This window comes from Phlebotomus papatasi, chromosome 2, assembly GCF_024763615.1.
Source record: "Phlebotomus papatasi isolate M1 chromosome 2, Ppap_2.1, whole genome shotgun sequence".
NCBI classification, from domain to species: Eukaryota; Metazoa; Arthropoda; class Insecta; order Diptera; family Psychodidae; genus Phlebotomus; species Phlebotomus papatasi.
Window position 1 is genome coordinate 71436555 of NC_077223.1, and position 62602 is coordinate 71499156.

A 62602-nucleotide genomic window follows, 5' to 3' on the forward strand; every position below is an offset into this window, starting at 1 on the left:
TATCGCAGCGCCACCTGTGGTGACTTTTTGAACTTTCATCTGAAAGTGCTCATCGATACGAAACCAAAAACCCAAAATTTATCTTAAAATGTTAATTAGAACCGGAGATAGATGCCGGTCAATTTTAGAACTTTGACCCCTTATACACGGTAAAAAATTTCGGCACGTCTTTGTCCAAAAATTAGCTCGTCCACGGACACCATAATTTTTGGCATAATCTTGTTCATTTTATGAGACTCAAAAAGATACCCAATATTTGTAACGAATTTGTTCCAAATTGTAGCTATCCATTATATTGTAGCTATTATCCAATTGTAGCTATTGTCCAAATTGTAGCTATTATTGTACCATAATTTTTGGAACAAATTTGTACCTTCTATGAGGAACAAAAAGATACCCAATATTAGTAACGAATTTGTTCCAAAATGTAGCTCGTCCACGGACACCGAAAATTTTTGGAACAAATTTGTATAAATATGTTACAGATGTGAGAATAATATTGTTATAAAAAAATGTACCAATTTGTTCCTGACAGTGGGAACAAAACAGCCAAGTGTAACAAATTCTATTCCAACTTTCATGACTAAATTTGTATAAAACGAAATCTACTCAAATTTGTAGACGTTCCATCGTATCAAAACGGTTTCAAAGAAAACTCTAACAAAACTGTAACTGTATTCCGTAACAAAAATGTAAAGAAAACTTTTTGGAACAAACAAATATCTTCTCTAGGTACAAATCGATTCCAAAAAAATTTATTTCAAGGAAACCTCGTTCCAATATTTTGGTCAGTGTCCAAAAGTTTTTACACTGAGAAAAAAAAGAGGGTGCGATTAACTTTTTTTCCTACTAATTTTAACACTTTTTAGGTGTAAAAATATATCAACATATTTTAATGTTAATTTTACACCTTTTTAAAGGTAAAATTAACATGAAAAAGGGTAACTTTAACCCCCAATACACCTAAAAAGGGTAATATTTACACAGATTTCGGATCAATACTGCAGTGTAAAACTAACATTTCCGGAATGTTATTTTAACTTTTTCGGATTTCTCTTACTTAGTGTACGGTGTACACGGTTAAACAACTGTTACTAACTCACAGTCACTTACATAAGAATAAATAAATAAATATCATAAATCTGTAATCTGCACACTTTTAAGCACTCCTTCCTAGGATTGATACTGCCAGGCTTCGGAAGTTAGCTCTATTGATAATTTCTGGTAATAATTCAGTAAGTTTAGTATTTATACTCTTTTAGAATACTTTAATGATTAATAAAAAGACTTATTCTCAAATTTAAGTAGAGTCGTTCAACTTCAAGCTTTACCTTGTGGTTTTTTGATACGAAACGCTCGTACGGGTTATAAAAAAGATCAAATGAGTTTAGAATGAATTAAAGAAGCGAAAAAAATGATGTTCCCTCGACGTTTCTGACCTCAAATTTCATTGCAAACAGATGATAAACTTTTATTGTAATCAAGAGATAACGTTTTTATGCAACGCATGACCGATAATCTAGCAATGGGAGCTTGTTATAGTATTTGAGTGATAGTAGAGCCAAAAATTCCAGACGCTTAAAAATATATTTTTTGGCTGCCTCACACTCAATGATACTGCTGAAAATCTGAGTCTTGGCATTTTTTGAGATGAACTTTCATATTTAGTATCTCTTTGGACTTCCCACTCATCGCTTTACTTATGATCGCTAAGAATAATTAAAAAAAAAAATAGAATAATTCGATGAATCTGGTTTTAAGTGCAGTCTTTATTTTGAGCGGGAGTGTATTAGCCGTGGAACAATTACAAGGTCCAGTTGTAACGACGACAAATGGACCAATTCGAGGGGAAAAAATCCCAGAATACTATGTATTCAAGGGGATTCAGTATGCAGAGTCTCCAATTGGAGACAAACGCTTTGAACCTGTGGGATTGTTTCGTGAAAAGTGGACAGATGTGAAGAATGCCACGGAATTTGTGACTCCCTGTCTCCAATGGAGAGGTGGTTTCGATAAACCCAGGGGAGTAGAGGATTGTCTCTTCCTGAACGTTTACACTTCTCAGATCAGTGAGGAAGCTAATCTTCCAGTATTTGTGCATTTCCATGGAGGGGGCTTTACCTACGGCTCTGGGACTTTTTTCAGTCCGGAAATAATGCTACATCTCTATCAGTTGGTCTTTGTCACTGTCAACTATCGCCTTGGACCTCTGGGATTCCTGAGTACAGATGATGAAGTTGTTCCGGGAAATATGGGTCTAAAGGATCAAGCAGTAGCTCTGCAATGGGTTAAAGAAAATATCCGTCGTTTTGGTGGCAATCCAGACTCGGTCACTTTAAGTGGATTTTCTGCTGGTGCAGCTAGTGTTCACTTGCACTATTTATCCCCTCATTCCCGAGGCCTTTTTCACCGTGGGATTTCCCATAGTGGATGTGCCATGAATTCTTGGGTTTTTCCTGAGAATCCCAGAGATAAAGCTCAGTTTCTGGCCAATCATGTTGGCTGTGAAAGTAAAGATACCCCGAAGATGGTGGAATGTCTAAAAAAGAAGCCTGCCGAAGATATTGTAAATGTTATTCCTGCTTACTATAAATGGGTAGTTTTTCCCCTTATCCCATACGGTCCGGTGATAGAGAAAAGATCAGATAAACCCTTCTTGGCCGCGCATCCAGAAACTATCTACAGAACCCGAAAAGAAGCCCAATTACCCTGGATCGCAGCCTACACAGACAAAGATGGCATTTTTCCGGCAATAGAAACCCTTATGGATCCCAAGTACTTCCCAGAAGTTCTGAATCGCTGGGAGGAATTGGGACCAATTCTACTGGACTTTCATGAAACTCTTGCTCCAGAGGATTTCTCCGATACAATGCAGCGAATACTGCAATTCTATGTCGGCGACAGGGAGATGTCGTTTGACGATTTGGCCCAGATAATGACTGACCGGCTTTTTTCATCAGATATTTCTCGCTGTATCCGGTTTCACAGTGAAAAATCTCCTACCTATCTCTACGAATTTGGAGTTCCTCCGGAATTTGGGGTAGTACAGCTGTATTTGGGACGAAATGCAAAGCTCAATGGATCTTGTCATGGTGATGATGTGTTTACTCTGCTTAGAAACAAATTCGATCCCAGAGATGATCAGACTCCGGAGGAAAAAGAGATGGCTCGCCTTCTCACGGACATGTACATCTCCTTTGCTGAAGATTCTCATCCCAAGTTAGGGAACGTAGAATTCGGAGATGTACATTCCCAAGGCTACCTCTCATTTCTAAATATTAGCAACCTTAGTAATATTTCCATGGAGAAAGCATCAAATATAGGCCAGGAAAATTTCTGGAGATCGCTACCAATAGACGAATTCGATATTAAGGATCCGGAAACACCTCCATTAAATCAGAAAGGAGAACTATAGCTACAAAAAGAACTGATTTACTTTGTGTTCAATCTTGTTTGCAAGGTTCTTTGATTAACTGAGCGCAAGCTCTAAAAAATAAAAAAAAACTTTAGGTCACGCCCCTTTTGGGAACGATCTACTAATTAAAATAAGCATTTTTGAATTTTATACAGGTATGTGCGGTGTGTGTTTTATACAGGGATGCCGAATTGCCTCCTAGAATAAAGCGCCCCAATTACTCCATGGTCTACAGAATTTTTTTTTGTGTTTGATGGCGCAGACTGCGGTAATTATTCCCAGATCTTTACTAAGACCCACACCCTTGTAAATTGACCACGCCCCTTTTAGTATTTCTGGTAATGTATATGGGGCACTCGCTGTGTCGAGTGGTAGCGTACTCTCTCAATATTATGCAAGTATCCTGGGTTCGAATCCCATTTACGTCACCAGGAAATTTTCTGGCGTTAAAGGTGTTCGATTTGCATCCCGTGAGCTTCACTGCAATAGAATAGTTTTTGGCACTCATAACAACTATCCTTCTCTCTCTATTTCTATATACGTCTCTTTCTTTCATTTCACCTCTTTTTATATGAAATGTGTAAGTGAGAGTGCAAAAGAGAATGCTCTTCAGTAGGTTAGACAAAGATACCAATATGATTAAAGAGATTTTAATGCACTTTATTTTCAATAAATTATTGTGAATAAACGAATTAAGATAGAAAATTCGAACTAAAAAGATATGAAAGAATATTAAATTTACTCACTTTTAGGCATAGCAGTTGGAATATAAAATGTTCTTTCTAAGTGGGAGAATTATTAGAAGATGGAAAAAACACAGAAAAATGCAAAATTTTGGGTGCACTTTTTCAAAAAAATCTTTAAAAAAAATACACTTCATTTTCATCGTAGGTTCTTGATATGTTCACAAGAGTTATAGGGTAAAGTGGTACAAGTTGGACAGTGGTACAAGTTGGACAATGGTACAATTTGGACAGGGCTTTTCGTCTTGATAAATTTAGTACTTCATTTTTATTTGTTTATTTTTAATGCTTTAGTTTTATAATTTGGTTTCTTGTGCTTAGAAACAAATTTTGTATTGTATTTATCAAGAAAAAAGCCATGTCCAACTTGGACCGGCGAATTGTCCAACTTGTAACACTAATTCCAAATTGTACACTTTACCCTAGAGGATGAAATTATGCATCATTTTAGGTTTATGTGACTACCACCGGATAAATAGAACCGGAGATATAAATTTTTGAATTTTAGAAAATAGAAAAAAAAACTAAAAATGCATTAAAAAATCCAGACGTGACCCGGACAAACCAATTTCAAATTTGAGATCCTTAAATGACCTTCTAACAAGTTTTTGCACTCTCGTCAGAAACACCCACAAAAACCTAAATTTTGTCTCACAGTGTATATGGTGATTTACTGACCGGTCAGCATTTCTCGAACAAAAAGTTCTAACCAAATTTTAAGCTTAGCAGAAATCAACTACAAATACATATGCTTTTAGCTGAATTGAAATCGGTTAGAATTTTGTGTTCGCTAAGGATCTCCGAGACTTTTTTGAAATTTCGGACAAACGATTTTGAAAGTTCGAATTTTGACAGAAAAAAAAGTAACGTAAAGTAGTTTGTAAATGTTAGAGAATTTCCACACCGGTCACTTACGAAATACTTGTGAATCGCATAACATACAGAAAAGTTCGTAAAAGTTTGTACTTTTTTCAAAAACATTGTTTGTAAGATGATTATTTGACGAACATTTGTTGTTCTTTTAAAAATATTTGTTCCTACACATTTGTTTGTCTAGCCAGGGGCCCATCAAGCCTAATAAAAAGTGAAGCTATTTTTCAGTTTTCCTTGTAAAAATTTTGCAGATATTGCACCGCGACTTAGACAAATTTCCTCGTAGTTCTTGTATTACTTCGGCGAACATTATGAAATATATATTTTTAGATAGCTTTTAATGCACGATTTTGAAATATATCAGACTGATAAGTTAATTCTCTTTAGGAAAAAACTTGCCAATAGTCTTCAGTGCCTCTATGCAAAAACGCATGGAAAAATGAAATCTCGAGAGGCCCCTGGTCTAGCAAAAATTTACGAACAAATGACATCATTTAACCAACGTTTTTTCTGTATGTTTACGAACATTTACGAACAAATGTTTGTAAAAGAACAAAAAATGCTCGACAAGCAATCACGTTACGAACAATGTTTGTGAAAAAAGTACAAACTTTTGCGAACTCGCTAATGGGATTATTTACGAGAATTTGGTAATGGTGCCTGTAGCAGACTAAAAGCAATTTTCGTAAAAAATTGCTTTAAAAAAATCACGTTTCTGCTTACAATGATAGAGCAATTATTCTTTAGAAAAGCAATAAAAAATGATCCAAGTGTGTAGATGCCTTTAGTCTCCAATGAGAATTTACAAACATTTACTTTCAATTTTACGAAATTTACGACTTTTTTTTCTAAGTAATCTAATATCGATAAATTGGTTGAAAATGAAAACGAAATCTATTTTATGAATAGATAAAATTATAAAATGAAAAAAAAAAAATTATAAAGTAATTTAGCCTTTCAGAATAAAATAGGTGAAGGTGTCTCGGATAAGGGAGAAAATGGTGTGTTGTACGAGATAGCATTGTTTAATGTTAAATTTATTGGTACTTGCAAACACAAACCTGTAAGCACTTTTACCTGAGGTCAAAATCTCGAACATACCAGTCATAACTGTTTACTCGTTGCTGTGTATTTCGTTTAACGATTGCTTGGTTAATCAGAAATTTAGCCATGGCCAAAACCAATTACCTCATACAACACCCCTTTTTGTATTAATCGAAGACACTTTCCCTTTTAAGCAGCGTGAGGCAAAACTATCTTTGTAAAATATATTAAGCAGACCAGTAACCAGTCAAAACTTAGCTGGTTACTCTCGTAACCTTGATCTCCGAAAGAAGGATGACTGGCTCAAATTTATGAACGGGGCTTTACTCAGAGAGTCAAATACTATACTTCCAAAAATATTAAGTATATCTTAATGTAAATAAGTCCAATTTTTTTCATGGAAGTCTAGAGCTCACTCAAGACATTAAATACGAAGATACTTTTCAAAAACCACACCTTTATAAAGCAAACTTATTCCAGTAAAAGACCAATTTTTACATTCAGCACATGATTTTTTATCAAAAGAATCAAATTGACTTTTTACAAATTAATTGTTTTTATATATCTTTTTTTTCTGCTGTAGCAACACTTTTAAAATGAAGCCGAGAAATCCCTCTACAAATCACTCCCCAAAAGGGATTTTTAGTATTGATGGGAAAGTGATAAGAAGGTATGTCAAGATAGAGGAGAGTAGATTTAAAAAAAAAACTGAAACTGGATATTGGAAAAATGTTGCTCACATTTGTGCTCAGGATACTTCTCTCGAGACTCGAAGTCACTTGTCACTAGTGCAGTTCACAATGTTGCAGTTGATGTAGCTGTTGAGAATGGCTTGTGTGTCCTTGGACAGGATCTGAAATGCCTTTCGAATATGACTGACACTGTAGTCAGTATTTGTCTTGAGATTTAGCTTCCTCTGCAATGCCATAAGATCAAGGAGGTAAGTGCTGGCAATGATAAATTCTATGCTGTATATCCCAAATTTCTCCTCTCTCAGCTTCAGCAATTCCGTGGCAATTTGCATGAGTTTCTCATTGAAAGAGACATAGGAACCTGCAATCCCACAAAAAAAAAAAATAAATAAAAGCCCCATTGAAAGAAATCCTCCCGACGCCAATAAAACAGTAAAATTCTACTCACTGAGGAAAGGTATAAAGTGACAGAGAATCATGATGCCTACATCTTGTCTCAGTTCATTGTGGATGCCCATAGTCTTATCCGTTAACGCATAAATGTCACAGACTTTCCCAAAGGAATTGCTAACTTTGCCCTCTGACTCAATTTCCCCCAGATGTGACATAAATAGCTTGAACCAACTGAAGTTCACCCTCAGCCCACACGATTCACAGTCAATCTTGGGCTTCAGCTCGAGATTTCGCCACCAAAAATTCTTCGACTCGTCAATGTAGATTTTGTTTTTGCACTTTTCGCAAATGTAGTACTGGTGATATGACTGCAAAACGGACAACGGATAAGTTCAGATTAATCCACGGAAGTCACATTAGTTGGAAACTTTAGAGATCAATGAGAGCTAATTAATTAATTAATGAGAGCGTCCCAGGCTTTGCGAAATGCTCGAACTCGTGACTTAGATGCTACCTCAAAAGTACTTTCGCAGCATTTACCATTTACCGGTTCTCAACCGATTTGAACCGATTCGTAAATCTCTCAAAAGATCCTCCAAAATTGTTTTAAAAGTATTAGAATTGATTTTCGGATAAAAATTAGTTATTAGCTATGAAACGGTTCAGAACCGATTGGAACCGGTTCAGTTTTAAAGGAAATTCCAAGACCTTTCCAGCGAGCCCAAAAATGATACCATTTGCTTGATAAATGCGCTCTCTTGTGTCCTTTTAACCTTTGACCTTGAAAAATCATTATTAGGAATGATTCAACGGTATTTTCGTATATAAACGAAATATGTGCGGTAATCGGAAAGGCAGTCAAAAAATTTATAGTAACTTTTAGCTAGCGACGATTACCACACATATTACCATCCACAGTCGTTAAATCTTATCGTTTATAAACGAAATGTTCGTCTGAATAATCTCTATGATATATCCGAAAATGAAAGAAATCGCACGACGCGTTTTCGAGAAATCCCAAAAAACATGGTTTTGGAGGGGAAGGGGAAGGGTGGAGGAAAATGAGGGGAATATTAACGATCCTTGGGTCGATTTATGGGGGTGTCCCCCGAAGGTCCCATGTCGCTATCTCTAACCGTTTGACCTCTAGAACTGGCAACAGCTGGACGGACAGACGGACAAATAGCGTGATGACATTTCTCAGAAATCGTCTGGAACGCGAAGATTTATTGGCAAAAGTGGTCTCAGGGGGATGGAAGGTGGAAATTTTGAGGGGGTAAAAACAATCGAGGGATTATATAAACTGCTTTCTCCGTGGAGTTCGAGCGGTGCTACGACTTAATCAGTTACTGAAAGATTCACAGAGCTGATGCTTACAATGACCATTAGATGCTCATTGGAATTTAATGTCGTTCTACTCCAGATTTTACCATGACAATTTGTCATATGACATTGTTATACTACTAGTAATTGTAAATTTGATCAACAGTTAGATTCCGTATACTGTCCGACAATGCAACTGTACTAATTTGCCTTTCGTCTATCAACTCAAACTGTCTTCTAATTTAAAAGCTTTAGTTAGATAAAGTACAACCTTGATATCAATCGCTCAGAATAAGAAACGAATAACTCGTAGTAGTAGGCAAATTTTACAGGAGGGTGATTTGAAGCTGAGATTTTGCATGCAGAGTATAGGATTTTTGAGATTAAAAATCTCTATAATTTTGAAAATAATTAACTTTCAATTATAATATTCACAGGGAACGTAGGGCGTATCCAAAAAACGAATAAAACGAATTTTGTGAATTTTGTAATAAATTATTAAAAAAAACTGAGTGGAAGAAAAAGAAAATGCAAAGAAGCTTCCAAGGTTCAGCCATGAAAAATTCACGAATAACATTTTGATTTATAAAAAGGCACCACAAAACATCTTAAATTCTTAACTGAAACGATTTAGCCTTTAAACTGAGAGAGTTGACGAATTTTTTCTCAAAAATTGATTTCCAAAATATAACTTCAAAATTAATCCTAACCGTTTAGCGTTTTCGGGGTTTTGACGTTTTTGGTAATTTACATTTTTGTATTTTGGGTTTCGGGATTTTGACTTTCGGGTTTTTGGCCTTTTCGAAGCTTTGGTTTCCTGAATTGTGGCATTTTCAGGATTTTGGCCTTTAGGATTTTAGCCTTTCCTGGATTTTGGTTTTTGGGATTATGCCCTATTCGGGATTTTGGCGTTTTCGGAATTTTGGTGTTTTTAGTATTTAACATTTTAAGATTTTGCCTTTCGGAAATTTGACTTTCGGGATTTTGGCCTTTTCGGGGCTTTAGCTTCCGGGATTGCGGCCTTTTCGGGATTTTGGTCTTAAAGATTTTAGCCTTTCCTGGATTTTGGTTTCTTTGATTATGCCCTATTTGGGATTTTGGAGTTTTCGGGGTTTTGGTCTTTTTGGTATTTCACATTTTGGGATGTTGGCTTTCGAGATTTTGGCCTTTTCGGGGCTTTGGCTTCCAGAATTGTGGCCTTTTCCGGATCTTGGCCTTTGAGATTTTAGCCTTTCCTGGATTTCAGTTTCTGGGACTATGCCTTATTCGGGATTTTGGAGTTTTCGGGGTTTTGGCGTTTTTGGTATTTCACATTTTGGGATTTTGGCTTTTCAGATTTTGACATTTTCGGATTTTGGCCTTTTCGGAGCTTTAGCTTATAGGATTGTGGCCTTTTCGGAATCTTAGCTTTTGGGATTTTAGCCTTTCCTGGATTTTGGTTTCTGGGATTATGTCCTATTCGGGATTTTGGAGTTTTCGGGGTTTTGGCCTTTTCGGTATTTTACATTTTGGAATTTTGGCTTTCGGGATTTTGGCCTTTTCGGGGCTTTGGCTTCCGGAATTGTGGCCTTTTCAGGATCTTAGCTTTTGGGATTTTAGCCTTTCCTGGATTTCGGTTTCTGGGATTATGCCTTATTCGGGATTTTGGAGTTTTCGGGGTTTTGGCGTTTTTGGTATTTCACATTTTGGGAATTTGGCTTTTGAGATTTTGACATTTTCGGATTTTGGCCTCTTCGGAATTTTGGTTTTTGGGATTATGCCCTTTTCTAGATTTTGAATTTTAGGATTGTGGCCTTTTCGTGATTTTGGTGTTTTTGGGGTTTTGGCGTTTTTGTCATTTCACATTTTGGGATATTGGCTTTTGAGATTTAGACATTTTCGGATTTTGGCCTTTTCGGAGCTTTAGCTTATGGGATTGTGGCCTTTTCGGGATCTTAGCTTTTGGGATTTTAGCCTTTCCTGGATTTTGGTTTTTGATATTATGCCCTGTTCGGAATTTTGGCGTTTTTGGGGTTTTGGCCTTTTTGGTATTTCATATTTTGGGATTTTGGCTTTCACTATTTTGACTTTCGGGATTTTAGCGATCAGAATTTCGGCTTCAGGGCTTTTACGGATTTAGGATTTTTGCTGCCACTGATAGGATATTAAGATACGAGCTATTAAGTGAATTATGATAATCAATTAATTGTACTCCGACAGGGACATTAATTGTATAATAAATTTAAAAAAAGCAGTTGTGATTAAACTCACCCGATCCTCAGGCTCTTGAATGCACTTTTCGCACGAGCACTCGAAGCAGTACTGCTCCCGGAGACCCTTCCTCCTGTCCACAGTACTCATAAGCTTGAAGCTAGGTCCATAGCAATTGAAGATTTCCGCTTCCTTGGCAATTGGCCTGGTGGCACTGAGTGTCAGCTGATCCCGGTCAAAGTTGTTTCTTACATTGGGATTGCACGAGTGATTGAGCATACTAATGCGTGGAAAGATCCCCGTAAAGATCCTCGTGCTCCTCACATAGCAGTGCAACTTTCCCACCTTAACCATCATATTGTGAGAGTCCAGGCAGTCGATTTCTGATGCCAGCGTTGTCCGAAGGTCTGTAATTGAGTGTCCATTGCTCACCAATTGCCCCATATGGAGCATTATAAGTGATCCCACAAAAATCTCCCAATTGTAGCGATTCTCTAAGATCTTCTCACAAACCGGAGGCAGTTGATCGAAGAACTTGGTATTCTCCCGCAGATAGACCGTGAGCATTGTGGCTGTTAGGGAGTATCGGATGAAATCTGTGGATTCACTCATCTTCTCAAAGTTGCTCACGAGGCGTAAGACACGCCCATACCGGAAGCTCTCATCATTGCACAGATCGAGTGTTTTTCGCCACAACTCGGGCAAAGTGGTGATGGTGGTGTCATTCTCCAGGCGCTCCACCAATTCCGGGAAGCCCGAGAGGAAGGTTCGCACAGACAAATGGGCAATGCCAATGTAGTACCATAGATTCCTCTTGTACCCAAAACACTCAACACTGTGGATGGCTTCGTGATCTTTGCGACACTTTGTGGAACAATAGGTGGCCTTGTAGCATTCATAGCACGGAAAGGAGACGATATTGACTTTGGCACAGTTCTGGCAGTCGGTGTCGATCGTGTCGTCCGGATAGTTCTCATAGACAGGCACAAAGGCAAAGGCTCTTTCGCTCATGATCACATCGTCGCGCTTTATTTTCTCACCCGCCGTCATGTACCGTCCCTGCTCATCCGTGTACTTCCTAATAGTTTTTTTTTATTGTGAAAAAGGGAATTAAAAAAAAATCAGAAAATATTGAAAAAAAAAATCTAACTGAAAAATATAAGGAGCGCAGTTAAATGAAAAATCTGTTTTCCTGTTTTCAATCTGATCTTCTGAAAAATATATTTTGACAAAAAAGATCTGTTGAGCAGATAAATGAATAATTTTAAAATGTTGTCAAAAAGCTCTTGGTTCCCAATTTGACAAAACTTATTCTCGCATTTTAATAAAAAAGACAATTTAAAAATTTCTAGAAAACGAATTGTGTTCTTTTCTTCTTGCTATTCTTTTACTGCTCGAACTCAAAGATAGAACCGTTATATAATCCGTTTTTAGCTGAGATTCTTTACCCAGATCTTAGTTAGATCGGACCCAAATTTTGGATCTAAACGTTTTAAGAGCTTTCGATTAAGAAAATAAGCCCACGACCCCCCTGACTCGAGCTAGAAGGATTCAAAAATTGAATTTTCAAATGGCCATATCTTTGGTTCTAATCATCAGAATTTGAAAAATTTTGAGTTATTGGAAAGCTCTCATGGAGTACTATAACCCCCATGATACGCCAACTGCATACGATTATCTAAGGTCGATTAATCGAAAAATCGATTTTCGAAATTCCGATGTGGAATATTTCGAAAACTGGACGATACTTTTTCTTCAAATTTTAGTATGTGGTAGCTGAGGTCGAGACCTTTCCAAGGGTGGGTCGCACTCCTCCCTCGATGTTCTCTGACCTAAGCTATAATCGAAAATGTCTTAACCGGACCATATTTTTGGTAATTATGAAGAAATTTCGATGAAATTTTAGTATATTGCATCTGAGATCCAGATCTTTCTAACGATTTTTCGGGTCCCATCCGTCCCTACCCATCCACTGCACTCCGATTCTTACTATATCCAAATGGACCGGACTCTGCCTCTAATGTTTATTAACCGATTTCAATAAACTTTTTTTTCTTTGGTTGGCCTTCCGCACTCATATTTAAGATAGAAAATGACCAGTGATAAGCCCAGATAAACTTATAGTAGCTGAGATTCTTTACAGGTGACCTCGAAATGAGTGTAACTCCGATTGCGTGGAAATTTGATTGTGAGTTGAACTTCGGGATTAAAGAATCGCGTCGAGCCCATTTTATCCATTTTATTCATACCATAAGTTTATCTGGGATTATCTCTGGTTTCCTCAACTTTTTACCGTCCTGAAGGTGACTTCTGTAATAGTCTGACAATGTCATATGACAAGTTTTCATGGTAAAATTCGGAGACAGGGAAATATTAAAAGCCGGTGAGCATCGAATGATCATTGCAAAGTGTTCTATGAAGTTCTCATTGATTGATATGAACCTATTTTTGAATAGTTTCCAAGAATTTGCCTAAGAAAAATCTTTAAATTTGTCATATGACTTTGCCATACTACTACTGAATTCCCTAGCTGAAGGGGAATTCTGAAATAGTATGACAATGTCATATGACAAATTTAATTTTTTTTATGTAGTAAATTCAGAAGAACCAACTGTAAATCCGACTTAAATCAGTTAGAAAAAGCTTCATGAAGCTCCTTTCAATGATCATTAGATGCTCACTTTGCTTAAAGTGGTCCTGGTCACGAATTTTATCACGAGAATTTGTCATATGACATTGTCATACTGTTACAGAATTCCCCTTCTGGAGTTGTAACTGTAATAGATATCACCTTTCGATCTTCGGTAACCCTCAATAAAAAGGAAAACAATATCTCCAGACTCTCCAGACAATCAACATAACCTCTAAAACCATGTTCTTTTGGTTTATTTCGCAAACGGCTCCTTCGATTTATTTCATTTGTTGATATTTTTTGGAGGTGGTTCACAGACGACTATTTCGTCCAAATATACCTATGACTTAAAAAAAAATCGCCATCTCGAATTTTTGAAAGAAAAGCTTTTACTACTTTAGAGGTTTATCTTCCAACCGATTTTGATAAATTTGAATTTTTTGGAAAGGTCTTGAAATTTCCATTCCGATTGTATCGGTCCCAATCGGTAATGACTCGGATAAGTACCCGTAAATGACCAATCTTTTTTGAATATCCTTTTATCGTGCCCGTAAACTTGTAAGCCCAACTAGAGGCGAAACGGTAAGAGATACGAACTTTCGGTCTTCGGAGGAACCCCCATAAGTCGACCCAATGAACATTATTATGATTTTTTCCCCGTAACCCCTCCATCCCTTCCGGAAACCATATTTTTTGGTTTATTTAAAAAAAACAGCTCCTATGCTTTCTTTTTTTGGATATGTTTTTGTCCAAACATCGCCTGAAAAATCGCCATTTTGAATTTTTGAAGGAAAAAGTTTTTACTACTTTAGAGGGTTTGTTTTTCAACCAATTTGATTAAAGTTTGATTTTTTGGAAAGGTCTTGAAATTAGTAATGAATCGGTAAAATATCCGCAAATGACTAGGGTAAGTGTGCCAAATTTCGGCATAGTTGCATGCAAGCGAAAAAGTCTCAAGTTTCAAATGAAATATTTTTGATACAAATTGATTTTTTTATTCTTTCTTCTTCAGGAGCGTTGCTTGGAACCTTCTAGGCAGTTTATCGTCTTTATTTACTCTAAAATTATTCTTAATACATTTTAAAATGACTGAAAATGTTAACATAGCTTTGGTGCCCTATTTCGGCCACCTTCATTCTCATAGTTCCTTGCCCTTCGGGAATTCTTCCAATATGTCTTTTTCACATGTTCTCGTTTGTCAAAGCTACATTTTTTGTTATTCTTTTGCATTGTATAATCTCTAGCCAGAGAGTATGTAAAAAGTAAAAATTTATGGAAATGCAAGGAACAAAAAAGGTGGCCGGAATTGCAAACTGGCCGGAATTTGGAACACTTATCCTATCTTTCTCGAATTTACATTTTTGTCTGCCCGTATGCTTATAACTTATGCTAGAACCTTTTAAAATACATATTTTTTTTACCAAATTTCGATTTTGAAATGTTTTTATGATTTATGAATCAATTTAATCGCTAGTAGGCCAGTGATCGTGAGAAAAACTAATTCACAGAGACCTCTATCTCGTAAGTTCGAGCATTCCACAAAGCTGGGACGCTTTGTCATCTCTTTTTTAATTTTACTTTTTTCTCTAAAGAAGTATTATAATGTGATAAAGTATTTTCTACCATTTCTCAAGTCTTCTGAAGAATGTGTATTAAGAAATTTATGTTTGTATCTTCTCGACTCAAGATAAAGCAAAATGGTAATTAGTCTAGTAGAATTGTGTAACTAATGCATAAAAGAAAACAATAAACTGGTATCGAGTAAAGAAATAATTTTAGCAAAAAAAAGCTTTTTTTTCAATTTCAATAAAAACTTTCAACTTCGAGATAATTTCTTTAAAACGAAAAAAAAAGATTAATCTTATAAGAAATCATAGAAAACAACTTAAGCTTAAATAGCAATTTAACTAAGCGAATTTCTAAAAGGTTTACTGTTACACAAATGTTATTTAACTTGGTTATTGTTTTTTAACCCTTTAACGACGAGACAGTTTTCGCGGACCGAAAATCAGCAATAAAAATTAAACCGATAAACAAAATATCTAGCCTTAGAAAATCCAGGAGAGTCTGATTCAGTGTAATTTTTACCTCTATGAGCAATAGGGACAAAAATAGCCCAAAAATTTAAATAATTTTTCTGACGATACCAATGAGAGATAATTTTCACTCTAATGAAAAATATTATGTTTGAGTATTGTAGTTTTAATTCCCAAAAGGGTTTTGCTTAAAACAAATTGGAAGTATAAAAAATAATTAAAATAATTTTTCAATATGAGAATTTAAAGTTCGTCATTTTTGAGCTTAAAAATTTATTATAGGGTAAGTGTGCCAAATTTCGGCATAGTTGCATGCAAGCGTCAAAGTCTCAAGTTTGAAATGTAATATTTTAAATACAAATTGATTTTTTTATTCTTTCTTCTGAAAGAGTGTTGCTTGGAACCTTGTAAAGAGTTTACCGTCTTTATTTACTCTAAAATCATTCGTAATACATTTTAAAATGAATAAAAATATAGACATAGCTTTGGTATCCTATTTCGGCCACCTTCATTCTCATAGTTCCTTGCCTTTCGTTAATTCTTCCAATGTCTTTTTCACGTCATCTCGTTCGTCGAAGCTACATTTTTTGTTATTCTTTTGCATTGTACAATCTCTAGAGTACGTAAAATCTAAAAGTTCATGGAAATTCGAGGAACTAAAGGTGGCCGAAATTGCAAGCTGGCCGGAATTTGGCACACTTACCCTATAGCAAATAGCTGAAGAATTGTAAAAAATATCCTAGATACTAGATTCTTTCAAACTTCTACTTTGCAATTATGTACAAACATAAGGAAAAAATAACTTTAGGTAGTCAGGAAAAAATATTTTCTTTATGGGACACCGGTGTCCCAATCGTCCTTAAAGGGTTTAGCGAAAAACGAAGAAATATTTTATTTTCAATAATTGATTGCAAAGAATCGCTAAGTTAAATAAGGTAAAGTGCCCTCAAGTCGACCGGAAGAATTATTTATTCAATTTATTTTTATTTATACTAATATTTCGCGTATGATCTAACATTTAGGTCAATTATTCCATAAATAAATACGAATCAGTGACAATTTTATAGAAATTAACCATAAAATATTGAACGAGGAACCGGTCGACTCAAGGGCATTTTACCTTAGCTCCCTTAATTCCACTCCTGGGGTGCTATTGAACTTCTAATAAAAAAATATCAATAATTTACTTACTCAACAATATTCTTCGATGGCAGTTTTTGCTGTTGCTTGAATTCCTCGACAAATTTCTTCAGATCCTGCAACTTAGTTTTGTACTCCATCACTGAAATGGTCAAATAAATCAATTAAAAAAAATGTTTCTTGAAAAAATGTTTTTTAGTTGAGGTAATCTTACATTTTTTGATGTGTGGATTGTGATTTTTGTGATTTTTCAGTTCATTCTCAATGGATTTGATATCTTTCTGCAGTAGATTCCTATCTCTCAATTCAGCTGAACATGCCGCCAGCCTGAACAGCACCTTGAGAATATTCTCCTTGGGATAGGAAAATTTCACTGCCATCTCGCAGTCATCGTAGGCCTCCTGGACATGGGGTAAGGAAAGAAGAAAACATTGGTGTTAACCAGTGTGTTGCAGTGTCGCGTGACTGATCTTTGGGCTACCTGAAAATATTTAACAGCCATGAGAGCTACTGCACGATTGGCGTGTGCCAGGGCTAATTCGACACTGTTGCTGGGTGCATGGTAGATGGCTTTAGTATAGAATTCAATTGCCTCCTTGTACTTGGGTGGTTTGCTCTTGTACAGCTCATTCCCGCGCTCCCGGAACATCTTGCTCTGATCCTCATTGCGTTTGTTACTGACTGCCAGTGATTGGATCCATCGGGAAAATAGTTGTCTGCCAAGAGGAAGTGATTTGGTGAGGTATGGGTGGTATGCCGTGGGGTTTTGGGGCACAAAAACACAAGAAAATTGGGAAAAATTTTGCCGGATGACATGTGGACATGGACGACTCACCGAACCACAGGAACTTGATACAATTGCTGGACAGTTATGAGTTCACTCTGATACACCAATATCTCACGCTTAAAGATATCCTTCTTGTCAATAAAGAGACCTATAAAAAGGTCCCATTTGTTGTTTTCCGGCATGGTTTTTTCCACTCTGGCGAAAACTCTGCGTCTTCTTCTTCTTCTTCTTTTGTTTTACGTTTTGGCTGTCGGACTCAAATAGGTCCATATAGCCATTTCGTTCGCTCACTTTGAATTTAAATTTTTTTCATTATCACTTATTTTACTTTTTTAACGTTCACTGTTTTTTTCAATTATTTATGCTCACTTTTTGTTTATTTAATGAATTAAAATATGTTTTCTTTACATGTCTTTTGATTTACTTTTCCATGAAGTTTTTATGCTCACTTTTTCTTTTTTTATCCCATTATATCATTTACTCGTCTCTGACTAAAGCTTTGCATTGATTCCAAGCTCCACGTTAATCTATTTTCACCGTCATATTCCCTATTTTGTGATCTTCTTGAGTTCTTCTATTTACTGCATTTACTGAGATGTTTTGTCTGTGATCAGAATTTTCCCATTTTTTCTGCGAACAATTTTTCAACAGGCTTCTGGTCTTGGTCACCAAGATTTTCCTTCCGGTCTAAATAACTTTGTGCTCCCAGTTTATTGCTTCCTCTAGTTCCTTTCCAATATCATCTGGTTGACCCCACATTGAAAAATTTGCAACACTTCTCGCCAGTGTGGGTTTTTCTGCTTGCTTTTGCATGAATTCATTGGGGACGCCGTCGGATTTAACCTCAAATTTTATTTCTCTTACTGATTTCACTCTGAATCTAATTTCCTTATAAAATTTTCTACTCAAATTTAATCATTGTGCTTTTAACTTTAATTTGGGCACTCATTTTACATGATATAGCACTCATTTTTATCAATATCATAATTTTCTTTATGCTCTGAATTCAATATGGACTTATCGTCGCGCTCTTTTTCGGACTCTTGCTCACAAAAACATTCGTGTGTTTTCACAGTCTGACGGCTCACAAGCAGACAAACTCTGCGTCGAAACCGCGTTTTGGGGGAAAAACTTTGTTTGACAGCTCATTTGGTGTGGTGTGTATGGCCCAATCGGGTTTTTTCGACGAGTTTTGTCCCAAATCTTCGACCACTCCATGGGACAAGGCAGATTTGTCACCCGGACATTCCGGTAGAAAGTCAAAGTCTCCCATTTGTGAAAAAAGTGCATTTCGTCTTGTGTGTAGAAAAGTTTTTTCCGTGAACTTTTAATCCCATTTTAGGGCTTCTTTGTGGGCCAAAAACTATCGCACGGGGTGCTGTGTGTGCTTGTGAAGTGTGTGGTGTACGATAAAATCGCCCCAATGTGGGGCCCCGGACAATATTCACGAGTGAACAAGAGACACAAGAAAGCCATTGAAAGCGAGAGGAAAATCATTGCGTGGTCAAAGGAGAGAGCTTCAACGGCGTTTGAAGCTCTCGTGAGTGTTTGAATGGAATTATGAACCAGGATTCTTTGTCATTCACTCTAACGCAGATCAGTTATTTGGTTTCTACCCTGAATAAGAAGAATTGCGACAAGAATAGCCGACAAATTGATAAGGTGAGCAATGGCGTGCTTCCTTTGTCAAATGGCAGCCATATTTTCAACGTTGATTCCTCTTCTTTGCTGTCTTCTTCCTCATTCTCTTTTCTGGCTCCACTGGCCATCTGTCTTTTTACCGCTATGGAAGCCCATTTGGCTGCCCCATTGTCACTGCCTCCTAGCTGCCTTGAAGTGTCAGGGGGCAGATTCTGTGACAGTTATCTAACCTTCCCGGAAACCCTCTTTTGCAGCTTGTGGAAGAATTCGGCTTGGAAGCGGACCGACATTATCTGCGTTGTTTATTCGCATCAATTGACTTTGGAGATACTCAGATTGCCAAACACTCTATCCAGGCGAAACTTCTGTGTACAAATCTGCTCTTTCTACTCGGACGACCATCATTTGTCTCAACTATCTGCTACACCTTCGAGAACTACCTGTCATCACCATCACAGAAGGTATTTCCTCTGCCCCTCAAAAATCCCCCATACTCCACAGAAGCGCCTACACTTCCCCCAAAGCCCCCAAATAAAGAAATAGTCTTAAAAAAAAGAAGCGCTTCTTTTAGATGTTTATACTAAAATGTCTATTTTATTGCAGACACTGAAATTATCACCAAATTTTCTCAATTCAGTGGCACGAACGCTGAGTTTGTCACAGATAAAAGAAGTAGCAATTGCATATTCGCTCCTCCATTCAGCAAATCCCGAACTAGCCAAATACGCTGAACAACACTTGAAAACTTGTCTCCCAAAGTTCATTCAGTCGTACATTGAAATTGGTGAGGAGATGTTTGATTTTTACTTTTCTTGATACCAAGAGATTCAGTGGTTTTCAAACTAACTCTTGCACATATTGGCCACACTTCTCTTCATCCCCATTATTTGCATTTTTTATTTTCTTTCTGATTTATTTTTATATTTGGACAAAAAAGTTCAATGGGGATGTCAAAATGCTCTCTAACTCCTGCTTTTGTGTTGTGTTAAGGTGTCTACACATTGAGCACAATTTTCGTCAAAAATTGCTTTTTTAAAGGAAATTGGCTGCAGTGCTGTAGGCAGAAACGTCAAAATTCTGTCAAAAATGCATTTTTTGACAAAAATTGCTCCCAATGTGTAGAGGCCTTTACAGAGGAAAAATATAATTCCTAAAATTGGTGCTGCTTTTTAATAAATTTTTTTTTGTCAAGCTTGTACAAATTATCAATCAGGATTTTCATTGGTTTTGGTTAACCCTTTAAGGACGATTGGAACACCGGTGTCCCATAAAGAAAATATTTTTTCCTGATTACTCAAAGTTATTTTTTCCTTATGTTTGTACGTAATTGCAAAGTAGAAGGTTGAAGGAATCTAGAATATTCTATCTAGAATTATTACTATTTGCTATGTAATAAATATTTAAGCTAAAATATGACGAATTTTTAAATTCCCATATTGAAAAATGATTTTAATTATTTTTTATACTTCCAATTTTTTTAAGCAAAACCCTTTTGGCAATAAAAACTACAATACTCATATACATAATATTTTTCATTAAAGCGAAAATTATTATTCATTGGTATTGTCAGAAAAATTACTTAAATTTTTGGGCTATTTTTGTTCCTATCGTTCATAGAAACACAAAATACACCGAATCAGACTCTGTTGGACTTTCCAAGGTTAGATGTAAGACTTTTCATTGATTATGTTTCTCAGTTTAATTTTTATTGTTGATATTCAGTCCGTAGAAAGTGTCTCGTCGTTAAAGGGTTAATGAGAATGTTAAGAATTTTTTTGCACAAAAACTTACCCAAATTAAAGAAAAAAGTTTATTTAAAAGTTAAATCTTGGGCGGGATACTTCGAATAAACTAGTGATAAGCCCAAATAAGCTTATGGTAGCTGAGATTCTTTACAGGTGCCTTCGAAATGCGTGCAACTCGTAATGCGTGAAAATTCGATTTTGAGTTGAATTTTAAGGGTGATGGCTTCGGCACACCTTTTAGTTCAGGAAAATTTCATGAAGTCGCAATTCGAATCCCTCTCTTTCTCACGTGTTTTGCATATGACTGTCTCATTCTTTCGCATACCAAATTCGATTGAGCTAAATTGAATTTGGAGTGATGTTTAAAAGAAGAAGAAGAGTGCGATGGAATGAGATAGACATATGCAAAGCATGTGAGAAAGAAAAGGATTCGAATTTCGATTTCATGAAATTTTTCTGATCTAAATGGTGTGCAGGAGCCATAAATAATCGCGTCGAGCCAATTTTATCCATTTTGACTGACAAGAACAGTTTGCTTGACGCGATTCTAAAATTCACCTCACAATCGAATTTTCACCCATTACGAGTTGCACGCATTTCGAGGTCACCTGTAAAGAATCTCAGCTACCATAAGCTTATCTGGGCTTATCACTGGTCATTTTCTATTTTAAATTGTCTTAGTGCGGAAAGCTGAAGAGGGAAAAAGTTCATTAAAAATCAGTTAATAAACATTGGAAGTAGAGTCCTGTCCATTTAGATTTAGTAAGAATCGGGGTGCAGTGGATTGGAGTAGGGACGGATAGGACCCCTAAAATCGTTCGAAAGATCTCTGATGCAATATACTAAAAATTTGTCAAAATCGCTTCATATATACCACAAAAATATGGTCCAGTCAAGACATTTTCGATTATAACTCAGGAGGAGAATTCTGTAACGCTCTGGCAATACCATATGACAAATTGGGTTTGAATCTCAGGAGAGTTTTTTCGAAAATGCCATTCTGTAACCGTGGCATTGCCATTTCAACTCACGTGACATTGTCAGAAGTCACATATTTGAGATTTCTGGCAATAAAAATGACTATGATTGTTGTTAAACAAATCAACCAAGACAGACTGTATTTGCATAATATCACTAAGTAAAGGCATTTCATTAAAAAGAATCAGTGAAGTGCATTTTCGAACTCATATGATATAAGAAAAAAAGCTCGACTGGCATTGTCAGGTTTCGAACTCGCGTGTGACAATGCCACGAAAATTACAGAATTCCCCTACTGGAGAGAGAACGGAGAGAGAATGTCGAAAATTGGGTTTCGGCAAAGGTTAAAAGTTGATAGGTGGCTAGAAAATCAATGCTAAAAATTTTGCAATGTATAAAGAAGGAAGTTAATTACTCTATATGAATCGAATAAATAGTAGTATGCTTAATATTCTAGCTGGAAAAATTTATAACACCTCACCTCATTGTCTAATTCTATCCCTGACTAATTCTGCCCCGGTTTCTTTTAAGAGATTGCGATCCCGGCTGGCCGGCCGGCCGTTCTTTGGTGCTTTATAGCTCCTGAACTAAGAAATATATCGACTTGCGGTTTTCGGCAAGGGTTATATATCGGGTGAAAATTGCAACTTGGTACTTTGACCTCTCATCCGCTCATCTCCTTCAACCATTTTCAAAACCCCCATTTTTTTTGTTTTCTCAATAATTCCGCCCCTATGGCATCGATCGGGCTCAAATTTTAGTACATTATAGATGGGCCTTAGAGCTTTCGATCAGTATGAAACTTAAGGTCTCCTGACCTTCTAACCCGAGCTATAATGGTCATTTTTTTTTTAAATGGGCATAACTCCGGTTCTAAAGGCCTCTACACATTGGTGGCTATTTTCATAAAAAATCGTACTTTCGACAAATTTGGCGTTTTTATCCACAGCATTGCAAATCTAAATTAAATAACTCAAGAATTCCTTTGTGCATCGGGCTAAAATTTTAATATGTTGTAGTCGTACATTATACCTATCAAACAAAAAAATCTTAAGTCGATTGATATCCCCTGACCCGAGTTACAAGGGATCAAATTTGAAAATTACCCGGCTTCCATCTCCGCTTCTAATTAAACATTTTGACCGAAATTTTGGGTTTTTGTTTTTGTCTCGATGAGTACTTTCAGATGAAAGTTTAAAAAGTCACCACAGTTGACCTTGTGATAGCGTCAAAATTCAAACTTATTCAAAGTAGAGTGGGTTCGTTGTTGTTACAATAGAACCGGAGATATGAGGGGTCAAAGTTCACGAAATTCAAAAGTTATATCTCCAGTCCGATTAGACAGATTTTAACGAGTGAGGGCGCAAATTAAAGGCATCGCAAAGCGCTAGAGCTTTCTAGAACATTTAAACTTTACAGAACCAACGCTAGGGGCGTCACAGTCGAAAAACCAATTTTCATATTAGTACATAAACTCAATTATCTTTACTCTTTTTTAACCAATTTTGATGATTACTTCGGCATAATTGTAGAGCACATTAAGATCTACATTTCGTTCAAACATCATTTTTTCCTCAGATTATGCCATCTGTCCGATTTTGTCGTTTTAATGTAAAAAAATATGTTTCCATAATAACTCTGCGCAAGTACAGTAGACTCTCGCTAATTCGGCTCTTAAGATCGGGCTACTTTTTAATTCAGGCAGCGGTTACATTTGTAAAAAGTTTGTTGACATTTTTCATTGATTATGATTATCAAATGAATCAAATATGCTCAAATTTGGCATGGTTTGTCTTAGTTTTGATGATATTTACAATATATTTGAGTACATAAACTCAATATGTGTATGCAGATGAATAAAAAATCGTTGAATTTCAAAAAGTTTGTCGCCTGAATTTCTATCTAATTCGGGTGACATTTTTTGGTTCCAAATGCCTGAATTTGAGAGAGTCTACTGTACGCGGGTATTGATATGAACGCTTTTACTCGACTACGTTATTTAAAAAAGAGTTTAAAAGAAAATTCTTACAAGATTCAACCATTCTTTCATATTATCGTAGTTCGTCACATGGACAAAATGCCCGTTGTGGTCAAAAAACGTGTTCTAAAACAAATAATATGAATTATCTCGGCTACCAAGTAACCGATAAGATCAAGATTTGTGGCAAAATTACAGAGGAGATTTTGTTTTATATTCCACTACCATCTTTCTGTCAGTCCATTTACATTTGCAATTTTTCAGAAATTTGATTCCAAATTACTGTATAATATCTCTCGTCTTTAGTTCCAAATCGATTTTGCATGCATTCCGATTTAGCTCACGTTAAGAATCTCACCTACATAAGCCGGTTAGGATTATCTGTCCCTTTTTATTTTTTCTTATAAATAAACATTGAAATTATGCATAACTGATTCAATTTGCACAAGCTTGCAACTGTAAAAAAATGAAAAAAATAACCAGTCAAAATCTATTTGTAAATATTGATTAATTCTTTTTTTATGGCCAGCGCACAATAACTTTTGTATGTAAGCATGTTTTCAAAATTTTCTGTGAGAGTGAGCGAGATGACTAGATCTAAATTTCATTCACTCTCACTGAAATTTCAAAAACATGTTTACAAAACAAGAATTATTGTGCGTTGGGCATTATGCTCATCACTTTTCATCCCTGCTGCAAGTTTATTTTGTGTTGATTTTGTTGCAATGCTTCTGAAGAAGGTGGCAGGATAAAAAATGAAAAAAAGGGAAAGAGAGAAAATGTGTGAAAAGGAGAGTTGTATTATCATGTTATTTATGTAAATATTTGAGCAAAATTCACTTTATGTGTGTAACTTTGTTACTTCTTGTACAATCCTTCAAACTCATTTCGTTGTGCGCCACAGTGTCTCATGTTTTTTTTTATTATCTCTTCTTTTAGTTATACAGTAGACTCTCGTTCAATTGGGCGCAAAATTGTGTTGACAATTTTCACGTTTTATTTTCAAGCAAACTTGTTCAAATTCGCTGTAGTTCCTTTTGTTTTATCGTGATTCTTTATATTTGAGCGATTTTTGTGGAATTTACAATGATTTTTATGCCCAGCGCACAATAACTTTTGTTTGTAAACATGTTTTCAAAATTTCCCATGATAGAGAGCGAGATGACTAGATCTAGATCTCACTCACTCTTATTAAAATGTCAAAAACATGTTTACTAAACAAAACTTATTTTGCGTTGGGCATTATGCCCAAATTTCTCGATAATTTAGATGACATTTTGCCCCTATGCCCGATTGAGAGAGAGTCTACTGTAGCTTTTTTCTCTACCTATATCCTCTTTAATCTATATAACACATTTTTTTTCTGTGTTTGATCAATTGACAAAGGGTTTGTATGAATGATTGATTGATATAATACTAATTATAATTTTGTTTTTTTTGCTTTGGGATGTGTCAAATACATTTGGGTTGAAAAATGTTGGTGACTATATAGGAGAGAGAAAGATATATTTCTAGTTTGAAAAGCACTGAATCAATTTTTTGAATTATGCTGTGACTTTTGTTGCGGGCTTGAAAATCTTGAAGTGGCATAATTTTGTTTTCAGATCCATCGCGTCCCAATCAAGAGGGTAGTTTGAACGATATTGCACCGGAATTGCTGCAAGTAATTATTTCGGTGATATCACACGGAAAACATAGTCAATTTGGTCTATCGGATATAATTTACAATAAATTTATAACACATCTCTGTCGAGATTTTCCACGGGATCGTGTACCATTGGTCTTGGCACCACTGTTGTACGCTGAAGAGACAGAAATTGCTGCTGATAAAGTGTCAACGGGTAATCAGGGAATAGTATCAAGTGGAATAATGGATACATCTTGGGCAAATCTTGTCATGGACATTGGCTATGCATTTACAGTGACAGTGGAGGATTGTAAGAATCATTTGATAAAGGTGACCGGAAGGGAGATTAATCCTCAGGATGTTGCTAAAATATTAGCATTAATGTGCCGGACACATAGTAATCTTTCGGATAGTAGTATCAATTTGCCCACACCGGGAGCTTTTTGGTCATCTTCTGGTGGTCAGGGAGGTGCTGGTGCGGGTGGAAGTGGTGCTGCGGATAGTAAAGAAAAAGTTACTGGACAACCTGGAGCACCATCGACGGATCATGTGACATGGAAACCGGATATTTTTGTGCAGGCACTCAAGGAAGTTGTGCCAAGTTTGAGTTGGAAGGATGTCTGTGTGGGATTGGATCATGCGGAATTTGTGCTGAAGGATCGTGCAGGACTCAATCTCTTGATTACAACACTGAGATTGGGATTGCAATCGATGACACCGGCACAAAATTTTCCAGCTGAATGTCTCTACAGACATTGGACAAATACCGAAGGTCAATTGTCACTGATTACGTTGATTCTCAAGAATTCGGACATCTTCTCATTTGCTGACTACATCTTTACGAGTGTCTCGGTGGAATTGCTAAAGACCCCACCAGAGACGGACAATAAGGAAATTATGGCGTGGAAATCGCTGCATTTGGTGGAGGTGTTGCTGTACATTGCTGAAAATGGCTTCTATACGCCCGTGATGGAACTGTTCAAGATCCCGATTCAGCATTGTCCGGATGTGCTGTTTATGGCTCTGCTACAGATAAATCCACCATTGACGGTGCTACGGCAAGAATTATTTCAAACACTTATTCCCATTTTTCTGGGCAATCATCCCAATTCTGGTGCAATTTTGCATCATGCCTGGAATTCAGCGAGTCTCAGTCCATCATTGAGGCATATTATAATGGTGTCAATGAGTGATTGGTACTTAAGGGGCGATAATGATCAGCAGCGTCTGTCGCGAATTCTCGATGTAGCGCAGGATCTCAAGGCGCTCTCGAATCTTCTCAATGTTCGATCTTTTCATTTTGTCATTGATTTGGCCTGCCTGGCGTCCAGGCGGGAGTATCTAAAGCTAGAAAAGTGGCTGAGTGATAAGATTCGAGAGCATGGTGAACCCTTTGTGCAAGTTATGGTGAAATTCCTCCAGAGACGTTGTCCCCAGATTCTAGGTGCTAAAATTATCGATGATCAGATTCCAAAGGCAGCCCAATTGCCCCATGAGACACTCAACACGATGATGTCCTGCCTCCATGCTTGCGTGGGAAATGTCCAGCCAGAACTCAATGAAATTATCATGACAATGAATGCCAATTGCAATAATTTGTTGAAGATGCAGCAGCAGCGACAGCCACCGCCGCCAAATGTTCTGCGACAGCATCGTGGAATTGAGACACCATTCAATACATCGACACTCGGTGGGCAAATCTTTACGGCACCATCGGTGGATTCTTTTGCATCAAATATGGCTGGTTTGAATTTGGGTGGTCCGGGAAATGGAGCATTCAATTTTGGTGTACTGGGAAATCTAATGTCAACTCCAGCATCTCCTTCGAGACTCCTGACAGCTCCATCCAACAGTCCCTTCTCCATAATGCCAATGCAAACGACACCTCAGGTCAATATGGCAAGGATTCAGCCAACACCAACAGGTGATAAAATAACAATGGCACCAAATACCCAGCAACTGTTCACGGATGGAACTATCACTGTTTCTAAGGAGGCTGAAGATGAAGCCAATAGTTATTTCCAGCGCATCTACAATCATCCACCGCATCCAACGCTTTCAATTGATGAGGTAAGTGGATTTTCTGGTAATACCGCCCGCAAAGACATCACTCCACGTGGTCTGACCAAGAGAGATTCCGGAGATTCCTAACCCAAATTGTCTGAGGGAATTTATACCTATTTGATCTCTCCGGGGATTACCTCTCATAAGTACGGTGCTAGGTACTTAAGTTTAATACGGCAATAATCATTGACCCTGACCGTTATTTGTACGTACCTGATGATTTTTTGGACTTTAAATACCATCCATTAAAATCCTGTTAAAAAAAGAGTAATTGTACTCATATAAATTGCTTACTACAATGTGACAGTTTTAAGGGGTTACGTTACGTGGACTAAAAGCATATTTCTTTAACATCTTTTTTAAGATAATAAAAAAACCCTACTAGGGTAAGTGTGCCAAATTCCGGCCAGCTTGCAATTTCGGCCACCTTTTTTGTTCCTCGAATTTCCATGAACTTTTAGATTTTACGTACTCTAGAGATTATACAATGCAAAAGAATAACAAAAAATGAAGTTTCGATAAACGAGATGACGTGAAAATATATTGGAATAATTCCCGAAGGGCAAGGAACTATGAGAATGAAGGTGGCCGAAATAGGGTATCAAAGCTATGTCTATATTTTTATTCCTTTTAAAATGTATTAAGAATGCTTTTAGAGTAAATAAAAACGGTAAACTCTTTACAAGGTTCCCAGCAACATTCTTTAAGAAGAAAGAATAAAAAAAATCAATTTGAATTTAAAATATTACATTTCAAACTTGAGACTTTGACGCTTGCATGCAACTATGCCGAAATTTGGCACACTTACCCTATACTATGGGCAAAATTTCTCAGAGTATATTCATCTGATGTCAAAAATCTAAATATTTCCACTTATCTAATGAGTTAAATTCGTACTTGAGCGGTAGATTTTTTTTACCTTGATCACAACTTATTTTACAAGACAAAACGTGGTATAAAATACGCCAGCAACTCCGGGAGCATGGAAGAAGCATCCACACTAACTGGAAGGCGTTCCTGTACTCTATTTGTAAACTCTACAAATGGACTTTAGCAGATTCTTCCAACCCGGGATATGATATTGTAAAATGATTTACCTTGTAATACAAATATATCGATACGATTAATAATAATAATCGGTTAGAATCGGCTATAAACCGATTCGGGTCTTGGAATTAGAAATTCCAAGACTTGCCCAATGAACCCAAACATGGCCCCATTCGGTTGGGAAATACGCTCTCTGGATTTTTTTTAACCCTTTGACCTTGGAAAGCGGTATTAGGAATGATTAAACGGTATAAGAAGTATTTTTTTTTCTTTTCAAAAAATTCATCTATTAATCTGTAGGAAACTAATCCCAAAATATGAACATTCTATCTCAAGTATTTCTGGCACATTGACTGAATGGGTTTATCGGATCTTCGATTAAATCGGATGAAGTTAGCGTGTCATGAAATAACCATTTAAAAATTCAAGTTTTGACCTCTTATAGCTCGGGTCGTGGGGGGGGGGGGGGTCGGAGGACCTTAAGTTTGGTATTGATCGAAAGTTCTTAGGCTCAGCTATAACATACTAAAATTTGCGATTGATCTTCTATGCCACAGTGGCTGAGTTATTGTGAAAACAAAATTTGGGGGTATTTCAAAAAGGCGGAAGGCGCGGGATGCGGGTGGATCTGACATCACCTACTTCTAGCCGCCCATCGACATTGACCCTTTACCAAAATCCGCTTGTCGATATCTCTCTCCAAAAGTGGTTATACGACGGACGGGACGTGACGTTCCCGAGAATCGATTTTTGGCACATATGATATTCGTGATCTATGAGTGTCGCAGCGTGTGAATCCAAAATTTGGGCCTGATCTGACGAGGTCGGATTTCGCCTGTGACCACAAAGCTGAGATTGTAAAGTTTCAGATTTTCAAATTTTACGAAAATACGACCTCTTACTACGTAAGGAGCAAGGAGACGAAATATAAGTGTAATTCAAAATCTAGGAATTATATATAACAGCTATTTCTGTGGAGTTCGAGTTGTAATATTAATTAATTATTAACAGTAAAACTAATATCTATAAAAGAGTATCAACTGGACATTCGAAAAGATTATTTTTTTTAATAAAACGAGTGTATAAAATAAATGCACTGCCTTTTACAGAATGTTCGAAATCATGTCAAGAGCCTTATGCTGTGCCCTCTAATTCTTGAATTTACCTTAATTTTTTCAATGAAGAAAATTATTTTGTGCTTTAAATGGGTCAAAAACTCGATAGTTCCGAATTTGAACAATGTTCTTTTCCACTTAATAGTTTTTTTATGTTTACCAACGTGCAATCAGTTTGTGCAATTATATTATTACTCCAAATAAAAGTGAATTTTTGAATTATTGGATCAATAATTGTTTACAGCCAATTAAAATCGGATAGGACTTGTTTACGATTCTGGAACCTTTTAAATTAGTCCATATTTGTCCCTATTGTTTGAGAAACATGCTTTCTATGAGCTCTAAAACGTTTATACTTGCAAAAGTAGTCGTTATTAAAGACTTTTCGTATGTCGGAATAGACAACCTTTATTTTTTAATTTTATTTTTTTAATCCAGTTTAGTGCTCAGAATCCTTTAAACTTAGAACTTTTCCGGAAATTTTGGGTATTTCTTTGTAATCCTCTTAAAAAACTATTGACCAGAGTTCAAATTCTTAAACGTAACCAGTCACAAGTAATTACTGGTAACTGTCTATTTCGTTTGACGATTGTGTGGTTAATCGGTAATTTAGCCATGGCAAAAACCAATTATCTCGTACAACACTGCATTTTTTATAAATCCGAGACACTTTCCCTTTCTAAAGCAGTAAGACAAAATTATCTTTATAAAATTTATTAATCAGTAAGACCTTCCAAAAATTTATCTGCTTATGCCCTAGACACATTTACGATTTAAGCCGGGAGACGCCTTAGTGGAAAATTATGGAAATGTATTTTAACCATTAGGGTAAGTGTGCCAAATTTCGGCATAGTTGCATATAAGCACCGAAGTCCTAAGTTTGAAATGCAATATTAACACTATTAACATAAACAGAAACAAGATTTTATGAAAACTAATCAATTTTCATGAAAAACACCTAAGGAAAACCTTCTGCACTTCAACACAAATCATAAGACTGCTAGAAACTCTAGCAGAAATTCCAGAAGAAACTAGAAATTTGGCACACTTCCCCTAATGGTGAAAATACATTTCCATAATTTAGGCTAATCCTCGAGAATATTTAGCCTGTAAAAGTCAGCAGAAAAGAACTATCCCAAACTGTCATACACTGTGGGTTTAGGATCATCAATTAGAACTCTTTTGCATAAAATTATTTTACTGCCAGTTTATTTATTCTAAATATTCTCGAGGATCAGCCTGAGTCTATTTGGGCCCTAAGGCGTCTCTCGGCTAATCCTCTGGTCTGTCAAGGCCCTTAGGGCCCAAATAGACTCAGGCTGATCCTCGAGAATATTTAGCTTATAAAATTTGGCAGTAAAGGGTTAAATAAAGGAAATTTATGCAAAGGACCTCTAATTGATGATCTTAAGTCCTCAGTGTATGACAGTTGGGAATAAATCTTTACTACTAAATTTTACAGGCTAAATAATATTCTGGAGGATCAGCCTGTGTCTATTTTAAGGCTTTACGCTCGTGAATTACCTCTCTCAGACCTCGAAAAAGTGTGTAGATAATTTTTCCCTCAATTCTGCCATTTCTTCTGTCTTTTTTAGGTCCTTGACATGCTTCAACGTTTCCAAGAATCCCGCAATCGTTGCGAGAATGAGGTGTACACGTGTATGCTGAGGAATTTGTTTGAAGAATACCGATTTTTCCCACAATATCCCGACAAGGAACTTCAGATAACAGCTCAGCTTTTTGGTGGGATGATCGAAAGGAATTTGGTGGCAACATATATGTCCCTTGGACTGGCACTACGTTGTGTCTTTGATGCATTGCGCAAACCTGAGGGATCCAAGATGTACTACTTTGGGATTACAGCCTTGGATCGTTTCAAGAATAAATTGCATCTTTATCAGAAATATTGTGAACATGTCCGCACAATTCCTCATTTTGATCAATTTCCACCGCATCTGATTGAATATGTCGAGTATGGTGCGAATCAGCAGGAACCTCCGAATAAATCCCAGGCCTTACCGTCCTCATTGTCACAGATGATGCCAGTTAGTAGTGGTGGTGGTACATCGACATTATATAGTCGCAGTAGTTCAGTGACAAGCAATTTGACCACTACGCCAACGGCTAAAACGCCCAATCCAACAAATCCACCATCATCGTCCTTGACCACGTCAAGGGTAAAGTCTATTGCTAATGCCACAAATATTGATACATTGCTGTGTGCAACGCAGGAAAGGGAGGAAAAGATTATAACACCACCGGATGCTGTGCAGGAGAAAACGGCATTCATCTTCAATAATTTGAGTCAACTCAATCTGCAGCAGAAGTGTGAGGAAATTAAGGATATCATGACGAAGGATTATTGGCCATGGTTATCGCAGTATTTAGTGCTGAAGCGTGCATCGATTGAGGTGAATTTTCATGTGCTCTATTCGAATTTTTTGGATGCTCTCAAAATTGCAGAAATCAATCGATTGGTGACCAAAGAGACTTTCCGGAATATTCGGGTGCTGTTGCGTTCGGATAAGAGTATTGCTAATTTCTCTGATCGGAGTCTCTTGAAGAATCTGGGTCATTGGCTGGGAATGTTGACGCTGGGACGGAATAAACCCATTCTCCATGTAGACATTGATTTGAAATCTCTTCTGATGGAGGCCTATCATAAGGGTCAACAAGAGCTGCTCTATGTGGTGCCCTTTGTGGCCAAGGTGTTGGAATCTTGTGCCAAAAGTAAGGTTTTTCATCCGCCAAATCCGTGGACAATGGCAATCATGAATGTCCTGGCGGAGTTGCATCAGGAGCCAGAATTGAAACTCAATCTTAAATTTGAGATTGAAGTTTTATGCAAGAATTTCAATATTGACGTGTCCGAGCTGAAGGCAGTGGTTTATCTGAAAGACAGTGAAAAGGCTCATAAGATTGAGTATCAACTGTCACAGCCTGGAAAACCCAAAGAACCCATTCAGCCAATTGCACCACTTCATAGCAGTAGCAATGCTTCGGTATCAGATGATTCAGGACCCGTTCCGGCTTCTGCTGCCTCAACATCCAGTGGAAATGTCACAGTGTCTCCCAATCAATCCTTGGATGCCCAATCAACAGCTTCGGGACCACCAGAACCGAGATTCAACTACATGGAGATCACCGTATCAAATTATTCCTGCATCAATAATCTTATGACCATTTCACCAAATATTCTCCTGCTGCACACTCAGCCCCATCTCAAGGCACTCGTGAGGACGGCTATTGAGCGTACTCTGACAGATTGGATGACACCAGTTGTGGAACGAAGTGTCAAAATAGCTACAACAACGTGCGAACAGATTATAAGGAAGGACTTTGCACTGGACGGGGATGAGAACAGGATGCGAACGGCAGCTCATTACATGATAAGAAATCTGTCGGCGGGAATGGCCATGATTACGTGTCGTGAGCAACTGCTACTGACCATTACTACCAACATTAAGAGTGCCTTCAATGCTGCCGTGACGCCACAACAGAAAGAAATTGTCGATGCAGCGGCTACGCAATTGGCGTCAGATAATATGGAATTGGCTTGTGCCATTATCCAGAAGACGACAGTGGAGAAGGCAATTCCCGAAATTGACAAACGCCTAGCTAATGACTATGAAATCCGCAAGGTAACGAGGCAAGAGGGTCGAAGGTACTGCGATGAAGCAGTTTACAACTATCATTGCGAGAATATGCCCAAGAGGATTAGATTGAAGATTGGAGGAATTAGCAGTGAACAGTTTGCTGTTTATGATGAATTTGCCAGAAATATTCCCGGATTTCAACCCATTACCGATCAGGATCTGGCACATTTTCTGCCAACGCAGACTTTCCAGGTAACTAAAGTTTGAATATTCTTGAAACACGGAAAAATCTATAGAACGAATAGATTTTGATAAACACGAAGACGTTTTTCGGAAGCATAAAAATGTTTATAAAAACGCGAAAATATGTTTAAAATCAGGGGCATGATATTTCCTGTGTTTCTAGCGAGCCGAAAAAAATTTAGAGTTTATTAGCTGTTTTTTGTCATTGTAGAATTAATTAGTAAAAAATACTAATACAAAATAAAAGCCAATTTAATAACGAAGAGGCAACCGAACATCCCAAATTGGCAACCTACGTAGTTCTGGAGATATCTAGTGAAATGTGTACGAAAACAGGAAAAAAATTACACAAAAACTGGTCGCATTTTTCAGAGATAATGGCCTCAATTCTAAGACCAAGATCAAGATCAAGAAAATTTCAAGATTTTGGTATTCTGAAATCAAAAAATCAAGATCAAGATGTCAAATCTGTCAAATGTCTTGAAATCTTGAAATCCAAGACACAAACCTTGTGGTTATCAAGATTTGCAATTCTAGAACCAATATTTCAAGATTAGAATTTTCAAGATACTAACAATTTGAAGAGTTTCATGCGGATATTATTTTTGATGAGGAGTATTTCTATAAGAGATGATACAAAAAGAGAATTACTATGAAAAATGCTATGATTGATCTTGTAATTTAATCGTAATGATACATATTTCTAGATGTACGTTTCGAAGTATAACACTCTGAGAATACCTGCAAAATAATCACATCTTGCATAAACATTTCAGAGTTTATCACACGTTACAAGTTTTGTTTGAACTTCTTTTATTCCCGATTATGGCCTGTCATATATTATTTAATACAGCCTATAATTAATTTTTCTAATTTATATGGCGAAATTGCAACAAATTCGGCAAAGAAATGAAGATATTTGTCAGAAGTGGCGTTTCGTTAAGTGTCGAAAATCTTGAAATCTTGGTTCTTAGCTAAGACATTTTAAATTCCATAAATGCTTTGCGTCAGAATATGAAATCTTGATCTTGGAAATATTTGACAGCTTGAAATTTTGATCTTGATCTCAGAATTGAGGCCAATGTCACCCTCCTGTTTAAAACTATAGAAAATGTTTCTAAAAACAAAGAAAAAATTTATAGAACAAGGAAACGTTTTCAGAAGCGCAAAAGCATTTCTAGAAACAAGAAAAAAATTTAAAGCTCCGAAAAGTGTCTGTAATAAAATACAGAAAGCGGAAATACAATCACGAGCATGAAAGAATGTTTTGGAAATAGGGTAAATGTCCTAATTCAAAACCATTTTCAGAAGCTTTAACTTTGACAGAAGATTCAACACATTCACAGCAAACAGACTGGGCTTTTCTACATGGCAATTGCTTTTTTACACATGGACAAATAATCAAAAAATTGCGGCACCAAACCATTTTTTACACTAATTTGATATTTTTACGCCTTATGAGACAATATTCTTTGAAAAGAAAATGATATATTAGTAAAATTTTCCGGTTATAAGTACCTTGAGAAAAGAGCAAAGAGTAATTGATCGGTCAATTGCTTTTTGCTCTTAATTCGAGGTTTTTAGATTTGGAAAATCTTACTAATGAATCATTTTCTTATTAAAAAATATTGTCTCAGAGAACGGAAAAATATCAAATTGGTGCAAAAATTGGTTTAGTGTATTAATTTTATGAATATTTTTTCCACGTGTAAAAAAGCAATGAAGGCGTAAAAAAGAATTGACCATGTAGAAAAGCCCAGTGTGTTCGCTGTGATTAAGTTCAAATTTTTTGCTGAAGAGACTTACATAAATTTGCTCCTTAACTCTTGTAGAATGTTACTGTTTAGTGAAAATTCTTTACATAAAATTTGAAAACTTTTTAAATACAAGAAAAATACGCGAGTGTAAAATACTTCTATTGGAAGCAAATTAATCCAAATGGAGACAAGGGAAAGTTTCTAATTGGAGACAAACAGTGTAAGTGAAACCGCGACGAAAGGCTTCCAAAACCTTGTTGAGTTGCTCTTGAGTGCAGGATTTGTTCTTATTCCTTGTCTTTTCTCCTTTCCCATCTAAGACAATAAGAAAATCTCTTCAAAAAAAATCATATTTCCGGGGTTTCATATTGAAGTATTGGCAAACACTTCAGAAAACCCGTTTTTGTTCTCGAAATAGGTAATTATTTCATTTGAAAACTTCACGTACCGTTAACAATGAAGATTAGCACTTAATTTAACTAAAATTATCCAGAAATATGATATAAATGTTAAACAAAACGAATAAACAACAGTCACTTTATTATGTTTACCTATTTCGTGAACAAAAAGGGTTTTTCTGAAGTGTCTGCAAATGCTTCAATAGGAAACCCCGGAAATATAATTGTATTGGAGAGCTTTTGGTATTGTTTTAGATGGGAAAGTAGAAAAGACCAGGAAGGGAATTCTGTAACGCTCTGGCAATGCCATTTGACAAATTGGGTTTGAATCTTAGGAGAGCTTTTTCGAAAATGCGATTCTGTAGCTGTGATATTGCCATTTCAGCTCACGTGGCATTGTCACAAGTCACATATTTGAGATTTCTGGCAATTCAAATGACAATGAATTTTGTTAAACAAATCAACCAAGACGTACTGTATTTTTATAAAATCATCAAACAAAGGGACTTCATTAAAAAATCAATGAATTGCATTTTCGAACTCATATGATATGACAAAAAAAGCTCGAATGGCATTGTCAGGTTTCGAACTCACGCGTGACAATGTCACGAAAGTTATAGAGTTCCGTCTTTGTTGTTTAAGGATTTTTTTGTAAATGATTTGTAGACCTGATGAAGAGGGCATTCATCCTCGAAACGTCGTAAAGAATAAAATTGCGAAAGTCAAGAAAGGTCTAGTGTTTCCGTCACTTCTTGTTACAGAGTTCCCTTATAGGAATAAGAAAAAAAGTCTTGCACTCACGAGCAACTCAAGAAATTTTTGGAAGCCTTTCGTCGTAGTTTCACTTACACTATTTGTCTCCAATTAGAAACGTTCCCTTGTCTCCATTTGGATTAATAAAGTTTCCAATAGAAGCATTTTACGCTCGCGTATTTTTCTTGTATTTAAGAAGTTTTCAAATGATATTTAGAGAATTTTCACTAATCAGTTACATTTTAGAAGAGTCAAGGAGCAAATTTATGTAATTCTCTTGAGAAAAAATATGAACGTAATGTGTTGAATCTTCTGTCAAAGTTAAAGCGTATGGAAATGGTTTTGAATTAGGACATTTACCCTATAATATGATAATATTGAGGAAATACCAAAGAAAAATAGTTCTATTTCATACTCTACGCAAAACTTTCTTCACATAACCTTAAATTTTACATTTTGAACTCAACCGTCGCGTCGTTCAAATTTGAGGAGTTCAAATATGTGGAACTCGACTGTACCGTCGTTGCGGGTGACTTTGCACTCGGTGGGTGACTTTGCACTCTGCTGTTCGTGAGACTTTCATTAATTCTAGCATTTTATTGATAGTCTTTGCCGATCCGGTTTACCATGTCAAAGTATATAGGGATATGTTGTGTACCAAGTAACGTAGAAGGATCTTCAGAAGGATACTTGTAGTTTCAGTAATATTCAATAAAATGCAAATATAGGTATTTTACCAAAAAACAGCTCTGTGAAAAAGTTATCTGAAGGTCTAATGCCAAAAGCGGTTTCAGTAAATTGCTCAAATCTATTCTAAATTTATCACTATATTTTTTCACTATTATCTTCGTAAGATCGCATGATTTATGTTATAAAATTGCATATTATGGTCTTTCTAAAGCTTTATTATAGAAGAATTTGGCTTAAAATTATCCAATTTTTTTGGGAATGTAAGATAAAATGGCCGAGATCTACAAGATGGTGTGGTCGCCATCTTGATTTGACGTTTCTGTCCGCCATTTTGAATAACTGTCAAAATAAAAATCTCATCCGATTGAGCTGAAATTTTAGTATGTTCTAGCTGATGTCAAGGCCTTTTCAGAACATATATAAAATCCTACCTACGTCAAGCGATTATCTGGATACAGAGGCTCCAAGTCCAAAATTTTGACACTTTCATGAATACAGAACTACGGGGAGCTTCTTTTATCGAAACCATCACAAAAAAGACAGCACTACCGTTAGGCGATGAGATTTAACAAACAAACAAAAAGAAAAGTAATGTTTTTGTTTATAACAGCGTATTATTTGAGGATCTGAAAAACTGTTTTTGCAAAGATAAAAAAATAAGTAAATAAATAAATGTACTTATCGTTTATTTTTTTCTTAGTTATGTAAGAGTAAATAAATATATAAAATAAAAGCCTTAACCATTTTTAATGGTTACTGAGGCATCTCGTTTAGGTTTTAAAATTCTGGATTAGAAAATAGAGATCACCAAAATATAAATATTTCAAAATTTTAAACTTTGAGCCTCTGTATCTAGGTAAATGCTTAACGTACACTGGAACATAGATACGTTCTGAAAAGGTCTTGACATCACAACCTAAAATTTCAACACAATCGGACAAGTTTTAAGTGTTGACACTTATTCAAAATGGCGGACAGAAACGTCAAATCAAGATGGCGACCACGTCATCTTGAAGATCTTCATTGTCGTTTATTATCAGAAATTGTTGATTTTTTATTATTTATTAAAAAGTCCAAAGTCACCTGCACCTTATCCCAAGTGCAAGCCTTTTTTCTTGATTTTTTTTTAACATAGTAAAATTTTGTAAAATGAATGCTAGTGGCACAAAATCCATTCATTAACAACTGAATACAAATAATTTTACTCAAAAACCCCCCTCCCTTCACTTTAACTATCCACTTTTAGAGGGTAAAGTCGAAAAACTGCGAAAAAAAGTGCAGTCACCCGCAACGACGGTACCTATTTAAAAAATCGCAGTGTTTGGTGGTACCCCTGTTTGGTGGTGCCCCAGTTTCCCCTACGCTTGAAAGATACAATTTTTGAGTATTTTGACCTTGTAGAGGGCGAACAACAATATTTCGAATTCTGCAGCTAACATCAATTTGTTAAATCCTAAATTCAATTTCGAGTTGGTGGATTTTCCTTATAAGAATTATAATTACTTCTAGAAATCTTCAGAATAGTTTTTGTGATTTTTTTTTACAAATCAAGTCAATCAAGTAGTCGTTTGTATTTTATTTTGTCAGTTTCATGCATAAAATGAAAAGTTTCGTTGTGTTTTGAGAAGATTAGGGCAATGAAAGAATAATATTTTAGGTCTCTTCCCAGCAGGATCCCATCTCGATGTCATCCTTTGCTGCAGCTCCATTGCCACAGCAGACTGTTGGGAGCAGTCAATTTTCCGGATCGGACTTTGGCACGGTCTACGATGATCTTGGCAGCAAGATAGAGTCTTTCCTCAACAGTACCATGAATATCCATCAGCTTCAGATGCAAACGACCAATTTGGCATCATTGTTGGATTACTTGGTGCAAGCACGTAGGCAAAGGGACAACATGAGTGCTGTTACGCTACTCAATAAAGCTGTCGAGGGACTCTTGGATGGGTTTGTCAATATTCCCGAACATGCTGAACACATCAAAATCTACCGCGATATTCATTTGCGTGTGATGCGAATGATGCAGGATAGCCGAGCTTTTGGTGTTGTTGCGACAAATCGCATTATAACAAAATACTTGTTTGAATGTCGCGAGGAGATTCGGTACAATTTGGAAGCAATTGACTTGCTCTTCTCGTCCAATTTCATCAATGTGCCCATTTTTGACATAATGCTGAGTCAGTTGATGGACAATGGTAATAACTATTTGGCCGTGGTATTTGGTATGCAGCTCATTCAGCATTTCTTCATTGAGGAACGTCAGAATACGGTGTTGAATGAAAGTGATTTCCCAAATACCATTGATCTGCTAACGAGGATCTCAATGCATCATCATCATAGGGCTCCGGAAGGTTTGGCCCATGTTATTGATATTGTGAGATTGAATCAGGATCCCAATAATCTGCTGTCCATTGAGAGAATGCAGAATCCTCACATCAATTCGGGCATTGTTCAGGTGCGTTCAACCAATGAAATGGACGATCCACCTGGGCTTATTAGTAAAACGGAATATTTGCTCAAGGATTGGGTCAATATCTATCACAATCAAGCTCTCAATCGTGATCCCATCAAAATTTTTGGTCAATTTGTCAATAAGATGAACATTATTGGGATTCTCAAGACGGATGATCTTGTCACAAGATTCTTCCGGCAAGCTACTCAACTCTGCATTGATGTGGTATACACGAACATCAATGAGGTGACAAATATTCCAACTGTGGGCAAATCTAAGTGTTTCCAGTGGATTGATGCTTTTGTGAGGTTGATTGCAATGCTAGTGAAGAATTCTGGAGATACAGTCAATGCTACCACAAAGATTAATCTCCTGAACAAGGTGCTGGGTATTGTTGTGGGGGTGCTGCAGCAAGATCAGGAGGTTCGTGGTGTCGCTTTTCAACAACTCGGATATCATAGGCTCTTCATCATGCTCTTCCTTGAACTCAGCAATCCTGAGCCCGTTCTGGAGAACATCAGTCTTCATGTAAGTAATTTTTTTATTGCTATTCTAAAGAAAATTGTAATTTTTCTAATTTATAGTTTCTAAAATTGTTTTTTTTTAATCTACTTAAGAAGATTTTTTCTAATTTATTGATCGGGGATTTTTCTGAAGGGGTTAGGTGGGTCAAAAATTTAAGAAAAACAACTTTTTCCTTTAGTTTTTTCAACATTGCAAAAAAGTACTTAATTCAGGCATATAAAAGTGCAACATTTAAATTTAAACTCTATTTTCTGAAATTTTCATTTAAAAATTTACAAAAAAATCAACCTATGGGAACTGATTTTCGGAATACTTTTACAAAAAAAAACTTAGGGTAAGTGTACCAAGTTCCGGCCAGCTTGCAATTTCGGCCACCTTTTTTGTTCTTAAAATTTCGATGAATTTTTAGTTTTTGCATAAGGTAAGAGAAGTATATATCGACCATGCACCTTGTATCGTCCAGCTTGCAGAAGATATCGACCACCAAGATAAAATGAATATTTAAAAATTACTAACTACGTTTTGCCAATTATCTAATGCAAAATATATTACGTTTGTTCATATATGATCTTCTGAATTAAGTTTTTCGTCGAATTTTTAAGAAAATATAATTATTCATATAATTTATTGAATCACTGTATCGGAGTTTTAATCAAAATGCAGCCATTTCTCAAATTCTTATGATTTTATACTAGAATTTCAGTGACACAAAATAAGGAATTATATCTTATTTAAATGATTTACGAAACTGTCTGAATGAAAAAAATACTAATCAATTATTCTACTTTTAGTATGAGAACACTTTTTAATTGTCTCGCTACGCATAATCAAAATTAATTTGTTTATTGAAAAACAGTTACGTTTCGGTCCAAGTACAGATCTCATCGGCCATTTTTCATTGCATTTCAATGTCATTTCCGCGAGCAGTAGAGGTTATGTCGGTTATGTTTTTGTTGTGAAAAAGAATTTCTCCAGGTGAATTTTGCATTTTATCAATGTTAAACATCTTGGAGGATGTCTTAAAAACTGCAATATTCAGGAGGTCAATTCTGAACATCTTTTTGGTAAGATAAAAGATAATTTTCGTTAAGGATGTAAATGTATGTGTGAATATTCCGAAAGTGTAGCCGAGAGAATTCGATGGTAACCCGAACATAAAATTTGACGAACTCGACGATTTTCAAAAAAAAGTAAACAATGAACATTAACATTGCAAAAAATATACATTTAATTATTTTCTGTTCCATTTTCTGCTACTGTGGAACCTGGGATAACCCATATTCACCTCTAAGGGCAGAATTCGGAGTCTCATATGCCAAATTCTCCCTTTTGCTGACACTTTCTCTCTGTGAGAACACTCTTTTTCCCTTCCCCTTATACAGAGGGGAAGTGACTCACGGTTTTCAAATTATAACCGTTAAATTCTAGGCGAGAAATTGGCTTCTATAATTTTAACTTGTTATTATTTCCGACAATTATATGGAATAAAATATGGATATTGTAGATATTGCTATAAAATAGCATTTCTCGATCTGCCTATCCACTAAACGTGTTATTACTGAATGTGATATTTAATTAATTTAGTGGTTTATTAGATTTAGTTTTATTAAGTTTTATTACATGATGAATAATGCTTTTAAAAATTCTTATAATGTTTTCCTAATTGTAACTACAATTGACAATTCATTATTGAGCGGAGCCACAGGAAAAGATTTTTCTTTTTAAAATCTTGAAAATTCATTACAAAATAGACTTTGTAAAATAAAATTATATGAGCATGACATTGGAACCGCGCGGCACTTAAAAATATATTCCAAATATCGCGTGTAAAATAAGTAAATTATTTACCATAATAATATTCGAGGAATACTTAATCGTCGTAAAGAATTCATTTTTCAATTGAAAGTTGAATTACAACGATTATCGTTTCAAATATGAACTTTTTAGTTTAATAAAAATCATCGTTTTACGTTTTATTTTTTCTAAGTTCAACACTGGAAATTGTTTATACTGTGTATGGTTGGATTTATATACTTTACTAAATTAAGTGTTATACGGCAAAATTTGCGAGTTATGAATGCGTTTTTGAAGACAAATATAAACTTCAAAAAGTAGCATTTTAATAAGCTAATCATCGATTCATATCACTTCAAAAGTAGTTTAGCTTTCAAAATGTAGCATTTTTAAATATTTTGCACTTTACTGACAGTAAAGTTTAATTTAAATTTTCTTTCCGGTATTAGAAGGCAATTTTTTTTAAATATACAGCAATGATTAATGATATAAGTAAAATACGCTCATGGTAATTTTAATCCACATGATTTTTCATACTTAACTGTGAAACAAAAATTATTTAAAAAAGTATTTAAATTTTTTTAATAAATATACATATGACACTACAAAGATTTGTTTTTAAATAACTGAAACAAAATAAAGCAAATATAAAAACTTTATACTAAACCGAAGTCAAAGTTTTTTAGTTTCAAGGATTTAGAAGCAATCACTCTATTTTTAAATAAATATAGAAAAAAAATGCAATGTTATGTTTTTTTTCTTAAGTTACTCATATTTAACAAAAAACATACTTTTCATAACTTTATTTTTAAAATAAACAGTTTTTATTTGCAAAGAAAAAGTCTTCTTACCTCCTCAAGAGTAAGTAAGATAGATTTTAAATTATCTTTTCCCGCTAATTTAAAATTAGTTTCTTTCGTTAAGAAATTTTGAGAGTGGCGCCACTGTCACTTCAAGGAAAATTTTGCGGGAAATAATGTTGAATTTGGTAATTTCGGTAATTTTTGTAGTAGACTTCTAACATTCATCAATAAAATTTTCGAAGATTCTGCTTTTCCTCATTTATAATGCGTCGCTATAAGAATGAATAATTAAAACAAAATTGCACGTATTTGTGTATTCAATTAAAAAGAAAATAACCTTACTGTCGTTTTTCGCGGGATTTCTTCGAGGATCATTTTTTTATCACAGACACAGGAAAAAGTACATTTCGTTTACTACGTGTGGCGTTGGTGCTATTCGCACACTTTCGCAACTTGAATTTTCACGCATACAGTCAAACAAATTCTGTGTACGTGTATAAAGATATATCTTTTATCTTACCAAAAGATGTTCAGAATCGCCCTACAGAGGAAGAATTGAAAAATGTGCTGTATGCCATGACGGTAGGTGAATCTTCTCGAAAACGTCTGTAAAGTATGGAGTGTCCAGAATGACCCTGAATGATAAACTTTCCGGAAGACGATCAAACGGAAAATCACTGGTAAACTTGTACTAAAAATAGGAAAAAGAATAATTTAATTTTGTGGAGGATCGTGAATCAAGCCGAAACGGGATTTCTTGTCCTTAAGTCCGAGCTCTAGGATTGGATCAAAAATTTGGTGAAAAATGAGAAGATGCAGACACCCTTCACCAAAAATCTCCCTGGAAAGTGGTGAAAACTGGTCCTGATGGTTGGGTCCTGATAAGGGGTGGATGACAGAGAGTGTTTCTTCGAGTACCACGTAATCAATTAGAAAAATATTCAAATTTGCAATATTTTTAAAGGGTTTTATTTTTCGGCCGATACCTGCTCGACTCTCGGCCGATATCTTCTTCATCTGCTCTCATATGGCTGAAGCAATATGCGCAGTGCATGATTGCAATTTTACCATTTTTTTTTACTAATTTTTCTAAATATTAAAAAATTAAACGTAAATATATAGATTAATGGAATACTGGAGTTCCAATTCACATATTTTAAAAAAGCATTTTTTTTAACTGGCCGATACTTACATCCCTTACCTTACTCCTGAGATTATACAATGCAAAAAAAAAATAATGAAAAATTTCGCTTCGACAAACAAGATTATGTGAAAAAGACTGAAAGAATTCCGGAAGGGTAAGGAACTATGAGAAATGAAGGTGGCCGAAATAAGCCACCAAAGCTATGTCTACATTTTTATTCACTTTAAAATGCATTAAGTATGATTCTAGAGAAAGTAAAGACGATAAAGTGTCTACAAGGTTCCAAGAAACACTCTTTAAGAAGAAGTAACAAAAAAGTTCAATTTGTATTAAAAATATTACATTTCAAACTTAAGACTGGCGCTTGTATGCAACTATGCCGAAATTTGGCACACTTACCCTGCTTTTCTCGATGAACAAGGTTACTCAGAATTGATTTATTCGAAAGCAAAAAGAAAAGAAAAGCTAAATATTTTCTGTTAGCTGATAAGTTAAATTAGTCCTTGGACGAACGGTTTTTGAAAAAGAAATTGATGTTACATGTTCGAAAGGAATCGAAGAAAATATGACGAACATGGTAATTAAAGAAAGAAATTACCACGTTAGACATATTTTGCACCACGTTTTGTCTTGTTAACTAAGTTTTAATAAAGAAATTTACTGAGAAAAAAAGGCGGTGCGATTAACTTTTTTTCCTTGTAACTTTAATAATTTTTAGGTGTAAAAATATATCAAAATTATTTATGTTAATTTTACATCTTTTTAAGTGTAAAACTAACATGAAAAAGGATAACTTTAACCCATTATACACCTAAAAAGGGTAATATTTACACCGATTTCGGATCAATATTGTAGGGTAAAATTGACATTTCCGGAATGTTATTTTAACTTTTTTGGATTTCTCTCAGTGTTCGCTCAAAAGCAAGCATTACTCATCTGTTAACAGGAAATATTTAGTTCTTTGATTTCAGATGAATTTATTCTGAATAATATTGTCTACTGGGAAAAGAGTTTTTTCACAAAGTTCTCCGAAATCAAGTTCCAACGGCTGAAATATTAAAATTGTTAAATGAAAAATAGGTGGCAAACCGTCCAATGGTTTGCTAAATTCTCGAATTCGTTATTTAGATACTATAACCTCGAAAGTACTTTTACACCATTTACCTGTTCACTACTGATTTGAATTGATTCATAAATCACTCAAAAGATCTCCCAAAATAATTTTAAGAGTAATAAAATTGATTTCCGGATAAAAATTATTTATCGGTTTACACTCGGTTCATAACCGATTTGAACCGATTTGATTTATAAATCACTCAAAACATTATCCAAAATAACAGAGGACTAATATAATGAAACTACGGCTAAAAATTAACTGTTAGCGAAGAAAAGATTTAGGGTAAAATAGGGTAATTTGGAACCATTTACTTTACAATTTGGGACATTTGAGATTTTCTCAGTGTTTTTGAGATTCAAAAGGAAGAAATATGTTCCTTTTCTTCTTAAACGTCTTTTTCTTCTATTTTGCGGTCATTGTTTTCTCTTTGCTCATCTGAAATTCGGAAAATGATCCAGTTACCCCACCTTACTATAAGTATATCCTACTCTTTCAGTCTCAAAATTAGATTAAACTAAATCGAATTTGTTGTGACGTTCAAAAGAAGAAGAAGAGTACGAAAGAGTGGGAGAGGCTTATACAAGAGGACTGAGAAAGAAAAGGACGTCAATTTTGATTTCTTGAAATTTTCTTGATCTAAAGCTGTAATGAAGCCATTATAATTTTTTTCTTGCAATAAAATAAAAATCTTGTAAGAAATTATGACAAAATGTTAAATAGGAATCCAATAAGTCACTTACAGGAATTTTCATTAAAAATTTATAGACTGTCACGGCATTTTGTCACACATATCACCTGATACGTCCATCTGTGGCTCCTGGATTTTGCTATTCATGGCTGGAATTGATCTCGCATCGAGTGTTTATTGGACGTGTCCTGGCGATGATTCCACAGCAAAAAGGCTGGTCAATGTACTCGCAGTTGCTGATGGATCTCTTCAAGTATCTTGCCCCATTTTTGCGCAATGCCGAACTGGCTAAACCTGTCACATTGCTGTACAAGGGAACACTGAGGGTACTCCTGGTACTCCTCCATGATTTCCCTGAATTCCTCTGTGATCATCACTTTGGCTTCTGCGATGCAATTCCACCAAATTGTATTCAAATGCGCAACATTATTTTGTCAGCCTTTCCACGCAATATGCGCCTTCCGGATCCATTTACACCTAATCTCAAAGTGGACATGCTGAGTGAAATCTCAACTGCTCCAAGGATCTTCACAAATTATGTCGCAAACATCCAACCGGCAACTTTCAAGAAAGATTTGGATTCGTATCTCAAGGCAAGGGCCCCGGTGACGTTCCTGTCTGAGCTCAGAGGACACCTTCAGGTGTCCAATGAGCCTGGATCGAGGTACAATATACCACTGATGAATGCTCTGGTGTTGTATGTGGGAAATCAAGCGATCACATTGATTCGGTTAGTTAAAAGAATTCGAAGATAGGTCTTAGAAGCTTTTTATTGACTTCTCTACTTTTGGTTGGTTTTCAGATCGAAAAATCTCGTACCCAATATGACGACAATCGTTCACAGTGCCCACATGGACATCTTCCAGAATTTGGCTGTGGATCTTGACAATGAAGGAAGGTATCTCTTCCTGAATGCCGTGGCTAATCAATTGAGATATCCCAATAGTCATACGCATTACTTCAGTTGTGTTCTGTTGTATCTCTTCGTGGAGGCCAATTCGGAAGCAATCCAGGTAAGTTCTTCAGGAAAAACTTTTCTTTCAGGGCAGGAGTTTCTAAAGTTCTAAGTTTATTTTCCAGGAACAAATAACACGTGTCCTCCTTGAACGTCTTATTGTGAATCGTCCTCATCCTTGGGGATTGCTGATTACATTCATCGAGCTCATCAAAAATCCCGTATATAAATTCTGGGATCATGATTTTGTCCATTGTGCACCGGAAATTGAAAAGTAAGTAATTTATATTACGTATATGAAATTCGATTGGCATTATAATATTATTATTGGTCAAGAAACTTTTTCAGTTGCACTTATTTTTAGTCGTTTTTATTCAATAACTAAAAAAAAGATATACAATAATTTTTGGATAAAGATTGCGAAAAGAAAATTAACTTACATTATTTTTTTCCAAAGGGTTACTCAAGTTTGGAATACCGACACATTTTTTCGTTAGAGTCCATAGAATCCACAGAATCACTCGTAAGAGTCTGATAGAATCTCATATAATATTCCTTCAAGAATCTCTGAAATCAAATGAAATCACAGAATTCTTCTTTCTCAAAATTCCGTGATAAACAATAAATAAACCAAAATTACTATACAGAAAAAAATATTTTGTAAAATTGTTCGTAAATGTTTGTGAAATCCTATGGAGGACTTAGGAAATGCTCGTGAATCGTATAACGTTCGTAAAAGTTTGTACTTTTTCACAAACATTGTTCGTAACATGATCATTTGATCAACATTTTTTGTACTTTTATAAACATTTGTTCGTAAATGTTCGTAAACACACAAAAAAATGTTCGTAAAATTTTGTCATTTGTTCGTATTTGTTCGTAAATTTTTGCCAGACAAACAAAAATTTACGAACAAATGTAAACGATGAGGCACTACATGTTGTCCTATGTTCAGTATTTTATATAGATTGAGTTGCTCATTATTTAGGATTGATAAGAGGCTCTGTTTAAAATCAAGGGTGCAACAAGGATTTTACCATGAGGGTAGCGAAATCAAAGAACTACCCCCAATAGAAATTTGCATTTTGAACGCAAAGAACATGAGTTTTCTCAAAAATTTGATAAAATAAGACAAATTATTATGACTGGGCTTATTGAAAAATCAAGAAAAGGAAAAAGGAATCCACTTGCGAACTGTTTCTCAAGGAAATCACTATGCCGATTTATACGATTTTGTCGGATTTAGACAAAGGGTACAAAAGCGTTTTCATCGATCTGGAATAGCATTTCGTTTCAGGAAATTTCATTTTAAGCTTAAGGATCACAAAACGATGTTCTTCGAGACAAAAAACAAAAACAAGCATCATTAAAAAAAGCGAAGAAACATTGTTAGTACTTCACCACAGCTAAATAATGCCAGGAGCACAATAACTTTTGTTTGTAAACATGTTTTCAAAATTTCCCATGAGAATGAGCGAGATGCCTAGATCTAGATCTCCCTCACTCTCATTGAAATGTCAAAAACATGTTTACTAAACAAAAGTTATTGTGCGTTGGACATAAGACTGAAGTAAACACGAAGTTATCTGTCATTCTCGTAAGCAATTGCTCACACTGAATTTTCAACAAAGCAATTTCAACTCAAATCATATTCAAAATTTAACGTATTTAGTGTTAAAATCTTCTAAAAAGAACAAATATTTAGATAGAATTCATTATTCATCAAATATTGGAATAAAAATCCATAATTTTAATCAATTTATTTTTAGTGTCCAATTTTATCCTCAAAGTGTCCAAAATAAGAAACTGGACAAAATTATAAGCCTTTCCCCTATTTAAAATTAGATTTCCAGCAAAGTTTTTCGAATATTCTGTCGATTTTTATTTTTTACCGATCTTTTATCCAAATTAAAGGACTTTGATTTATTTTGGAAAGCTCATAAAATCTAACAACAAACATTTCAAAAGAGTAGAAGCGTCTTGTGTGAAAATGACCTTGAATTAGTTTTTGAATTATTTTAAATTTTACACTTTTATGTTTTTTTTTTGTGTTTAATTATTAATTTTTCAACGTTTAATATTAGAATCGAATAGTAAATTCTAACTTCAAAACATGCAGTATTAAAAATGGCCGTGTTTATAAAATTAAACTTACAAAAAATATAAAACACTTAAAAGAACGGCTCAGTGGGGCACCTTTGGGATAGGGGCCCCGACAATATTGCCTCTTTCCTACCTTATATATCCGCCAGTAGATTTTTCAGCGATAAACTTCAAAAATAATTCAGAATCACGGAATACCAAATTAAATTATTAACAGAATCACACACTTGGAATCATTAGAATCACATGGAATAAACGGAATATAGACACAATTTTTCGATCCTGAGTAACCCCTTGTTTTTTTTTCTTAAAATCTCAGATGTTTGGTTCATTCTTGAATTTTAAAGTGGAAATGCAATGAAGTTTTCAATGTCATGAAAATGATACTTAAATTCTTATGACTCATAGGAAAAACTATTTAAAAATATGATTAACTTAAATCACTGTAATACGGGCTTTAGACCTAAGGCTCAGCCATATGGCGTATGTGCTTTAATTTCTTTTAATCAATCATGATTTTTAGGAAAAATTTAACTTAGGATTGAATTATCAAAGATAAATGAACTATTATACTCTCAAAAAGCAATAAAAATGCTTGCTATTAGGGATTTTGAAACCTTCGGGAACTAGGCTAAACCTCTAGTCTGAAGACTGCTTAAGCTTCAAGTATTTCTTCGAAAATAACTAAGGAAGTCGTCAAGAGTGGATTGTCGGCTTAGTAAAAAAAAAAATTAAGATTGATGATAAATTATTGCATGTGTTTCTGAATTGAGTTTATACAAAAATATGCTTAAAAGTGTTTATTTATTTATTTTGATGCTTCAACTCCGAGCTATTCTGGTCATTTTTGTAGATCTTTGAGTTTTCAAATTCTATTTAGTTTAAAAAAAAAAAATATTGTGAAAAATGTCAATTCAGATGATGTTGCAATCATTTGTACTGCTTGGAATTTGAATTCACAATTGTGATAGTCGAGCAGAGATCTCACTGCTGCCTAAAAATTAAATTTGTTAACAAGGATGCAAGAATGGGACGGCGGGGGAACATTGACATCACCCTGGCATTTCACTCCCCCATGAGCCAGCTATTAGATATCCAATGAATATATTAAAAAAAAATTGAATATCACATAAAATTCATTTTCAGTTTAGGGGGTGGCAAAACGTCTTAGGCTTTGCGAAGTGCTCGAACTCGTAACTTAGATGCTATAACTCAAACGTACTTTTACATCATTTACCTATGAATTCGCGAGGAAAAACAAATAGTAGTAGAGACTGGGGCAAAAAGTAACAAAACAGTTATTTTATTTTTTTTTACAAACTACTCGAGCACCCCAGAAATTTCTAATTAGCGCAGTTTTATAGGAAATTTTCGGATCTACAACTTTGTGAAAGTAATTTTCCTCTATTTTGTAAGGAAATACATTTATCGAGACGTTTTATAAAATGTAATTTTGTGGCCATTCTCAAAAATGCTGGGGCAAATTGTATCAGGCATGGGATGTTATCATATTTTGATTCGCTTTGTTACGGGATTCCGTAAATTAAAAAATAAATAGACTCTCCAAAGTGTTTAAACTTTGTTGTTCGAAAATTCGATTTCGAAATGGTTTTCGAACATAGGTGTCCAAGGACGAAATATTCGCCTTTACTAGGGGAGACTGGGGCAATATTTGTCAAAATGGATATTTTATTTTTTCACGAGCTATCAGAGAATCTAAATGACTTTTATTAAGCATATTCTTATAGACAATTTACCACCCTACAACTTTACCAACGTTATTTTGCTCTAACTCAAAAGGAAATGTGATTTTCGAGCAGTTTTATAAAAGATGATTTTGTGGAAATTTCGAGAAATGTGTTTTTCAAGTTATTTTCCAAACGCTGTTTTAGGCAAGAAAATTCTCTTAGCCGGCTTAGAAATGGCAGGAGGGCGAATTGGGCGAGTTGGACCGTACGAAGTTTGCCGAGTAAATGTCACATAGCAAAACAGGGGAAAAATGTGGCGGAGAATGTTTTTGTGTTTATGGAATTCCAGAGAAATTTAGGCCCTAAAAACTCATTTGTGATGTTCGGAATTCTTCCAAAAATCATTTAATCTCTTCCTGTTGGAATTGTTTTGCCTCACAAATCATTTACAGTCTCTTCAGCCTCAGAACCACTGACTGTTTGTTCCTATTCGCCGTGTGGAACATCGGTATTCTTCGTTTTTTGACAATTTGCCCCATGCCTTCTGACAAATTTTACCCCGAATGTTCATTTTTAATAAAACTACTTTTGGAGAAAAATCAGTTTGGAAAATTTAATAAAACGAAAAACAGATTCGTGTTCAGCAAATCCGAATTATTCAGCATGCACACACTAATGCAAAAATTTTGGAAAGTAAGTCGATGAAAATTAATATCTCAGGGCAAATATTTTAAAAACAGGTCTTAAAATTTCAATGTTTTTTTATATTCTATATTTCTTGCTTAAAACGTTTGACGTTTATTGAGGTTCAAGAAGGCAATCTATGATAAAAAAAATTGAAGTCTCGGTCTCTTTTCTTTTGGAAGATATAGAATTTTAAAATTTTCGATTTGACAAATTTTGCCCCAGTCTCCCCTACATCTAAAATATCCGAAAATGAAAAAAAAAATCGTAGGAGCCGTTTTCAAAAAGACCTAATAACATGGTTTAACATGGGGGAAAATATAATAACAGACTGTCCTAGGTAATATTGACTTATGGGGGGGGGGGTCGTCGACGACCGGAGTCGATATCTTTTACCGTTTGTCGTGTTACAAGTTGAAAAAAAGTGGAATTATCTAAATGCTCCCTTTGAGTTCGAGCAGCAAAATTTTCCAAACGTATAAGAAACCGCGCCTAAATTAAATTTGCAATCAAATTTTAATGCAGTCGTAGTTGCAAGCGACTAATTAAAAAAATATATATACAATTTTAATTTGAATATACCAATCTCAGTTTCTGTAAGCAAATTTCTATTTGTAATACAAATTGAATACCCAAAATGCATTTCTCTCTATTCCAGGTTATTTGAGTCAGTTGCACGTTCTTGCATGGTGGTAAAGGCAAACAATCAACAGACGCTCAATAGTGTTGAGGCTGAATTGCAAGAGTGCAACTGAAGCAAGGTGATTCTAAATTTCTGAGGTCACATCAGTTGAAATTTCCAATAGTGTGAGATGGGAAAAAGGAGAGCTAGGAATGAAGGAAGGAAGGTGTTGCAGGGAGAGCAAACATCATTGAAAAATTGTCGAAAATATCGTCAGATGGGGTGAGTGGAAATTAAAACAAAAAGATAACATAATTTTATATTGGATTTTGCGATATTTTTGGAGTATCAATTGAAAGTGAGAAAGTGGAAAGAGCAAGTGGAAAAACAACAACCATGAAAAAAGAATATACAAGCGAGGTTAGAAATTTAATATAAAGTGTATAAAGTTTTCTTTTCCGTTTTTTTTTTACGCCACATGTGTCGTCTGAAGGAGGAGGAGGAAAAAAATATATAGAACGGAAAAGATACAGCAAAGAAAAGTTCGAGATATGAAGTGAAAAGAAATGGGAAAGGTTCAAGGATGAACTTTTTTTTTATTATGCAAAGATAACAGAGATGAAAACGATACGAAAGAAAAGTTATTAAATATTTCTGTTATTGCTACTCTGAAAAAAAATGAGTGATTAAGCAATATAAAATGATTTAAAAAAAAAAGAGGAAAAATGATTGTAGGACGTAAAACGAACGTTGAGACGAAAAGAAGAAAATTAAATATCGATAATTCCTTCTTGTAAATTTTTCAGTATATAAAGACAGGAAGAAAAAAAAGAACCAAATTTGTACATTGGCTGAGTTGTGAAATAATCGATTTTATTGCGAAAATTAGCGAAAAAAAGGATAAAGTCGAGAAAAATAAAAGATTTTTTGAGAATTTTAGTGTAAAAAAGCCTAAATGGTGAAAGAAAAAAAGAGATTTATTGTGAGGAGCAAAGTTTGCAGGATAAATTAATTGAGCAAATTAACAATGATGAAAAAGTCTTATTATATTACCCGCTATAAATATTTTTTAAATAAAAAAGAAACATTGTTTATGGATATAGTTTAATCAGATTGAATTAAAAATGAATATATAATAATATAAAAAATGACTCTTAGTAGATTAGATTAATTATTGGTGAATAAAATTATTAAAAAAAAAATAATGAGAATATAATATTAGTAAAATGTGTTTTTAGATTTAAATAAAGCAGATAAAAAAAATACAACAAAACAATATTTCTTTTATTGAAAAAGGTTAAAAAGTGGGATAAAACGCGGAATCAATTGATTGAAAAATTTTCAATATAAAGCCCCTTTTTCCCGGAAACAGTGTATAAATGGAGAAAATGTGACCTTGACGAGTGGTGGAAAAAGTCCAATGAATTTTTTACAAAGGTAAAATATCATTAATTTATTGCGGAAAAGGCACCTCAGTGGCAAAATCCAATGATTTATCGTGTGTTGAGGGAAATATGGGGAAATGTTCACATCAAATGTGATTTTAATTGCAACAATTTTCATGATGGAAATGAACTAGGTTCGCTCCCTCCTTTGTCTTATTGATTTCCCAGCCGAAAAAAAAAACGTACCAACATTTTCATCCAACAGAGAAGGAGGGAAAATGGTGGAAATGGGGGCGGTTGCTGAAGGTGTGCGGTAGGGGATGTGGGGAATTTTCACAATCCACAGTGGAATTGTGTGTAATTTCTCCACATTGTATTTTATCTATATTTCATGTATATAAAGGTAGTACATAAAATATGACATCGCTCCCAACACACAACGATGATAAAGTGAAAAACCTTCCGACGAGAGTTCGCACCCTGATAAAGCATAGAATGGAAAATTGTTAGTTCATTGCTAACGTATTTCCTCAAAATTGGTTTTGCATAAGGTCTATCCTACTTTTAGTCACTCAAATAAATAGAGGAGACTGGGACAAAAAGTCACAAAACGAATTTATTTTTTACAAGCTACTCGAGCGCTTTAAAAATTTATAATTAGCGCACTTTTATAGGAAATTTTCCGTTCTACAACTTTGTGAAAGTAATTTTCCTCTATTTTGTAAGGCAATACGTTTATCGAGCCAATTTATAAAAGGTAATTTTGTGACCATTCTCAAAAATGCTGGGGCAAATAGTACCAGACATTGGGTACTATCATATTTTGATTTGCTTCATTATGGGCTTCTGTAAATTTGAAAAAATACCGAGAGAACATATTTTCATAGAAAATTTATTCATCTAGGGTGGAATCATTAGTTCTCGCCAGTGCCCCACTTCTCGCCACTTACATTGAAATCGCTATTTTTCGCAATTTATGAAATAAATGAGTCGCAATTTTTTTGTATTGTTTCTGCTTCTACGCATAGAATCGAAAAATAATAATTATTCGTTTTGGATTCACGATTTTGATCACTTTTTAGAGCAATATTTTAAGCAAGTGCATCGAATCCAACATCTCTTACCAAATGTACTAAGTGTCGTCAAATTTTCATCAGGCCAAAAATACCTATTTGGGTAAATAATTTGTCTATTGAATATTTAATTGCACTAGTGGAACACATAAAATTTGTATTTAGTCAATTAATATTTCATTTTATATTATTTTTGTATAAAAATGAGGCACGGCGAGAAGTGGTAATATTCTGGAATTGATTTTACCACCTGTCGCCATATCTTTTCAATAGGCGACGCTAACTTCACTTCGTACATTCTCAGTTGTCAAATCTGCATTGTTTACTTTCTGCAAAAGCCCCATAATTTGATTTCTCAAATAAAAGTGAAGAAAAATCATTTAAAGAGAGTAATAATAAAGTGATCACAAGGAAAGAGAAATGGTGAATGTATTCTTTTCATAGCATTGCCTAAAATAACCGAGTGTGTTTCTTTTCAAGTGGGTGGCGAGAAGTGGTTACAAATTTTACAAAACTGGCGAAAAGTGGTAAAAAGTGGCGACGAAATGGTTATTTTTGCATTATTAATAAAAATCAGTTTTTTAAGTAGTCCAGCGTTATGTTCTAGGATTATTGTTTTCACGTATCTAGAGCCAATACATCTAAGTAACTTTGTGTCAAATTTGACTTATCTGGTAACAAGGATTCAAAAGTTATGATTAAATGAATTTAATTTTTCCCTAAACATGACGATAGCCGGTTATTCCACCCTACACCTTTGTAAAACACCGTTTTCTCTGCAAGAAAAGTGAGAAAACGAGGAAAGCACTTTTCAAGCTATTTTAGAAAAAAACACACAAAAGACTGCAAATCGTTTGACCAATGCAAACAACAAACGGCGAGATATGATAATGACGTTTCTTTTCGCCGTAAGACATCAGAAGTTGCTTCGCTTTTTTGTTACTTTTTGCTCTATACCTTTTGTTACTTTTTACCCCAAGTGGCCATTTTTAATAAAAGGATTTCTGGAGAAAAGAACCTTTGTGAAATTCTAAAATAGATAGCGGATTCGTATTCAAAGAATCCAAATTATTTAGGAAATATTCACCAGTGCATCAATTTTGGAAAATAACAGAGCGATGCAACTTTATTTTCGTATCTTATAAGATAAGATGTCAAATTTTGAATTATAAGATTTTGGTATGCAAGATTAAGGTCTATGTGGTGAGTTTATTTGAACGAGACTACCAATGCTAGCTATGAGTGCCATTTAGTTTTCGCGCTAATTTTTCTCTTTGGTAAGCAGAAGGCGGGAAGGGAAAACAATAGAAAAGTGGAAAATATTTAGTGAAAAAGTACATTCTGAGGAAACAGTGAGCAAAAGAAAATGTTTAAGATTCATTTACTGGTGAGTTAGTACTTCTTTGAGATCTATAAATCACAATGAAAAGTTTAGGTTTTTCCTAATGTTCATTTCTTTACAGAATGAGAGATCTTCAGAGATCAGTGGATAGTTAATATTAGCAGAAAGAATTTGTTGTCTTTGCAGAGAGTGACTTCCAAGTAAAGCTTGCACTCCCTTCATCAGGAATTCGGTCATAAAGACGAGTATGCTGAACAAAACAGGAGAATCTGAGGTCACCATAAAGATTGAATAAGAACTTTGCATAACACATGTGAAGAGGATGCTCCTGCAAGCTGCAAAGATGATTCGTTTTGAAGAATAATCTGTTAGGGATTGGACAAAAATTTCTTTGGAAGCCAGAAGATTGTATCAGGAATAGGATATAATTATGTAGTTCCAAAATGTATAGTCTTTTCCGTTCCCAACGATGTCTTTGGATTATTCTGTATTAGAAAATACGATCAGAAGATGTAGAAATATACCCACAACTTGCACCGATAGCAGAATTACCAAGCTGAGGAAGAAAAAGCCTGAGATTGCGTTGAGAAAAGTAATTAAAATGTATTTTCAAAAAAAAAAATGTTTCATTTTTCAAGAAAAATATTGTATTCTGACGAATTAAAGATTTCTCAACTTCAAATTAGTAAAATGAGTATTAAGAAAACCATTCCTTAAATTTTTTTCTCGAAAAACACCCATAAACAGATAATCTCGTACTTTGCGGCACCTCTAAAAGTGTCCAATAGTTATGAGACGTTTTGAGGTTGGAATTCATATTTTATAAAATTCACCACTCAGGGTTGCATCGCAAATCTCGTTCATATAAAATCTCGTTCTGAACAGATCCTGCCAATAAAATTACGAGATTTGACATCTCGTTGATAAAGTTGCATCGCAAATCTCTTAAGTTAATAGACTAATAGACGAGATTTGTAAAGTTGCATCGCGCTGTAAGTTGGTAATAATTATTATCTTCTGCAAGGAAAATATTTCAAAAGTAGGACTAGAAATTTTGATATTTTTTATTTTCTAAATTCCTTGTTCGAATTCTAAGAAACTTACGACATTGAAGAAAGTCTATGGAGGCTATCTATAGAAAAAATTTGAGCCGCTATCTTTTTTACCTTGGAAGATATTGAATTTTGAATTTTTTGATTTGTGACTTTTTGCCCCAGTCTCTCCTAATGAAAAAAAAATACATTTTGGATCACAAAATTGAAAAATATGGTAAGTAAAATTAAAATTGGTATGTAACGGTTCTAGCACACCTTTTAGAGGTTTGCGGAATCATTGTTTTTTCCATTTTGTTTTTCCCAGTTTGTCTTTGGAATCTTTATCTTCGGTATTTTTTTTATTATTTTTGGAAACTTGGTCTTCGGTAATTTATTTATTTTTTTGGAAACTTTGTCTTCGGTAATTTTTATTTTTTATTTTTTGGAAACTTTGGAAATTTTGTCTTTCGTATATTTTAAACAAGTATATTATATTAAATAAAATAATGAAGTCACATTTTTTTTTAAGTTTTTATTTTCGTCTTTTAGGGCAAGGGGAAATTTTCTGTGTCTTGGAAAGTTTTTAGTTTCATCCTTTGGGACAAAGGGAAATTTTCTGAGTTTTAGGAAGTTTTTAGTTTCGTCCTTTGGGACAAAGGGAAATTTTCTGTCTTAGGAAGTTTTTAGTTTCGTCCTTTGGGACAAAGGGAAATTTTCTGAGTTTTAGGAAGTTTTTAGTTTCGTCCTTTGGGACAAAGGGAAATTTTCTGTCTTAGGAAGTTTTTAGTTTCATCCTTTGGGACAAAGGGAAATTTTCTGAGTTTTAGGAAGTTTTTAGTTTCGTCCTTTGGGACAAAGGGAAATTTTCTGTCTTAGGAAGTTTTTAGTTTCGTCCTTTGGGACAAAGGGAAATTTTCTGAGTTTTAGGAAGTTTTTAGTTTCGTCCTTTGGGACAAAGGGAAATTTTCTGTCTTTTAGGAAGTTATCAGTATCGCCTGTCGGGGCAAAGGTAAATTTTCCGAGTTTTAGGAAGTTATCAGTATCGCCTGTCAGGGCAAAGGGAAATTTTCTGAGGTTTGTAAAGTTTTTAGTTTCGTCCTTTGGGACAAAGGAAAATTTTTGGAAAGTTATAAAATATACTTGTACAAAATGTGTGACAGACAAAATTTCCGGTAATTGTGCAAAAGGTATGAAAGGCAAGATTTCCAAAGACAAAGTTTACAAAAAAACAAAAATTACCGAAGACAAAGATTCCAAAGACATACTGGGAAAAACAAAACTGTAAAAAAACAAAATAGAAAAAACGGTGATTCCCAATCCCCCTTTTAGGTATCAGGAAAATTTCATGTATTCGAAATTCAAATCTCTTTTATTCTCAAACGTTTTGCATATGCCTATCTCACTCTTTCGGACTCTTCGTCTTATTTTAAACATCAGATCAAATAAAATTTCGTTCAATCCAATTTGGAGTGCAACAGAATGATATAGCCATATGCAAAACATTTAAGGCAGAAAGGGACGTTAATTTTGATTTCATGAAATTTTTACTGATCCAAAAGGTGTGCCGGAGTCTCAATTAATTGAAAATGGTCAATAAAAAAATTATTTTGGTAAGTAAAAAAATCTATTTCGCTCAGTAAAAAATTAAAATGGTTTAGGTGAAATGCTTGTAATTTGAGGTTAAGCGCTCTTACCTTCGGACTACACAAGCTTCGGATAACTCAATTTTTTTCTATGTTTCTAATGTATACTTACCCGTAGCTCTTTTCAGGAAATTTTATGCATTGGATTAGTTATTAAAATATGCGATATAATACTAGGTCTAATTCATTAAAAATATATTGAAAAAATTGAGTTTTTCGAAGCCTGAACCGTCCGAGGGTAGCGCGCTTTCCTCTATCCCTTGAAAATATTTAAGAAAAAATTTTAGTACTTCATCTCAACTAAATAAGACTGAATAAATAAGTAAAACACAAAAAATCTATCATATTTTCTCGTAAGGAATACTGCTCACGTTGAATTTTCAACAAAGTAATTTTATTTCAAATCATTTTCAAAATTGGACGAATTTAGTGGTAATCTCAGCGAGCACAGTCAGCTAAAAAAAGCAACTCTTTCAGGATAGTTTTACTGAGTCGATTAGGAAAAATATGCTGACCAGTCAGCAGTTCTCGAACAAAAAGTGCTAACCAAATATATGGCAATGGCACTGCCCCGCGAGTTTCGTTTTAATGTTAGCAGAATTCAGCTGAAAATTATGTTTTCAGCTTAATTTAGATCGATTTAGCTATTTCCTTCTGGGTATCTCCTAAAGAGTATTTAGAAATAGTATACATTATTCTTTAAAAGAATTTATGCAATTCAAGAGTATTTTAAAGTGGACGCAGCAAAAATCTCGAAAGCCAAAATCCCGATCGCCAAAATCCTGAAAAGGATAAAATTATATGAAGGATATTATATAGAATAATTTCCCAAGACACAGAAAATTTTCCTTTTCCTCCACCAAGCGCGAGTGCAATCGTGACAGTACCTAGGGTGGATACCCTGAATGATGCCACCTTGAATAAAAGGGTATTTTTTCAATATTACAATATTTTCGAATTATGAAATATATGCAACAATCACTATTGTATATATTATATTTTATAATTAGAAAATATCGTAATATTGAAAAAATACCCTCTTATTCAAGGTGGCATCAAATGGGGTAGTGGTATCATTCGGGATGTCCACCCTATGACACTTTTAAAAATTTGGGATTTTGGCTTTAACGATTTTTTCGTTCGGGATTTTGCCTTTCGGGCTTTTAACTTTCGGGCTTTTGACTTTCGGGATTTTGACCGGGAGCCCTTTGAAGATTTACTTAATTGATTTTTTTAATCAAGTTTTAGTCCTTTAAGGACGATTGGGTCACCGATGACCTAAAAATGATTTTTTTCATGCGGCCAGTCAAAAAAAAATGCTTTTTTCTGATTCCCAATTTTTGACCCTCTCGTCTTTAAAGGGTTAAGCGAGTTGTGAAAATCGTAAGGTTTGTCCGAAATTCAGCGTTGGCTAATTTTACCTTGAAGCTCTTTAGTAATCATCCTAGCATCATGCTTAGGGGCAAGTGGAACACCTTTGAATTGGGGCACTTTTGAAACAGGGTTTTTTCTTCTACTTTTAAATGCAACTGGCCTGTAGAGGAATTCTGTAACGATATGACATTGTCATGACAAATATTTGTGCTAAATTCGGGAGCAGGACAACATTAAAGCTCAATGACCATCTAATGATCATTGGAAGAAGTTCTATGAAGCTCATGCACTGAGAGAAATCCGAAAAAGTTAAAATAACATTCCGGAAATGTTAATTTTACCCTGCATTATTGATCCAAAATCGGTGTAAATATTACCCTTCTTAGGTGTATTAAGGGTTAAGGTTACCCTTTTTCATGTTAATTTTACACTTAAAAAGGTGTAAAATTAACATTAAAAAATGTTGATATATAATATTTTTACACCTAAAAAGTGTTAAAGTTATGAGGAAAAAAAGTTAATCGCACCCTCTTTTTTTCCTCAGTGTAGTAACTGATATGAATTGGATTTTCGATTAGTTCTTCTGAATTTATTACATAATAAAATTTAAATTTGTCCATGACATTATGAAGAGAGAAAGAAGCCAAGTTTCAAAGGTGTTCCAATTCAAAGGTGCCTCATTTCCCCCTACGAGGATCATTTTAAACTGATTTGATTAATGAAAACTTTGAGGTGACTTGATAATACAGTAGAGTCTCTCAAATCTGAATCTCTCAAATTCGAACGCCGTTTGGATTCAAAATGTCAATTGTGAGGTTATGTTAGAAGGTCCGTATTCTAGGTGAATGAAAATCATATTTATGTGCTTCTTCCTGAATGTTTACATACATTATAGTCGTGTAAAATTAAAAGGAAGTATGTTACCACAAAAACTTGCAAGAAAGTACGAGAATTTGATTCAAGGTACAATTTAATCTCACACAAATTTCGTTAGTTTTGAAAAAATCGTTCGAATTTGGGAGGTGAGAAATGTCAAAAATACCCCCCGAGCGTTCGAATTTAGAAGACTCTACTGTAATATGAAGCATCATTAGGGGAAAGTGCTCTCCTTTCGAACGTTCATACCTTCAAATAATGTGAACTTCTTTTGTTTTTCGTAAGAGATTTACAATAAATTATTACGGGTTTATCAACAATTGATGATAAGCCAAATAATATTTAATAGAAATGTGTAAGTCTCTTAGGAAAATTAAAAGAAAATTCGCATTATTCAAAGGTATGAACGTTCGAAGGGAGAGTACTTTCCCCTACACTTTTTACCCAGAATAGGAAATCTTTAACAGGTAAAGTCTTTAATTTCAATAAATTCTATCAAATTAATAAATCTTGATATAAATTCTATCAATTTTTTCTATTTTATCGTAAGATTAATTTATTATCACTCTAACCTTTTCCATATAAGAAAGATAATCATTATCGTTAGACTTTGCATATCTAATTCTTATAATTGTATTCTCTGCAGAAATCACATTCGTCTCCTTTTGTGAGAATTAAGAAAAAAAGTAATAAAATTCTGTAGAATGATCTTTGTTGCAAATTGACCTCATCACGCGATTCTCGATCAGTTTTGTAGCATTTTCTTGCAAAATATCATGAAATTGCATACAATTTCCGCACTTTTTGCTCCGCCACTCAACTAATTGATCTTCAGCTGTGGAAATCGTGCTCAATTTAATTTTAATTCAACACTTCTTTGGTCATTGCAATCTCTCCAAGGAAATGGCATCAAGTTTCTGATACTGAACATCTTCAAATGACAATTATAAGCAGAGAATAATAATTTGTAGTATTTTTTCTATAACAACTGCTTTTTGCCTAGGATTTTTTAATGTTTTAATTGGTCTTTTGTGAGACAATGAAAAAGAATTTATTAGCACACATTTACGCAATTTTGTGGCATTTCTCAAAATTTTACCCTCGTTTATAGTTTGTAGCAGAAATTTCATCACTAATTGTATCTAATTTCAATCTATTTACTAAAAGTATTTTTATTGCCTCTTCTTTTTTTCTGTTGTGCGTAATTGCTCTCAAACCACTACTCAATATTTGTGATTACTTCCACATTTGCTGTTGTGTGATAAATTGGCAAATGAAGAATTTTGAGGCACAGGAACAGTGTAAAATTGTTGATATTATAATTTATTTTTGTGTGGAGAATATGAGAAATTCTATTGAGAACTTTATGATCTCATAAAATATCGTAACATTTGAAATGCATTCTCGTAAATCTCACACTGTTACAGGCGTCTGGTGGCTATTGTTAGAAAATGTTATTAAATTTCATTCTTCATTTTTGATATATTCAACCAAACAATATTAATCTTTATGACCTCATTTTTGCCCATGATGCTTGTGTACGCGGGAAATTTTACTAATTGACTTTACTTGCTGTGGGCATTGATGGGTCTTTAATCATAAGCATTTTAGTGCTAGAATTATGTGAAAATAACACTGTTTGAGAATTTGGGGAATTTTCAATAGTTCAAGAATGCCAAGAATAGATTGAATGGCTTAATATAGCCCTTTTAAACACTTACGATTGAATATTACTGAACATAACATACAGTCAGTTAAGTAAGAGCGCGACCGGCATAGTGGCAGTTGACTTATATTGTACAACTTTTTTGTAAACCAATAGATGGCATCATTAGTTGGGGACGCTTGCCAATATTAAGCTGACGTTAAGAGCAGGAAACGCATCACTCTAAAAAGCTCTTTTTCTGAAAAATTGCTCAAAATTCCATAATATAATTCTAAATTTGAAACCGGTTTTAAATTGGTTAACCGGTTTCAGATATGCCTTAAAAATGCCAGGCCACCATCAGTGACAGTAACCGAATCCATTATAAGTATCAGAGCGTCTCAGTCCTCAAAGAGTACGATAAATGATGATGAAAATGTCATTATAAGAAATTTTGCTGGTAAATTTGGGAGCAGGATAATATTAAAGGCCAATGAGCATCAAATCGCGAAGTGCAAGGACCTCTGTGAAGCTCACGGTAATTAATATGAAGCATATTTTCGAACAGTTTTCCCGAATTTACCTAATAAAAAATCTGAATTTGTTATATGGCAATGTCATACCGGTTACAGAATTCCTCTCCCGTCAAATCATTGCTCTACCTGTCGATTTTACTCGGAGGTTTTTTGAATTTTAACGGTATATTCTAGTACATTCAGAGAACATCTGTAGATTTTCGGCAGAATTTCTCCCTA

At 34.9% G+C, this 62602-nt stretch overlaps 3 protein-coding genes across 4 annotated transcripts; 2 read left to right on the plus strand and 1 right to left on the minus strand.

Annotated features, from left to right (window-relative positions):
- The first annotated feature begins 1622 nt into the window (after positions 1-1622).
- On the plus strand, positions 1623-3546 carry LOC129804252 (venom carboxylesterase-6-like). The gene has a single exon (XM_055851392.1). It carries the CDS (start codon positions 1745-1747, stop codon positions 3413-3415), a length of 1671 nt encoding a protein of 556 aa, XP_055707367.1. The 5' UTR covers positions 1623-1744; the 3' UTR covers positions 3416-3546.
- Positions 3547-6566: 3020 nt separating this feature from the next.
- Positions 6567-17477, minus strand: LOC129804246 (SET and MYND domain-containing protein 4-like). The gene is made up of 7 exons (XM_055851384.1): positions 17317-17477; positions 16963-17197; positions 16696-16882; positions 16533-16623; positions 10734-11751; positions 7216-7528; positions 6567-7128 (listed from the first exon to the last, which is right to left on the minus strand). Exons 1-7 carry the CDS (start codon positions 17448-17450, stop codon positions 6851-6853), a joined length of 2256 nt encoding a protein of 751 aa, XP_055707359.1. The 5' UTR covers positions 17451-17477; the 3' UTR covers positions 6567-6850.
- A 1032-nt stretch (positions 17478-18509) lies between these two features.
- Positions 18510-52748, plus strand: LOC129804236 (CCR4-NOT transcription complex subunit 1). Of its 2 annotated transcripts, none has more exons than XM_055851363.1 (10): positions 18510-18930; positions 19164-19370; positions 19513-19693; positions 25215-27307; positions 31059-33311; positions 38558-39880; positions 45501-46153; positions 46226-46436; positions 46504-46652; positions 51512-52748. In XM_055851363.1, exons 1-10 carry the CDS (start codon positions 18829-18831, stop codon positions 51606-51608), a joined length of 7269 nt encoding a protein of 2422 aa, XP_055707338.1. In that variant the 5' UTR covers positions 18510-18828; the 3' UTR covers positions 51609-52748. The 2 variants fall into 2 exon arrangements, with proteins under 2 accessions (XP_055707338.1, XP_055707339.1); XM_055851364.1 differs by having other exon boundaries at positions 38570-39880.
- Positions 52749-62602: the final 9854 nt, after the last annotated feature.

Coding starts and splice junctions, on each gene's coding strand:
- LOC129804246 (XM_055851384.1), bottom strand. CDS start 17,450: ATGCCGGAAAACAACAAATGGGACCTTTTTATAGGTCTCTTTATTGAC. Junction 16,624..16,695: donor CAATCCACACATCAAAAAAT/GTAAGATTACCT, acceptor TGACCATTTCAG/TGATGGAGTACAAAACTAAG. Junction 7,129..7,215: donor TCACTTTATACCTTTCCTCA/GTGAGTAGAATT, acceptor GTGGGATTGCAG/GTTCCTATGTCTCTTTCAAT.
- LOC129804252 (XM_055851392.1), top strand. CDS start 1,745: ATGAATCTGGTTTTAAGTGCAGTCTTTATTTTGAGCGGGAGTGTATTA.
- LOC129804236 (XM_055851363.1), top strand. CDS start 18,829: ATGAACCAGGATTCTTTGTCATTCACTCTAACGCAGATCAGTTATTTG. Junction 46,437..46,503: donor CCAATTCGGAAGCAATCCAG/GTAAGTTCTTCA, acceptor TTTATTTTCCAG/GAACAAATAACACGTGTCCT. Junction 46,653..51,511: donor TGTGCACCGGAAATTGAAAA/GTAAGTAATTTA, acceptor TCTCTATTCCAG/GTTATTTGAGTCAGTTGCAC.